The sequence below is a fragment of the Jaculus jaculus genome, chromosome X, assembly GCF_020740685.1.
Source record: "Jaculus jaculus isolate mJacJac1 chromosome X, mJacJac1.mat.Y.cur, whole genome shotgun sequence".
Classification (NCBI taxonomy): Eukaryota; Metazoa; Chordata; class Mammalia; order Rodentia; family Dipodidae; genus Jaculus; species Jaculus jaculus.
In genome coordinates, this window is record NC_059125.1 from 40,137,466 (window position 1) to 40,209,554 (window position 72,089).

The following is a 72,089-nucleotide window of genomic DNA, read 5'->3' on the forward strand; positions in this document are numbered from 1 at the left end:
AAACATCAGGGAGCATGCAATCCTACTAATACCTTAATTTCTGGCTTTGACCATTAGAAATGCAACAAAATGCCAATCTATAGTTTTAATTTACATCCAGTTTAGCCAGGTATGGGGACACATGCCTATAATAGTACTTGTAAGGCTCAGGCAGGAGGATCACAAGCTCGAGTCAGTTTGGGCAATATAGTGAGTTCCATGGCAGTCTAGAATAAGTAAGGAAGCCCTGTCTGCAAATAAAAATAATATGCTATGTCACGCTTCAGATACATATATCCTAGATATCTGTTATGGTTCTTAAATTTGAAACAGGAGACCCAGTGCTCTAGAGATAGTGGCATGAAATATATATTTACAATCACAATTATTATACAACATTTCCATTTGTGTAATTGTATGAAATGGGATATTGGAACAGAGAATGGCTTACAAAATGAGGTAAGATAACAGATACAGACACATAGGTTGATTAAGAGAACTTCCTGGGTTCAAATCCTAGCCTACTATTTATTTTACCATAAGTAGCTATACCCCTTTAGTAAGTTGCTTAATATCACTGAACCTCACTTCTCTACTCCCTAATATAGGAATGGAAATAATGCTGTCTTCTTAAAGTATTTTTGAGACATTAATGACATAATATATGTAAAGTCTTCAAAATAAAACTAATATATTGTACTCATTAAATGTTATTTATGGGCTGGAGGTATGGCTTAGTGGTTAAAGCTTTTTCCTTCAAAGCGAAAGGACCAGGTTGGATTCCCCAGGACCAATGTTAGCCAGATGCACAAGGGGGCACTGCATCTGTAGTTAATTTGCTGGAGGCCCTGGTGCACCCATTCTCTCTCTCTCTCTCATAAATAAATAACTATGTTTTAAATGTTATTTCTGAGTGACTTTATGATGGGAAGGTATTCTATTTCAGAGACCCCCTTCCCTGAAATCCCAGTGTGCTACAGACATATTATGACAAAGTCTGGTTAGAAGACTGAAAAGGGGAAGACAGGGACTAGAATGTTTGGGGTATATTCTCAGAATGAAAAATTTATGAAAATGACCCTATGAAATTGTTACAAATTGTTGGGATATTCCCAGACCTGTTGGATTCCAAGACCTATTTGGGATTGGATGAAATACAAAACTACCTAGCACTCTAAGAAACTAAGAGGCAAATTGGGGGTTGGGACATGGCTCAGTTGATAAAGTGCTTGGCACACAAGCATCAGTACCTGAGTTTAGATCTTCTGTACCTATATAAAAGCTGGGCATGATGGCATATGTTTGCAATCCTGGAACTGGGCAGGCAGGACAAAAGGATACCTGATGTTTGCTGTATAGTTCCTCTAGCCAAACTGGTGAGCTCCAGGTTCAATAAGTACTCTTATTCCAAAAAATGAGGTGGAGAGTGATTAAAGAAGACACCCAATGTTGACCTCTGGCCTTCATATGCACAATCACACACACACACACACACACACACACACACACACACACACACACAAAAGAGACAGATCAGTGTGCAGTTCCAATACTGGACACTGGGTTGTGCACATATGGGATAGAGCTAAATTGTTTGATATAAACTTAGAAACATAACTATTATTGAAGTCACAACCAACAGAAAGCATAGCCAGGTTGATTACCTAATAAAACAAACAAAATAACAATCTTCTTTATATGATATAGAAATGACCCAAAATCTAATAATATTGTATTCAAAACATATAGAATACAATCCAAAACTACTCAACCTATAAGCAACCAAGATATAACGCTAAGATAATTAAACTTTTACTAAGATTTTAAAACAGCTATTATAAAAAGACCCCAAGCAATAAGAGTGAAATTATGGTTTGAATCTGAAATGACCCCCACAACACAAGTATTCATATTTTTAATACTTGGTCCCCAGTTTGTGCTACTTTTCAAATGTGTAGAGCCTACCTAGTGAGAGTAGGGCACTAGGGAGCTGGCCTATGAAGGTTATAACCAATTAGAGTTTCAGAGAAGCTCTGTTTCTTTTCTGCCACCATGTAAAATGGCTACTACCTTATGCTGTCCACACTGTGGGCTAGGCTGATCCAGCTACCATGCTTTTCCTACCATGATGGTCTGAAATCTCTCTGAAACTGTGATCCTAAGTAAACCCTTCTGCATTTAACATGTTTAAAGCACTTCAGTCATGGCAAAGCAAACGTAACAGACATAGGAAACCACTAGGAAAATGGATGAAAACACTAAAGCTTTACACTGGCAATAAAATGGAGAGAGAGAGAGAGGGAGAGAGAAAGGGAGAGGGATAGAGAGAGAGAGATGTGCACACGTGTGCAGAAATTTTAGAAATAAGAATTATAACAGGGCACAGATGTAGCTTAGCTAGTAGATTGTTGCATATCATACACAAAACCCTGATTCCATCCCTGCCCTGCATGAAATTGGATGTGGTGATTCATGACTGTAATCCTACTTCTCAGGATGTAAAGGCAGGAAGACGAGAAGTTCAAGGTCATCCTCAGCTACATAGTGAATTTGATGACAGCCTGTACTACATGAGACCGTATCTTAAAAGCAAACAAATGAACAAAGCTAGACATATGTTAACTGAAATCTTTTAAAAAATGATCGAAACCTCAGTGGGTATACTCAATAATACAATGCTTATAGTGGAAGAAAGAATGAATAGAAAGCAGCTGGTCGATGGCATGGTGTTGCAATCCTGACAACACAGCTAACAGAGTTACCTGTGCAAGACCTGCACAATATCTAGTCCATCAATGTTCCACCATGGATGATGGAGGAGATCATAAGTCATTCATCTCGTTCTGAGGATTTTTTGGCCGGTAAGGGCTGCTTGGGGAGATGGAAACATTTACCACAGTGGTGTAGCCTCTGGTAAGTTGCATGTGCTCCGCTAAATAATGCCCCTCCCAGGCTCATGCAGGTAACCCAAATTAAACTCAGTGGGTCACACAAATACACAAGAAAAGAAAAGACATCAAAGTAGAAGAGGGACTAGCTGGGAAGAACAAAGGGTTCAGCAAGTGAAAGGGGGAGCAGAAGGGCGACAAGATAAGGTAATGAGAGGAAATTATAATTAAAATACATTATACTTGCATAAAATTGTCATAAACATAAAGAAATAATAAACAATCAACCTGAGCAATAGCGGAAATTTGAAAACTATAACATCATGAAACTATGGGAATAATAAAAAAGTCTAATATTTTACCATAAGAGTTCCATAGGAAGGAGTGAATTCTATGTGGCAAAAATAATTGAGCAAATATTGGCTGGAAATACCACTAGTTGGGAAAAATATATAAACTATGGATTCAAGAGGATGAGTGGACACACCTTATCAGAGTATAGACACACACACACACACATATGTACAAACATAAAGGCATACATTTCAAAAAGAAGATAAAGCAAAGGACATATAGTCAGAAACAAGAAAATACACAAGACAAAGTAAACAAACTTAGTCAACAAACAAAAGCAACAGAAAACATTCAAACCTATTACTGCAAGATTTATAAAACTGATGCCTATTAACATTGACAGAGAAGTAGAAAAGAGAATTCAAATTACTAACATTAGGAATCAAATGATGGAATATCACTACCAATCCCATTGGCATTAAGAAAATGATACTGAGCCGGGCGTGGTGGTGCACGCCTTTAATCCCAGCACTTCGGAGGCAGAGGTAGAAGGATCACCATGAGTTTAAGGCCACCCTGAGACTACATAGTGAATTTCAGGGATAGAGTAAAACCATAAGTCGAAAAACCAAAAAATGCAAACACAAATAAATAAATAAATAAGAAGGTGATACTGGGTTGGAGAGATGGCTCAGTGGTTAAAGATACTTGCTTGCAAAGCCTGATGGCCGAGGCTCAATTCCCCAGTCCCTAGGTAAATCCAGATGCACAAAGTGGCACCTGCATATGGACTTTATTTGCCATGACAGGCAGCCCTGGCTTGCCCATTCTCTCTCTCTATCTCCCTGCCTCTCTGAAAGAAAGAAATATATCTTTTTAAAAAAGATGATACTATGGATAAATGGATACATTATGTCCACCAAACTGCACTTTAAGTACTTATGTTTTTGCTCATATATTAATGCTATTCTCACTTTTGGTTAGAGAAGTTTTTTGGTTAGAGAAGTTTCACTTCTCAGATGGTGGTGACCACTGGGATTTCTCAAAACTTACCAAAGTATAGATACATGAGAGTGGAGTGCTCAGTACTAAGTTGAATATCTCTATCACACCCTTCAAGGCTTAGAAACCATTATATAAGAGGGGGAAAAAAGAATGTAGGAGCCAAAGGTGGGGGAGGACTGTTTACAATGCAACCTTCCAGAAACAAAGTAGCCTTGATATTCATGGTCTCATAGTGGCTGATGCTACCTACCCAAGACCTGCATAACTGGAGAGGGCAAATAATGAAATAAAAATAAAAGAGAAATTAGATGGAAAGAAGAAGACAGTCAGTAAAGGAGGAATTCATTTAGAAGGAAAAGAGAGGGATGGTACGAGGGGATTATGGTCATGGTACATTGTCTGAATGTATGGAAGTTGTCAATAAAAAAGTTTTTGCTTTTGTCTTTGCTTTTCATTCTAGCCCAGGCTGACCTGGAATTCACTATGTAGTCTCAGGGTGGTGTTCAACTCACGGTGATCCTCATGATCCTCTTACCTCTGCCTCCCGAATGCTTGGATTAAAGGCATGTGCCACCACCACTTCCGGCAATGAAGAGTTTGTTTTTGTTTTTGTTTTTTAAGATGAGACTATGACTAACTCTACTGTCATGGATTTTACAACTTAAATGATAAATACCAATTCCTTACAAGCCAAAATTGACCATATTCACATAAGATGAAACAAGTAATTTGTATAGCCAATAACTATTGAATAAATTAAATTTATAGTTTAAAACTTTAAAAAATATACTAGGACTAGATGATATACCTGAAAAATTCTCCCAAATGCTTAAAGTAAAAAAAAAAAAAGGCTAATTTTATATTATTTCTTATAACATACAGTCTTTATATGAGTATGAGACATTTACAATTTCTTTTGTACAAACAGAATTACTATGATTCTAAAACCATAGATTTATAAGAATCAAAAACTACTGCTATGATTTAGATATCATTTGCCCTCCAAAGGTTCATGTGCTAGAACTCAGATCCCCAATTTATTTATTCTGACAAGTGGTAGAACCTATAAGAGGTATAGTCTAGTGGGAAGCAATTAGGTCATTTGGGACCACACTTGGAAGGTATTAATGCCTGTTTCACCAAAATGGTTTAGATCATATGAGATTGGAGTAGTAATTGTGAGAACAGCAAGGCAACCCATGTTTCAATGCTTCCCCACATGACTCTTGGTCCTATCACAATGTTCCTGCCTTGTGATGATGCTGTCTACCATATTATGGCCTAAGTTCCTTACCACATGTAGCCACCCGAACTTGGACTTTTCAACCTTACAGTGAAATTTGAAGACAAATGGTCAAACCTGGAACAGATCATTCTCAGTGAACTCATCCAATCACAGAAAGATAATCTTGGCACAGTCTCACCCATCTACAGCTCCTAACCTGAATCTACCCAAGTTGCTGACATACCTAGCAAGCTTCTTGAGGACGGACCAGGCAATAGGGAAGGTGGGAAGGAAGCGGAGGGTAAGGGATGGGGTGGCAGACACAAAACTGGACCCAAATGGCAATAGTACCATAAAACTCTACATCCTAAGCCAGGTGTGGTGGCACACGCCTTTAATCTCAGCACTCAGGAGGCAGAGGTAGGAGGATTGCCGTGAGTTCAAGGCCACCCTAAGACTACATAGTGATTTCCACATCAGCCTGCACTATAGTGAGACAACTGCCTTGAAAAAGAAAAAAAAAGAAAGATGATAAAAAAAAAACCCTCTACCTCCTAAAAGACAGACCAAATGGTTGAACCTTCACCAAGGCCCCAGAGAGGGTACAACGAAAACTGACCTTTATCTCTTCCTGTTTCTGTTTCTCCCTCTCTCTCCCTCTTCTCTCTCATCTCTCTATCTCTTTTATAAATCACTTATCTTTTTCTTCTTTCTCTTCTTTGGCGCTGACCTATAACTCCTGGTACCAACAGGTGGATATCATCCACAATGAACTTTTGATCAGAGAGACCTAAAAGGTTTCCCAAAAGAAGACAGATTTATGTCAGAGTGGTTGATGACCCACCACAGGTTAGTGATAAGACCCTACTGCTGAATACAATATGCACTGTTGGCACGTAACATGGAGTCACAAGGCTGGAAGCTGGAAGACAGTCAGTCCCCAGACAGTTAGTGCGTCTAATTCCTGAAGATGCTACATGAGTGACTCGAGAAAAAGGACCAATATCTGTCCAAGCAATGCCTGGTCTAACCTACTTAGCAGCAAACAACCTGACATGATGCTCACACAAGTGCAATAGTGGCGTATAGCCATAGTGGGAAACCAACTGCTCTCCATTTGGCTAACTGATCTGCTCAGTGGAATGGAACTCATTGCTGGAGCTTGGAAATAAATCAGAACCATATCCAAAAATGAGCCTGCTATCCATTAAACTATCTCTAAAAAATAATGGTTATCACATTGATTTGGTGTTAACTTTACTCTCCATTGGAGAATCTCTTTTTCAGATATATACAGATCCTAAGGAGAGAACCACCCCATCATACCTCAAAAACGCCCCAGCTGAAACTAAAAATAATTGGGGAAACATGCAAGAATGCTCTTTCCTTGGTGAACCAGGAACCAGCACAATGGTGAAGGAGATAGACACAAAGAACAATCAACCCCTACCAAACCAGATATCCAGAAACACAGAGGCTCCCAAGACCTCAACACTGAAGCAGACCTAAAATGAACCCAACATGGCTCAGGGAATTTTGTGGAAAAGGGGGTGGAAAGAATATCAGAGCCACACATTGGGTCATGACATGCAAAGACATTTCCTCCTACCCATAACTGAGGGCTAACTCCACAATGCATGACCCATATGCCCCAACAAGGAGCATCCCTGTGGAGGAAGAGGACAAAGAGGAAGGAGGCTAACAATGGTACCAACTTGACTATATTCACTGTGTACAAAAAAAAAAAAAATTAAACCAAAATAAACTTCTCTTTGTAAAGTTCTCAGCCACAGATATTGTATGGAAGCATGAAATGGACTTAGGCTACTACAGATAAAAACTATATTAAAATGATATGAATATTCTAAAAATGTGTTGAAACGACATACAACACACACACACACACACACACACACACACACACACACACACACACACAAGAATCCACTACAACCAAGTAGGTTTTAACCTGAAGATACAAGCCTGGTTCAGTATGCAAAAATCAATCAATTCACTCAACCACATTAACAGAAAGGAATCATGGTCACCTCAATTGATACAAGAATGCATTTGACAAAATGTAAAACTCCATTCATGACAAAAACCTCTCCATAATTTAGAAATAGAAGAAAATGTTCTTAACCTGCAAAAGGCCATTTTCAGAAAAATTATACAAAATTATGACAGAAATAATGCTTTTCTGTAAGACGGGAAACAGTATGAAGATGTTCACTTTCATTATACCTACTCATCATAATGGTGGAAATCTTAGTACATTCAATAAACAGGACATATTGATGAAGAGGGAAGAAAGAAAGGAGCTGGGGAAGTAGCTCAAAAAAATAAGACTGTTTGCTGCCAGCAAGAAGTCTGAGGGGCCTGACACTGCCTGAATTTGCTTCCCCAGGACCCACATAGACCTCTGTGCATGGCCATGCACAACTGTAAGCACAGTTTGTGGGGGAAAAAAAAATTATGGAGAATCACTGAGGCCCATGAAATCTGTAGCTCCCCATATATAGAGAGACTTCATCTCAAGGAAATATGCAGATGAGCAATGGAAATGGACACCTGATGTTCTACTCTGGCCTCTGCTAGTGCACTGGCATGCATATCTGTCAATACATGTGCTTACACCATGTGCATACATGCACGTGCACTCATACACATACTTCCACCACCACCACCACTATCACACATACTACACAAGCACATAAAAAGAAGAAAGAAATAAAACAGGCCCTGTGTGCAAATATGATGGGTTTTGTAGAAAAAAATAAACAACAAAACTTTTAAAGGAATAAATGAATTTAAGACAGTTGAAGAAAACATAGTTAAAAGAACAAGTGAATTGAATTTATAAAATTTATCAATGAATATTTGGAAACTGAAATATAAGCAGTACAATTTCTAGGCTCTAAAGAAAATGAAAGCATTAGTTACAGATCATATAAAACCTACAGACTCATTTTTGGGTCATTTCTATACCATAATCAGCAAAACTAGAAGCAATCCAAACATTTTACAAAAATGGTAATAAATGGATAAATTGTGTATCCATTGAATAAAATATTACTCAGTAATTAAAAAGAAATTACAATTAATAAGAAAAACAATTTGTGCATCTCTGAAAGATTAAGTAAAAAAATCTAGCCCCCCCCCCCGCAAATAATATACTGCACAATTTCATCTAACACAACATCCTCTGAGAGAAAAGCTATAATAATAGAGAACAAATCAATTGTTGCCTAGGAATAGAGGTCAGTGCAAGGAGTGACTACAAAAGGATTTTATGGAAAAAATTAAGGTAGTGGAAATTTTTTCTATGTAATTGTTGCATGGATCAAAACATACATTAAAAAGTCATAGAAAGGCTGGAGAGATGGCTTAGTGGTTAAGCGCTTGCCTGTGAAGCCTAAGGACCCCGGTTAGAGGCCCAATTCCCCAGGACTCACATTAGCCAGATGCACAAGGGTGCGCACACATCTGGAGTTCGTTTGCAGAGGCTGGAGGCCCTGGCACGCCCATTCTCTCTCTTTCTCTCTCTGCCTCTTTCTCTCTCTGTCGCTCTCAAATAAATAAAGAAAAATAAAATTAAAAAATTCATAGAAGTCCTGTCCCACGCACAAAATCAGTTTAACCATATTTTAATCTAAACAATTCAAAGAAAGCAATCAGAACGAGGAATCTGTAGCTGGGTTTGGTGGCACATGTCTGTAATCCTGTCACTCAGGAAGCTGAGGCAGGAAGATTCAGGGAGTTCAAGCTCCAGTTTTGAGTACATTAGCAAAGCCCTATCTCAAAGACAAGGTAAGTAGCAAGTGAAAGGATTCTACAAACATAAGAAAGGAGGCAACTCTAAGAATCTGTCTCCACAACTAGATAATAAGTACAACTGGCTGTATTTGTCTGATGGTATTTATTTTGGACTTTGAAAATTTACTGAAGGCATGTAACTTCTAGGAAAATTTTGGGTCATAAGTCATGGCTAAATTCAACTCTGCACAGTAACAGCTACTCATTTCCCAGCCCTGTGGCAGGCAGCTGTGTATTTTCCCTGAAACAATTTGCACACAACTTGCAAGACCCAGAACTCACTAAAAGAACACTCTTCTTTGAATTGGAGATCTGTGCTCTGATCATTGATTATAGCTTCAGATGACAGAAAGGCAGCCATTGCTGTACCTCTTCACACTGTTGCAAAGCCTACCTTGACTGACTGAAGTGATTTCTGGGAGATTTCAAGAGCTGCCACCCTTCTTTTCTGTGTTAGGTTTTTTTTTTTTTTCTTTCCTATGTTCCTTTAGAGAGCCATACATTAAACACTAGGAGGTTCAAAAGCAAGTCCATATTTTGGAGAGATTAAAAAATGGCTAAACGTGCCCATCAAAAAGTACAGGCTCAGGAAAGAACCAAGAAGACTATAAGTTTACACTTCATGCTGATACGTGGCACAGATATAGCCTACAACAATAAGTACATCAAAAAAATTAATAAATTTAATAATAAAAGACAAGAATCTCCAGAAAAGCAGAATTGGATTTCTAAAGGTGACATATGATTAGATTCAAATGTGCCATTTTCAACTGAAGAATCACAACACATATAAAGAAACAGTAAAATGGAAAGGAAAAAAAAATCCATTCCAAGGGAAAAAAGAAATCAATGAAAACTCTCCCTGAAAAAGAACAAGTAGTAAACTACTTGACAGACATTACAGCAATGATCTTAAAGATGCACAGAGAACTAAACAAAGATGTGTCCAAAACCAAGAAAATTTTGTATGAAAAATGAAAATGCCAATAGAGAAAAATCCAAAAAAAATAAATTTGTGGGTTGAAAAATACAATAAACAACATAAAAATCATTCAAGGTATTCAAAGGTATATTCCATGTGTCAGAAGGAAAAAAAAAGTCAAAATTCATGAAACTTGATGATAGGATAGTGAAAAGACAGAAATGAGTGAAGGAAAGTGAATACAGACTAAGTGGTCCATTGGACCATCATCAAGTAGTCTAACATACATATTATAGATTCCCAGAAGGACAAGGGAGATAAAATGAAGAATGAATATTTGAAGAATAATGGATATAGCAGTTACCGTCTCATTGATGGGACAAAACACCCAACCAGATGTAGCTTATGTGAAGAAAGGGTTTGTTTGACTTACAGTTTTAAGGGGAAAGTACATCATGGCAGGAAAACATGGCAGAGTGGATGTCAGAATGTCACATCTTGTCATATAAGCTAGGAAGCAGGAGCAAGAGTAATCTAGTGCAAGTGCAATGGACTTACTTATAAGTGGAATGGACTATCAAGGCCGGCCCCTAGTGACACACTATTTTTAACAAGGGTTCACCTCCCAAAGGTCCACCATATGGGGGCCTAAGGATAAACTCAGACACATAGGCACATTATAATCAAACTACTAAAAAGTAAAAGCAAAGAGAGAATTTTCCAAGCAGCAATAAAAAAGTGATTCATCACATATAAGGGATCCTCAGTAAAACTATGAGCAAACTTCTCATCAGAAAATTTAAAGGTCAATAAGCTGTATACCAATGTGGTCAAAGTGAAAAAGAAATAACCATGTCAGCCAGGAATCCTATATCCAATAAAATTGTCCTTCAAAAGTTAAGATTAGCCGGCCGTGGTGGCATGCCTTTAATCCCAGCACTCGGGAGGCAGAGGTAGGAGGATTGCCATGAGTTCGAAGCCACCCTGAGACTCCATAGTGAATTCCAGGTCAGCCTGGGATAGATAGAGTGAGACCCTACCTCGAAAAGCCAAAAAAAAAAAAAAAGTTAAGATTAAATTTTAAAAGCCCAAAATAACCAGTTGAAAAGTTCATTATCACTAGCTCTGCCTCGAAAGAAACACTCCAGATCATAGTGAAAAATGAGAAGACAATGGACTGTAATTTAATGTGTAAATAAATATACATCCCAACAAATGTCAACACATGGACAATTCTAACTACTTTTTGACTCCACTTTTTGTTTCCATGTGTTTTTAGAGATTCATCTTTTAAAAATTATTAATCTTGAAAGTAGTATTATTTTAATAGATTTGGTAGTCTATGTTTTCTTTTCTGCATAATTCAAAAGGCTACTGTATCTGAGAGAATTATTAGTTTATTTTGGGATACATATTCATAAAGTGTAATTTGTAACATCAACAACCAAAAGAAGCTAATAAAAGAGAATGAGTCATTACAACAATAGCATATTATAGGCTATTAAAGATAAGCTGGTATAAATTTAAGTTAGAGTACTATAACTTTAGGATATGAAATTTTATCCCCATTGTACCCACAAAGAAAATAGCTTTAGGGCATATACAAAAAAATGTAAATGTTCCACTTCAAAAAAAAATTAATAATGCACAAGAAGCAATGCAAGAAATAAGGAACAAAATAAAACCTATAAGACATACAAAAGCAAATAACAGATCACACCTACATCCTTCTTCATTAGTAATTATTTGAAAATTTAAATAGATTAAACTCTTTAGTCAAAAACAGAGATTATCATAATAAATATTTATTTAGCTAGTTATTTTGTTGGTGTGAGACAGCATCTCATAGTGTAACTCAGACTGCCTTGAAATCACAGCAATCTTCCTGCCTCAGCCTAAGTGCTGTGATATAGATGTGCATCTCCATGATGAGCTCAGATTTATTATAAATCCCAAAAGAGAGTCCATTTAAATTCAAAGACACAAATTTAAAGTGAAAATTTTCTGAGTACAGTGAAATAAATTTAAAATTAATGTCAGAAATAAAATAGTTACTTATCTATGGATATTGGATTCCAATCTTCCACAATCAATAGAATAAAGAAAATATGACAATACAGAGATGATTAAAAATGAAAACATATCATATCCAAACTTAGAGGACTTGGTAAAATCAGTGATATGGTAGAAGTGCATCAGTGCTCCTATTAAACAAAGAGAAGTTGCTGGGTATGGCGCATGAACTAGTAGTATAATAACTTGGAAAGGAAGACCTACAATTGTATGCTTGCACATAGTATGATCTTACCTGTGTAAATCCTAAAAATTCCAAATATTAAGCCCCTCTCAGACTACTAAGTGAATTCAGCATGGTATCAGTACAAAAGTACAATGCACAAAATCATCACTTGCATTTCCTGTGCCCTGACAATGAATGATCTGAAAAGAAATTATGAAATAATTTCATTTGTAAAAGCACACAAAAGTAATGCAAGTTAGAAATAACCAGGTTGGTTAAAAATTTTTGCAGTGAAATCTTAAATCACTGCTGAAATAAAGAAAATTTAAGTAAATGGAAACATACTGCCTGTATGCATAGTAGAACACAATCTGTTTAAAATATTCAGCCCACATTAAGTGATTTACACACTCAATGTGATCCCTATAAAACCTCAATGACCATTTTGTCACAAAGAAAAAAATCTTAAAATTCATACGGAATCTTCAAAAATCCCAACTATCCAAAACAATCTAAGAACAAAACTAGTGGACTCTCATTTCCTGTTTTCAAAACTTACAGCCAAACTATAATATTCAAAATAGTGTGATACTGGCAAAAAGACACACATAGAGAATATAGACTAATGAAATATAATAATTAAAAGGCAATAGTCAGCTCAATGTCACTGGGGTTAACCTACAATCCAGACACAATTTACTGGAAGAGGGGATTTATTTCAGGCTTACAGATCCAGGGGAAGTTCCATTATAGTGGAAGAAGCTGGCTCCCTTTTCACAGATCTAAGAGAGAAAAAAAAAAAAAAAAACACCACCAATACAACCAAAATCAAACATTCTCCAACAGCAAAATAGCAGAGATCCAGGCAGAACTTACTCTGCATACCTTAGGCAGGAATTCAGATACACCCCTAGTGACACAACCCTCTTGTAGCAGGGGCAGAAGCTGCAAACTTAATTTTAATAACACCAGAGTCTATTAAAGGATATATATTCAAAGTACCACAGCAATCCAAGTAATTGGAGAAATATTTTCAATTCATATTATGTTATACACAATTTATAGAGAACTTCTAAAAGTCAACAGTAGGGAGGAAACTCTACTGATTTCATGAAGAAATAATCATCTGTGTTGATTAGACATTCATCCAAAAAGGCATATGATTGGCCAATATACACATGCAAAGGTATTGGATGTCACTAATTTTCTTAATGGAAAATATAAGTGAACACTACAATGAAGTGCTACCTCATATCCATTAGGAGGTTAGTATCATAAAAAAGTAAACAGGGGGCCTGAAGAGATGGCTCAGTGGGTAAGTGCTTCCTGAAAAACATAATGACCCAAGTTTGATCCCCCAGTACCCACATAAAGCTAGATGCACAAAGGAGCAAATGCATCTGGAGTTTGCAGCAGCTAGAGGCCCTGGCATACCCATTCTCTCTCTCTCTCTCTCTCTCTCTCTCTCTCTCTCTCTCTCTCTCTCCTTGCAAATAAATAAATAAATAAATAAATAAATAAATAAATTTTAAAGTATTTAAATTTTTTTTAAAGCAAACAGGAAATAAGTGTTGTTGCAAATGCAGGGATTTTGGAACCCTTGGGCACTATTAGTAGGAGTTTAACATTGTAGGAGCCATTGTAGGAAATAATATGTCAATTCCTCAGAAAACTTAAAAAACAGAATTATCATGTTATCTAACAATTCTTCTTTTGCAAATACACTTAAAATAATGGAAAGCAGGACCTTAAAGATATCTTTTTATACCCATGTTCCTAGAGGCATTATTCATAAGGACTAAGGCATAGAAGCAGCCCTGTATCTACTGGTAGGTGAGTGAATAAGCAAAATGTGATGTATCTATAGAATGAACTAGCATTCCATTTTCAAATGGAAAGAAATGCTATAATCTGTTAGAACATAGATGAACCTTCAAGACATTGTGCAAAGTGAAATTAGCTAGACAACAAAGACAAATACAGGACGATTTCACTTGTGCAGGATATTTACTGTAGTCTTGATCATAGATACAGGGAGTGGAATGGTAGTTTGCAGGAACTGATGGAGGAGGAAACAGGGGTTTGTTGTTTAAGGAATAGAGTTAGGAACAAAAATGTTGGTAATAGCTGTACACAGTCATGCATGTATCCAAATAGTCATGAGCTTTACAATGAATTGTACACTTTAAAATGGTTATGATGATGAATTTTATATGTATTTTCATAAAATAGAAGAGGAGAAAAAAGAAGACAACATGGTAACCATAGCCATCATATTTGCACCACTTAGATAACACTAGTTCTCTGCTAGGTAATGCTGAAAGTTTTGCCTATGTATTAACTCACACCTGGAAAGTAATATCCAGTGATTTTCCCATTCCAGTATTTCTCAAACTTCACCTGAGGATCTTGTTAAAATACACATTGAAATGCATGGCACATTGGCTGGGTCCCGAAGTTCTTCATGGGATGCTGATGCTGCTGGTTCATATCCCACACACGGAGGAGCCAGGACCTACTGATCCACCGCTAGTGAGTCAAGACCAAGAATCATCCTCTGTCAGAGACGTGGCCTGGTGGTCTTTCCATTCCACTATTGCTATTTTCAGGGATTCTTCTCTCCTGCTGCAGTTTTAAAGAAGACAACCCTGTAGTTAATTACAGGCTCCAATTTCAGATCGTGGTATTGTGCAGCACAAAACAGGAAGCACCCTTTTTCATGGCCATCTCTGTATTCCATGAGCAGCACTAGTTAGTAGTTGTGTAGCCCTTGTAGATTTTTACCACAGGAAACATCATGCTTCAGGACTAAAATTTTAGAAATCAATGTATTGAGACTGATAAGCCAATATCGGTGTGTCCCCTACAGTGACAAGAGAGAGGAAAAGGAAGAAGTGAATAAGCTTGGGCAAGAGAATGGAATAGACAGTGGAGAGGGTAGAGGAGGAAATGGTCCACATCCCTTTTGTAGTCAGCTTGGGCATGATTACTATAATAAGGGAATCACCAGCATGCTGCTAATGCTCCCTTGTCGGGAGCAAGCCATAACTGTTCAAATGGACTCCTGAGTCATGCTTCTCTGAAAGTAGCCTGCTGGTTATTTATTTCCATCAGAGGTTCCTCATTTAGCAGGCCTGGCTGTGTAGGCCTGCTTGTTGACTGGTTATCCAGATGGGGGGCCAGCTCTGATGATAATGGATTCCTGAGTTAGCTGTCTTTTATTTCTCTGTGGAGTACTGCACACTCCTAAATCAACATGCTGCAGGACTGTGTATGACTCTCCCACTCCTGAAGTAGCTGAGGGCTAGTGACAAGGCACATCAGAGATAATATCCATCACATTTTTGTATCTGCTGGATTTCAGTTTAGAAGGATATGCTGGACTTGATTGGCATGTATCATTGTTCTTTGCTTTTTGATAGAGTTTCAAAATCAGCTATAATTTGAACACATACAATAAAGTGGAAGTGTAATGTTTGAATTTTTACATATATGTATATGTGTATACATATTTATGTAAATATATATGCCTCCTATAGGCTTTTAAAGCTCTATAAATTCCTACAGACATAATATGTCTGTATCACACTGGATACTAATAAGAATCACTTTCAAATAGTCAATCAGATTTCACTACTTCTAGACAAGCTAGTGTTAAAACACCTCTACCAGTTTTCCTTCAGAAAGTTCTTCCTGTGCTTAAAGAGTATCTCTGTGCTAATCATTTCTCTATCACTATAACAAAAGACCTGAGATAGTCACCTTCTAAAGAGTAAAGGTTTGTTTTCACTCACAGTTGGAATAATTCAGTCAATGTATGGTTGGCCCCTTTGCTATGGGGCCTATATTGTGGTAACATATCTTGACAGGGTATATACAAGGAAAAGTATTCTCCTCATGGTTGGGACATGAAATAAAGAGGAGAAAACCAGGATTCCATGATTACCATTAACAGCACAGCCTAAAGGCCTAACACTTCTCACCATGCACAATTTCCTAAAACCTCCATCAGTAGTTTGATTCTGGGGACCAAGTCCTTGAAGGAACAGTCTTGATCCAATCTATAGCATCCTTTCACTACCTCAGCTATCCTATTTCCACACGTTTAATATCTAAAATATAGACCCAAAAAGCTCACTGGTATTCAACTGTAATTTTTATTTTCCATGAAACAGGAGAGTGATATTAAACAATGGCTCAAGTGAACTGGACTTAGAAGGAAAGTTCTTTTAAACATCACAGGGTTTCCTATACTTTTTGAGTTTGAGACTTTAAATCTAAACTGAGTTTAGATAGGGATAATTCAACTCTGCTCCATGTATCTCCTACCTTTCCGACATCAATGGCTAGCCCAGTCATGTGGTAATTGATAAGGATCAAAAAATAAGACTTGTCATCAGTTTTGTCTAATTTTATTGGCCAAAGAAATCACATGGCTGAACCACAATCATGAAGTAAACTCTATCTCTTGGTGAAAAAGAGTGCATGCAAAAGGAATGAAGCAATATTTTGGTCATCAATGCTATGACCAGTCTAACTAAGAGATACTGGTTTCAATCTCTCAGCAAGCACCAGAATATTCTATCAGTCCCACCACTATCTGGCACCATATTCACATCCATTGTAGCAAGGCACAATGACTTTTGGGAGAGAAGTAATATTTAAGCCATACCTCTGTTTTTATTATCTGAGAAGTTGATGTTTGGAATCATGGATCTTTTAGAAACCATGACGAAACAGATCTCATGGTTCTTCTCTTCCTAGGAACCCTTAGGACAAGGATGGAAATGCATATAAGGGACATTGACTAAGTATACTCAGAATCATCATGTAGCCTTTCTCTTTGCTTCCCAGGAGGACTCCAGAAAGCCCCAGTGAGGTTTCCCACATTTCCTTGCTTCATTAACAGATCTTCAGCATGATTCAGACTTAAATTATATAGTTAATTATATGCTTCTCGTAGTAACCATTCAGTTAATAACATTTTGTCATAACAGCTTTTAGAAAGTTATCACATTTAGAACAACAGTTTCTTTTTAAAATTATTGTCCTACTTTATTAATAACTTCTATTTTATTTTGGTATAATAATTTTTCACAACAAGACACACTAAATAAACTATAAGAAGTGATACCTCACATATAGTTGTAAAGACACAAATATCAAATTAATTGATGCCTTAGAATTTGTTTGGAATAGAGCACATATTTGTATTGTTTGCCATGTTTGGATGAACCTTAAGTGTTTTACTTGGAACATACATTCTTAAACAGAAAGATGAAGAAATGGCTGATTTGTTTACAATTCGTCTGTTTTTCATGTGTTCTACATAGTCTTTATTTCCCCCTAGAAGTATTTATCTATGCTATAACATTGCTTTTTTAAAATTTTATGTATTTATTTGCAAGGAGAGAGAGAGAGAGAGAGAGAGGGAGAAGAGAGGCGGGCAGAGGTAGAATGGGCATGCCAAGGCCTCTAGCCACTGCAAATGAACTCCAGGTACATGTGCCTCTTGTACATCTGGCTTACGTGGGTCCCAGAGAATCGAATCTGGGTCCTTTGGCTTCTCAAGCAAGAGCCTTAATCACTAAGCCACTTCTCCAGCCCTATAACATTGTTTTTGAGGTAGTTTTGATGTGATATAACCATATAACCATGCCTCTCAACAGATTGAACGTTTTGGTGAAGAAATGATAAAGAATGCAGCTTCCAAAAGAGTCCTTCAAATCTCTTCTTCACCAATCATCAGTACCCAAATCTTTTCTTTGTCCTTTAGCAATAATACTAAATCTTTCATGTGTGTGCATTTATATACAGTTGTGTTTGTATGTATGGTGGCTGCAGGTGGTTGTCATTCTTCAGAAACATTGCCTTTTTTGGAGACAGGGACTCCCACTTGCCTGGGACTCATCACCTAGGCTAGACTGGCTGGTCAAGGAGCCCCAGGTATCAGCCTGTCTCCATCCCCTCCCAGTGCTAAGATTACAAGTGTACACCAACATGCCTGGATTTTTGTTATATTGGTTCTGAAAGTCAAACTCAGGTCTTCAAGCTTGCAAGGCCAGCATTTTACTGACTGAACTGAACTAACTATCCTGAAGTACAATCAATCTTCATGACATGATACTTTGGGTATAAGTTGCTAAGGTTACTTTCAAGTAATTCATATGATTTTATTATTTAATTAATATGTAAATCTCTATGCATATGCATCCTGCATAGTATGTCAATATAAAATGCACCATAATATTCCTCATTAAAATAAATGTAACCTTTGGCTTTAGATAAAATAAAATAAGCACATTTCACCTTATGCTTAATAACTCTGAAAATCTATATGAAAGAAACACAAGACACTGAAAATAAGAGGCTTGCCCATGAACCATAGGATTTGAGAATAACCATGTGTCTTCTGTGTATCTTAGTATGGGTGCCATAGAAGTTCATGATCCAGAAACAAGTACAAAATAATGCAAATAATAAAACAAGGCAAGGTTTCTCTCTCTACAAACAAGACTGGGAATGAAGAAATTTTCTCAGGGAAAATATCTTTTGGCAACAAAATCTGAGTGTGCATGGCATCAAACAACAGGATTGTGAGAGGAAAACCATGACTACCTCCCCATTGTACAATAACAGACAACCACTCTGCCTCCTAACATTTGGGTAACATCAAAAGAGCCTGTGTGTTACTGACTACCATCTCAGCCCAGTAGTAATGAGGTATGTGCTAGCAAGGATCTAATTATATCTTACCGTAGTCATTATAAAGTAATTTCATCTGTTCTCCTGACCAGTGGACATCTGTAGCGATTTAGGTGTTTGACCAGAGCTGGAATTCCATCATGGAATTGAAGTAATGAATAGCAAGACGTAAATAAGAACCAAAGTTAAAATATGCAAATTCAATGGCCCTTTTTTCCTGTATTTATTATTCTTCCATAGTACTAGGTAGGCTTCCAAATTTGTTAGTCTAGAGGGGAATAAAGTTGACTTTGAAAAACATTCTTTTTTCTGTTCTTTTTTTATTAATTAGTTTTGCATTCAGCAAATACAGTCAGTTTGGAAGAACATTCTTAATCCCTATTTTCAAGAGTTAGCATTCTTTCTGTAGTCTCAATTACAGAACAGTTAGCCAGATGTCAATAGTGGTAATCTGGTAGAGGGGAACTGGCTATAATACCACTAAGCCCACCCCTAGAAACACATTTCCTCCTGCAATGCTCCACCTCCCAAATAGCTGGAAACAAAACATTCAGAATACATGAATTTATGGGGGGGCTTCTGATTCAGCGTACCATAGTATATTGTCCTTATGAATTCAATTTGCTATTATTTTGTGGGGAATTTTTGCATCTAAGTTCAATCAGCGATGCTGAATTATAATTACGTTTCTCTTGCAGTTTCCTTAACTAATTTGGTATTGAAGTAATGGTAACCTTAGACAAACAATAGATGTGTTCTTTTGTTATTTTAGTCTTCTCTCTTTTTATATTTTTCTTTCATTTCTTTTAATGAAACAATAGTTTTGAAAATTCTTAGATTTGTCAATCTATTTTTCCATTGGTTTACTTTTTAATTTATTTTTCTCTACTTTTTATTAGCTCATTCCTTTTGCTAACTTCAAATTTAGTTCGTTTTTTCAGAAAAGTCCCTTGGGACATAAATTTGGTTATTTGAAATCTTTCCTTTTGTACTGTTGATATGTTGTGAATCTCTTCATTTGTCTCAAGATATTTTCTAAGTTCATTGTAAATTCTTCTTTGATCCATTATTTCTTTTAAGATTATGATGTGCAATTTAATATATTTGTGGTTTTTCAAGGGTTTTTGCTGTTGATTTCTAATTTTATTCTGTAGTAGTCAGAAATGACGCACAATAAACTTTAAATAGTCTTAACTTTATTAGGCTTGTTTTATGTCCTAACTTTTCTGGTGAATGTTTCATATGCACTACACAATAATGTATATTCTGCCATTTTGAGGATGTAGTATTCAATGTATGTCTATGAGGTTCACATGGTTCAACTATACAATATCCTTATGGATTTCCTTTCTGTTTGTTCTGTCCCTTATTGAAAATGAACCATTGAAATGTCCTACTATTTTTATGCCAATTCTGTCAATTGATGTCTCATATATTTGGATGTAGATATATATATATATATATATATATATATATACATATATATATATATATATAGTGAATTTACACTTTTGTCATTATTCAATGTCTTTCTTTGTCCCATGTGCAAGATTGTGACTGAAATGATATATCATATCTAATGCAAGTGTGGATATCCTTGCTCACATTAACTCATGATTTACTTGGAGGTTTTTACTCTTTTATTTTTAATCTATATATGACTTTATAACTAAATTGTGTCTAATATAGATGATATATAATTGGACCCTGCTTCTTAAAAATCCATTTAAGGCACTTTATGTCTTGACTGGACAACTTAATATGCCTATATTTAAAACACTGCTATTACCATGTTTTTGTTTACCACTTGTCACATAGTTATTTTGAAACCTATTTTCCTCTCTGACTTTCAATTTTGTGATTCTTGTAGGAACATGAGTTGATTGCTTCGTCATTATTGCCTGTGCATCTTCTTTGTGGTTTCCATGGGGACTACATAAAACATCATAGAGTTATACCACTCTAATTTAAACTGATGTCAATTTAACTTTAATCACACATAAACCCCTACCCTTTTATATCTCCACACCCTTACTTTGTGCCATCACTGTTAAATATATATATATATCTTTTTAATATTATAACACATTAACACAATTCAGTTATGGTTATTTTCGTATGCTTTTTATTTTAAATTATATATCTGAATTATCTGTGCAACAAAAATACTGTATTATAAGATTCTGTACTTGTCTACATATTTACTTTTAGTAGAGTGCTCCATATGTTCATATGCTTTTAAAAATATTTTCTTAGCAATATGGAGACTTCTGAAAAGGTTGACTATAGAGTTACCAACAGACCTAGTTATTCCCTTACTGGGCATTTACCCTAAAAGCTCCATACCTCAGTCTAGAGAGATTTGCTCAAACATGTTTATAGCTGCTTAACTCATAATAGCTAAGAGTTGGAATCAACCCAGATATCCATCATTAGGCTAAGGGATAATCAAGATGTGGTATATCTACATGATGGAATTCTACACAGCAGTAAGGAAAAGTGACACAATGAAATTTGTAGAAAAATGGTTGAACTTGGAAAAGGACATTCTCAGCAAACTCACCCAATCACAGAAGATAATTGTTGCATGGTCTCACTCATCTGTGGTTCCTAACCTGAATCTTCCTGAGATGTTGACATACCTAATAAGCATCTCAAGGAGCGGACAATAGGGAGGGTGGGGCAAGAGGGGAGGGTAAGGGTGGAGGGAACACAAAACTGGACCCAAATGGCAGTGGTACCATAAAATTTTATATCCTAGAAGACAGACTAAATGGTTGAAACTTCATCAGGTCCTTAGAGGGAATACCTAACCTAAATCACAGGGCTCTGGAGAGGGTATGATGAAGACTAACCTTAATCTTTCCCTGTTTCTTTCTCTCTCTCTTTTCCTCCTCTTCTCTCTTTCTTTTTTATATTACCTATCTTTTTATTCCTTCTTTACCTTGGCAATGGCCTGTAACTCACAGTGCCAGCATGTGGTTAACATTGACAATGAACTGTTGATCAAGGTTTCTCAAAAGAAGCCAGATTTCTTTTTTTTTTTTAGTTTTTTTATCAATTGGTTTTGTATTCAGCAAATATAGTCATTTTGGTACCATTATTGGGTTCATCCGTGACCTACCTCCTCCCCTTGGCCCCTCCTTGTTGAGGTATATGGGCCATGCATTGTGGAGTTAGCCCACAGTTATGGGTAAGATAAATGTCTCTGCATATCATGACCCACCAAAGTTTAGTGGTAAGACCCTACTGCTAAAGACACCATATCCTGTTGGTATGGAGCATTGAGTGACCTGGTTGGAATCTGCAAGAGAGTCAGTCCCCAGACAGTTAGCTCATCTAGTACCAGAAGGTGGTACATGAGCAACTGGGAGAAAATGGCCAACATCTGTCCAAGCAACTCATGGTCTAAGATTCTCAGCACCAAACAACCTGATGTGATGCTCTCACAAGTACAATAGTGACACACAGCCATGGTGTCCATGGTAAATATCTGCTCTTGATTTGGTTTACTGATCCACTCAGTGGAATGGAACCCATAGCTGGAACTGAGAAAAAAGTTAGAACTATAACTAAGAATTGAGTCCACTCTCCAAAATCAAACTCCCACCAAACCTACAAGAGGACCTACACCTACTAAAGTCCCTCTAAACTAATAATGGCATCCTATTTATTCAGTGATGACTTCACTCTCTGTTGGATAATCTGCTTCTCTTTTTCAGATGGACACAGATCCTGAGGAGAGATTCAGCCCATTGCACTTCACCAGATCCCCAGCTGAAACCATAGAGCAATTGGGTAAATGAGCAATAGTGCTGCTTTCTTGGTGAACTTGGTACCATCTCAAGGATGAAAGAGATAGACACAGAGAACACTCAACTCTTACAAAACCAGATATCATGGACACAGAGGTTCCCAAGATCTCATCACTGAAGAAGACATAAAACAAACCCATCATGGCTCAGGGAAATTCAGAGAAGAGGGGGTAGAAAAATTGTTAGAGACACAATTTGGGACATTATGCACAGAGACATTGCCTCTTACCCATAATTGATGACTAAACCCCATAATGCATGACCCACAATCCCCATGGGGATATCTGGCATTCCCAACTAGGATGGTCTCTTCAGAGCGGGGAGCACAGGGCTGAGGATAAGGATGGTACCAACATGTGCTGTTTACACACCAAGTACGTACATAACTAATAAAGAAAAAATGGAAGGAAAAAGTAAGCAGCTTAGTGGGAATAAGAGGATAATGGAGATGAATGTGATCAATACACATTATATACATGTGTAAATTGTTAAAATAACATAATTTTTTAAAAAATGCCCTCACAGTAATAAGAAACTTATAAACAATATCAATTGACTTACTTATACTCTGGATTGTGACTTAATATGTGACTAACAGTTCCTTCAGTTCAAGATGCAACTGTTCAGTGAATAAAACATCATGAGACTATATGTATACTAGGATACATGTTAATGTAAGTATATAAAATAATAATAGACAATATATGCTAAGTAATTATTACATTCTAGGCACCAGTCCAGATGTTTTACCAAAATGAACTCATTTAATCTTTATAATAACCCTCTGAGGGAAGGTATTGCTATTATAAGACAAGGAAACTGAGGTAGGAGAAGTTAATTAATTTCCCCAAATTTTACACAACATAAAAATAGCACAATAGGCATTTGAATCAAGTCACTCTGGCTCAGAAGCAATAGAAGTGTATGTGTGTGTGTGAGTGAGTGAGTGAGTGTGTGAGTGTGTGTGTGTGTGTGTGTGTGTGTGTGTATGTGTGTACTAGTTTGTAAAAGCACACACAAAAGTAGGAACTATTTCTAGTTGGTGAGATTGCATGTAATTTTTAACTTCATTTCTTTAGCTGTGTTTTTCTAATTTTTCTGTAATGTGTGAATCTACTTGTATAATCACATTAGAGACTTTTAAGTATCAAACTATTAGCTGCCTCTTCCCCTACTCAGCCTCACCTTGTAAAAAAAAAAAAAAAAAAAAAAACTTCTTCAGGACCCCAGGCAGTGAAGGGGTGACCCACAAAATTTTTCATTCAAGCCCTGTGTATTGACATTTTTGCCTTCGTGTTTATAGATTCAGAGCTGAAATATGTTTTCCATGACTCCCAATATCACAACTTCATTCAAGGACAGGAAGTGATGTTAGTGATTGAACAAATATAAGAAATATATTTTACATTCAGTGACTTGCTTTTATCAGAGCAGCATTAAAAAATGATGACCCTTAAGCCGGGCGTGGTGGTGCACGCCTTTAATCCCAGCACTCAGGAGGCAGAGGTAGGAAGATCACCATGAGTTCCAGGCCAACCTGAGAGTACATAGTGAATTCCAGGTCAGCCTGGGCTAGAGTGAGACCCTACCTCGAAAAACCAAAAAAAAAAAAAAATGATGACCCTTCTGTAATATTAGTGGTTGATTATAGTTATGAATGCAGCTTAAAGCTTGAGTGTGTCATTTCTAGTTCTCATAAGGAAATGTAGCCATGAAGAAAGCACTGGGAAATGACTGTTGGCTCAGCCAACCACAGGGATTTGGTGCATCCCACAACTCAGTGTATATATTCTCTATCCCTGAGAGCTTTAAGAGACAGTGCATAGGAGAAGACAGTCAATACTCTGACCAAGAATTCAAGAGTTCTATGTTCAAGTTCAGTCTCTGACACTTACTTGCTCTGAGACTTGGACAAATCACATACTTCCTTCTTTTGGGTCTTTTTTTTATAAAATGTGGGTGTTCTACTCATTGTTCACTGATTTAAATCACATCATGACACCTGATGAGATTAGAAATCAGTGAGCCCTGCAAATATTTATATTGGGCAGCTAGATTGCATTAAACCACATTCATAGAAGAGCCTCCTATCACCTGCATGGGGAGATACACAATGTTCAACAAAGAGATATCTGCTTTGGCTCAGGGAATTTTGCAGAAGAGGGGGCAGAAAGATTTTAAGAGCCCCATAGTGGAAAAAAATATCTAGAGGCATTGTCCACCCCCTCACAATGACTGACTGCTGCTCTTACAGCTCATAACCCACAACTCCATGGTGAATATGCCAGCAATCCCACTGAGGAAGGCCCTCAGTGGAGTGGAGGCAGGGAGGAGGGGAATGATGGTACCAACACACGATGCATCTATACGAAGTTTTTACTTCATAAAATAATGTGTATTTTTTTTAAAAAAAGAGAGATAGTCCCCTGACTATCTCACACCAAACTGCTCCCCTGAAACAACAGAGCTAGGTGGGCTATCAAAGTCATAGCAAACTTTAAATGTCTAAAATATATTGTCAGGAACAAGCCCTGGAATTCTGAAAGATAACAATGACTACTAAAGAACAACACATGCCACAGAAATGACAATTAATATTTCACCATTTACTTTTGTTCCAGCATATTTCTTTCTAATTGAGGATTATTTTCTGCTCCCACTGTGTATATGTGTGTTTACTTTTCATGGACTCACTTGCCTTATGTGGTGGTTACTGGTTTTGGGTTGATCAACTTTTATCTCATCCTTTCTTAGTTTTCTCTATCTTTCTTTACATGCGGCCTGCAAAGCCAATGGACCCAGGTTCAACTGCCCAGGACCCATGTAAGCCAGATGCACAAGGGAGCACATGTGTCTGGAGTTTGTTTGCAGTGGCTGGAGATCTTGACATACCCACTCTCTATCTTCCCCTTTCTCCTTCTCTCTCTCTCTCTCTCTCTCTCTCTCTCTCTCTCTCTCTCATAAATACATGAAAAAATTTAAAGATGAGGGTGCAAATTTTATACCATGAAAACAAAGTCTAACCCATAAAATCCTTTCTCAGTGGGGCCAGGGAGAAGGCTCATTGGGTAAAGTTTTTTGCCATACAACCATGAGGACATGAGTTTGGATGCTTAGCCCCCCCCCCATGTAAAAATGTTGGACTTGTTGGACTTGGTGGTACACACTTAGAAAGATCCCTAGAGTTTACTGGATAGCTAGTCTAGCTGAATTGGTGAGCTCCAGGCTTAGTGAAAAACCTTGTCTCCAAAAACAAGGTAGAGAGACATTGAGGTCATTCAGTATTGATCTCTGTCCTCTACATACACATGCAAAAAGCACTTGCACATAATATGTAGCCACACACATAAGAACACAAACATACACATATACACAAACTACAAACATACACAGATAAAATAATTCCTTCTTCAGCAAGAATTTTTTTAAGAGCCCTTCTTTCTGGAAACTCAAAAATATGACCCCATAGAAGATTGCTGTTTGCTTCTCTTAGTGGTCCTTCCAATATATCTTTAGGTCTACTTGGAAAAAGATACAACAGTAATGGTAAAGTGAAGGCAAGTAGGAGGTGGCTATGATATCATAGAGTTAAAAAATGTTTTCTTTGTTTTGACATCCTAAGAGGGTCTTATTTGTTTTGGCTTAGCTTGTATGGTTTACTGATAGGTACTTCAGAGGACATGAAAGTTAGGAATCATTGAATTATGCAAGAAAAATATGATAGTATTCTGAGCTTACAAGTATCACTAGAAGGCCTGAAGAAATGATTGCTAAGCTACATAACCATGAGTGACTCCAGGAACAGTACTTAACTGTTCTCACCATGACCTGAATACTGACTCAAGAATAGAGAGCATGGCAGCTATGAACAAGGGTTCCAGAAACCACAGTGGAGACAGGTCATGATTTGAGAACTAATTCTGACAGTGCCTCTCAACACTAAGAAGATGGAACATGGACATGTGAATCTCAAACTCTCACAGAGGTCTGTAGCTACAAAAAAAAAAAAAAAAAAAAGATACCCAAAAGGCAAAGGATATGTCTCTACCTGACAACTGCTTTCCAGAATTCTCATGAGTACATATAATGAGCACAACCTAAAATTCACAACCAGAATCCAAGTTGTCAAGGTATAGTAGACATGGACCATTGTTTTCATTTGGAGACACAACTGACTCCTGAGTTCCAGTTTGAAAATCTAATTGTTCAATTCTGTTCCCACCTGCACATTTCTATCAAACTCCAGGTTTCAGTAAACAAGTGAAATTTAGCAAATGCCTCTAAGAGGGACATTCCAGCAAAGCAAGTGGTATATTACTAAGCTCCACAGAAATGTGGGTAGGTGAAAGACATAAGAGTTGTAGGTAGGTCATAAAGTCTTTTAATGAGTGACACAGATCTTTGGCATGGGGACACTCAGGAGAGAAATACTTTAGGAAGTAATCCTTTTGACATTAGAAGCCAAAATTCCTTTGAATAAGTTTTCTGATCAGACCTCTCCTTTCAAACATATTTTCCTTTGTGATAAACAGTTTTAAGAAAGGATGTAGTGAATTAGTAAAAGAATTAAATATTATGGTGGGCCATATTTGGAAAAGCTTACTTGATTGATATTATTATTATTGTTGTTGTTGTTGTTGAGGTAGGGTTTAATGCTAGCCCCAGCTGACCTTGAATTCACTATGTAGTATTAAGGGGGCCTCAAACTCACAGCAATCCTCCTACCTCTGCTGGGATTAAAGGCACGCACCATCATGGCCAGCCTTGATTGTTTTTATCTACCTTTTAAAAGTATGTAAAGAGTCCTCTTCTGGGCCCATGTTTAGAGTGTAGGCACTCAGAATGGACCAGCATTTAACATACCATCACAGGCTTTTTTGCAATACAGCCTCTAACAAAACTAGGCTGTCCCAAACCCGTGGTAATAGAATTGTTTACCTGTACACCAAGAAGGTCAGGAAAGCACCAAAATCAACATATGGCGTGTGCCCAGGCCGACTTCAGGGGGTTAATGCTGTGAGACCTAAAGTCCTTATGAGACTGTCCAAAACAAAACCAAAACAAATAAATAAAAAACAATATCAACCAGAACTATGGTGGTTCCATGTGAGTGAAATGTGTCTGTGACAGGATCAAGAGAGCTTTCCTTATTGAGGATCAAAAAAATTGTTGTGAAGGTGTTGAAGGCATAAACACAGAGTGAGAAAGCTAAATAAATCTGGAGCTTTTTAAAATAACAAAATCCAAGACTTGTTCTGTGAAAGGAGTATGTAAAGAAAACTATGTGGGCTATATAGGGAGTGTTCTATAAATAGTTATCAAAGATTTCATTTTAAAGAAAGGTTGATAGTGTGAAGAAATAGACATATATGTTTATCATTAAAGAATAAATTGAACAAATTGGCACAGGGATTTTACAGGACAATCTAGCAATGCATATTAAAATTTAAAATCAGCACTTTGTAATCTAGAAATTCAATTTATAGGAATTCATCCTAAGGAAAGAACTGGGCAACTTCAAGAATATGCCCAAGGATGCTTACCGAAGGAATTTTTATAAAATATAAAAAGTAATAATAGCCAAAAGGTACATTTGTGGAAATTTATTTTACTAAAATCTGATGGAGCTCTCCAATGGAATATTATGCTTGGTCAGGGGATTCATATGTTTACGACAGAAAATTAACTATAGTAGAGTGGATATTAATAAAAGCTGGTTAGGGAGTGATATTTTAATATTCTGTATATTTTGAATAATTTGTATATTGTCATACTATTTGTACCTGAATCATAATAGATGCTTAATTATATTTGGTAAATTGATTTATGTAAATCCATTTTTTTTTTTGAGGTAGGGTCTCACTCTGGTCCAGGCTGGCCTGAAATTAACTCTGTAGTCTCAGGGTGGCCTCGAACTCATGGTGATCCTCCTACCTCTGCCTCCCAAGTGCTGGGATTAAAGGCGTGTGCCACCACGCCTGGTCGTAAAACCATTTTTTATATTTGCATATGTATTATGTAAATATATGTGCTCTGGAAGGATATATGGCTAACTTGTAAACAGTGATTATTTTTTTCACTATTGGATGTGGTTGACCCTGAGGCCATTTTAGATATTAATAAAATCAATTTCTACTACATACTTCTGAATTATTTGAATTTTAAAAGAAAAATGTGTCACCTTATGATTTTTGAATTATGTTTCTATTTTGAAATAATACAAAGCTCTCAAATTCTGTACCACATGAAGACACTTAGAACATACTAGAATTCCTACATATTGAATAGAAGAGAGAAAACAGTCATGAAAAGAATGTGCAAATGATATAAACAGGTTTTTCACAGAATATAAGAGCTGAAGTAGCAAGAAATATACAGAAAAGTGCCCTATTAAAATAATGGGGTACATTTCTTGGCCACCAGATTGGCATACTTTTAAGTCTGACAGTACCACAGCTTTTCAAAAATATAGGGAAAGAAAGATTCCCAATCACCATGAATTGGTACACGCACATTGGAAAACATCTAGTATGATGGAAACTGTGGCAACAATTGTTCACACTTTCAGCCTTCGAGAGAATGGTACTCCTCTGCAGAAAGAGACATGCACATGTGGCAAATGAAGCTATTTTAATCTTCGATGTTCAGAGTACTGCAGTGATTTACTGAAGGAAGGGTTACCCCTCCCCAGAAAAGAGCCAAGCAAAGGCCAATTTCAGGCCAAGGCCAGGCAGCCTCAGATGATGCACAAGGGGCGCTCTGGGCTTTACTTCTCTTGTACCTGTCAGTTACTGGAAAAGGCTCCCCATGAGAATATAAGTGTTCAGCTACTTCGGATTCTCTATGGCTGAAGGCACAGTGGCTTTGGAAACCCAGGGGCAACCTCCAAATTTTTAAATACTTTTATTTGTTTTCTTGAGAGAGAGAGATTAGAGAGGGAGATAGAGAGAGAATAGGTGCACTAAGGCCTCCAGCCACTACAAAAGAATTCCAGACTCATGTGCTATCTCGTGCATCTGGCTTACATGGGTACTAGAGAATCAAACCTGGGTCCTTAGGCTTTGCAGGCAAATTCCTTATCCACTAAGCCATCTCTCCAGCCCAATCTCCAGTTTTTGTTGTGAGCCATTAATATAAAATCCCAAAGACACATAGAACTGGTAGAAAAGATCCTGGAGTTATGGATGGAGTACCTAAAACATCCAAAATATGTGTAAAAATATATATTGGAAGGATAATGAATAGATTCCTAGTTGTCATTGAAAGGTGAGAAAATGAGGGTTTATTTATTTTATTCATCTGAGGAAAAGAAGACAGTAAGAAAATAATAAACACAAACTATATAGTTAATTCCAAGTGATGAAAACAGGATCCTCATACACATCACCATGAAACATGAAGCACAGCAGAACATGGCTGGAGGGGAGGCAAAGGATAAGTGTATGATTTGGTTTATAGTAGTACCTGAAGCCACCTGTGGTGACACATATCTACAATCTCAGTACTTGGGAGGTTTAAGAAGGAAGACTGCAGGTTCCCGACCAAGCTAGGCTATACAGGTAAATACTGCTAATTGTTCCTAAGAAGGTTAATTCTATGATGGGTCTTTATGCTTGTTTCTTCTTTTCTTTGTTCTTTGTTTAAATAAGCTAAACTCTTAAGAACAGTCCACTTTTCCCCTTGAATGACAGTGGATAGATACAGCCCCAATGATTGGCTGCCCTGAGCAAGGATCTATCATGAAGCATTTTCTTCATTGTTGTTTGGGGAGTGACAGAAAATATTCACACATTAAGATTGTCCTGATACAGCTCTGTACGTGTTAAAATGTATAGAATTTCTCACTTAAAACAGATGAATTTGATGTAAATTATAGCTCAAGCTACTTATTAAAAACTGAATCATTCATTGTTAAGGAGCACTTAATAGTAAAACTAGGATCCAGGGAGAACCTGTAGCTTCTGAGAAGAGAGAGATTACTGTGCTTTTTCTCCTGAAGTACACTATGCCTTGCTATGGGATAAATGCAGAATATTTGTTAAGATGCTTTTAATACAACTGGTAAGCCACATTTGTTACAGAAGTGCTAGAACATTGCTGATCCTTACAGCTCTTGGGGACAGCTTCCTGGAGCCTGAGGCACAGAAAATTCTCTCAATTGCCTCTACTCAAGAACTGTCTCCACCATTTTCTTCAGTGTGTCAAACAAATACTACAAATTTACTTTAGGTCTCTTGATGTGGAAAGGACTAAAAAGCACGAACAGAGAAATGTGACATCTGTTGAGTTTCTCTATACAGGTATTTCTTAATGAAACCCTAGATCTTGAGCTGGTAAGAATGGCACAAGGATCCCTGCTATTTGAAGATGGGGAGGGCTTTATTAAATAAAAGGAAGTGGAGCTGAGTAGCTAGAAGACAGTGCCCTGGGTAAATTTGAGGGCAGCCAGAACCAACTGTAGGAATCATCTTGGATGCTTCTTTTACCCCCATAGAGAATTATGTTTGTTCACCTGGAAAACAGAAAATGTTGCAAACTGGAGCAGAAAAGTAATTTCATGTGACTGTAGAAAAGACCAGAGCATCAAGAAGAGGACCCTTCCTGTAAAAGAGGTAGGCCAACTCTGCCTCAAGTCTCAAAGACAGAGACCACAGTCTGGGATTAATTTTCAGGGCTCTATATGACAACTTGGAGGTACTGGAGAGGCCGTGGAAACTCAGAATACTCATCTTCAGTCAGATTTTCTAAGTCCTTACTTGGCTTCTCTGAGCTTATTTCCATGACCTACCTATCGTTGGGAAATGTTAGAAGAATGTCTTCCTCTTAAACTCTCATTTCTGATGTTTTAATTTGCATTCTCTAGAAGCTGACTCTGAGACAATGAGCTGAGGACAAGTTATTGATTTAAGTAGTAGAGGAAACCCAGGAAACAGTACAAATAAATGAGGCCACAAAGAGAAGGTAGGGCACTAATAAAAAGTTTATTATAAAACAAGTCACTAACCCCTTTGGTCATGTGCGGGAGAGATCATAGAGAATGTATTGCAGAATTAAGCATGCTGAGATAGCAATCCCCATGCCTTCTTCATTCATTGAAAGCATTATTTTCCCCAACATTCCATGCTTGTGTACAATGACCTCATAACCATCCCATGCAAGTTGGTAAAATAAAGCCTAAAGGGAGAGAAGTGCCCAGGTGGTAGTAGTCACAAGCTGGGCCTGTGTGCACTATCGCAGTAAGGGAGAAAGTATAGGTAGGCACCAACAGTGTGTATTACTTTTTTGTGCTTGGCTAAGGCTGTGTTGGGTTCAATAAACTGGTTGTCTGCTCACTACAAAGACACCAAAATGACATTTTCATCAACTGCTTGCTGTCAGAGCAGAGGACCATTCATCACTGATCCTTCCCAGCACATTATGGAACTTGCAGCCACCAAGGGTGCTCAAGGGTACTATTGACCATTTGAGAATCCCAGTTTTTATTTACTCAAGAGAAAAGCACTGGCCTATTGCAAATGCTGCCATCCATATTCATATAGCATCTGACATCACCTGTGCTTCTTTTTTTTAAAATTTTATTATTTATTTGAGAGTGATAGACACAGAGAAAGGCAGAGAGAAAGAGAGAGAGAAAGAGAGAATGGGTGTTCCAGGGCCTCCAGCCACTGCAAACGAACTCCAGATGCGTGAGCCCCCTTGTGCATCTGGCTAACATGGGTCCTGGTGAACCAAGTCTTGAACCGGGGTCCTTAGGCTTCACAGGCCAGCGCTTAACCACTAAGCCATCTCTCCAGCCCTCACCTGTGCTTCTGACAATAGAAGCCAGTGCCTCCAGCCATAGCCATCATGTCTGCTTTTCAGCCAACTCTGTCTCTGATATGGAGACTCAGTGTCCAAAGAAAGTGGGTCATTCTGAGCTCTTGGCAGAAATTCCTCAATTGTCATGGCCTCTTTGTGAGGCAACAGTAAGAACTTGATCCTTCCTGTATTCCTGTCCTAAACACACACTTTAAAAAGGCAGTGTATAGCCTAATGAGTAAGAATATGTGTGTGTGTGACATTCTTTCACTGTCAACATCAAATGGAGGATTTCCTATTTATCAAGCAACTTTACTTCTTTGTACCTTGACTTCATCCTTGTAATACCACCTCAAAGAACTACATGCAAGGATGAAGTTACAGAAAGCATGTAAAATGTTCTAAAGAGCACCTAGCAAACATCTGTGTTGCAATTACCTTCGTGTTGCTAGGACAAACACACAACTAGAAGCAGCTTATGGGAGGAAAGGGCTTATTTCAGGCTTTCAGATGCCAGGGGAAGTTCCATTGTTGGAAAAAGATCCTGCTTCACTTCATCTTATGGCCACAGCAGAGACAGGACAACTAGCTGTTGAAGCTATCTCTCTAGACACCTTAGAGCTGGACTCCAGATCCACACCTAGTGACACACCTACTCCATCATGGTTCTGCCTGCTGAAGACTAAGGAGGAAGCTTAATCCAAAGTACCTGAGTCTATGGGACCATTTACAGTCAAACCACAACAACATGAGAAGTAACTCAGAAAATTTTGTTTATGAAAAAGTTAAAATATTGGAAGTAAGGAGATGGACCCAAGATCACTATTTATTACTGCTTCTAACTGAATCCCTAAGACTGGAAACTTAGGAAGAATAGAGGTTCATTTGACTCCAAGTTCTGGAGGCTGGGAAATCAAGAGCATAGCATTATCACCTGGTAAAAATCTTACATGGTGATGCCAAGCAAGCGTGCTGACTCCAGTCTCTTTGTCTTCTTTCTAAGATAGCCATATAATTATGGTGGCTCCCCCTATGTCTTATCTAATACTAATTAACTTCCAAATACCCATGTTCAAATACCATCAAGAGATGAAGCTGAGGATTAAGTTTCCAACACATGAGATACGGAGGACACCTTCAAATCATATCACTCACAAAGCAACTGGGCCTAGAGCAGAAAAGCATTGTGCTCAGGAGCCCCTGCCCAGCCTCTGGCCCAACAGTCCTTCTCCACTTCATTTGAAGAAAACTGACATCCCACATCTTGTGCTTGACTCCAGTCATTCTTCATGATCCACTTACTTAACTTGGGCTTTCAGCATTGACTTCCCCACAATGAGGATCTCGACCAATACCTCTCCTAATACCGTCTCACTACCCCAACCCTATCCTCATAGGCTCTAATTTCCCAGCTTCAACTCCCATGCATGATCCCTATTCTCTTTCTTTTGCATTTAGCACAATACTTAGTACTTGTGTACAGTACTTGTGGAGAAGAGTTGCATATGGCATCTGCCTAGTAAGTATGAGGATCAATACTTCCAGAAACCAAAGTCCTGGAAGGAGTTTCTCTCTACTGATGAACAATGCATACTCTGTTTGCTTAGACCTCAGTATAAAAACTACCATGTCTTCCTGAGCCCTAAGATGTTTCAGTTACCTTGTCCCAATTATTGAATATTTGGCTGGCTGTAGAAAAGAAGTGGCTACAATTTGTTATGTCAAACTCAAGCTCTACAACAAACACTCTATACAACCCCTGAAGATGAGCAAACACCTTCAGAATTTATCGCAGTCCTGTGGATGGGTCTGTAACCCACTCCCCCTTACTTTGCCATTCTGGTACATGAGAAAATGAACCACTGGTAAAGGAGATGGCTCACCCACACTGACTTCACCATACTCATTTCTTCCCATCTGTGATAAGCAAGATACTTCTGGGTTTCAAGTCCAATACTAGATTTACAAGTCCTGTTTCCACCCACCCAAACACTGGATGATCCTAAAACCCTGAAATTGGCAGATTTATTTCAAAGTAGAATATTTCTTGAAACCCTGAACTATATGTTTATTCAAACTCAGCATTACATTTTTCATCACTGATTCTAGATGACAGATGTGCAAAAACTAATGTGACATTAGTTGTTTCCTCATAGAGAAGGGAAATGGGCAAGAAGATAGCTAATATATGAAGTTATAAATGCTAACATATCATTAACATGCTATGGAAGTGTCAATAATGAAAGAATTAATCCTATGGGGAAAGGTCAATGAAATCTTCAAAATAGAGATTTTGTCTGAGCTAAGTTTGAAAGGAGAATGGAACATCACTAGATGGAAAAGGGGAAAGAGCATTCTATTTTGATTTTTTCCCCTGTTAACCTTACGTTGGGAGAGCTTTGTAAGCTGTATTTCTTAGTTTGCAAATACTATTTTCTCTGATCCACCAAAGATTTCTCTTTTGCTTTTTTCCTTTCCCCTCTAAATCTTCAGCTCCTCTGGTCCAGTTGCTTGCAGATGTAGCAAATGTATGCCCGGGATACAGTTCTTGATGTCCTTACAGAATTGGTGCCAGGAGGATATGAGAATCCATGCATGGAGCCAGGTATGGTAATGCACACCTTTAATTCCAGCATTCAAGAGGCATAAGTAGAAGAATCACTGTGAGTTCAAGGCCACCCTGAGGCTACAGAATGAATTCCAGGTCAGCCTGGACTAGAGTGAAACCCTACCTCGAAAAACAAAAACAAATATATATATGAATGTTCAAGTCCTGTGATGATTAACTTCTGTTGTCAGCTTGATAGGATTAGAAATCCAGACATTCCTCTGCGGTGGATCCCTGAGGTTGTTTGCAGGAAGTATTAACTGAAGGAGGAAGTCTTTCCTCCAGAATGGGCAGCCCTCCAGGTGATAAGCTTTATATAAGGAAGCTCTGAGGGGAAACAGTCCCTTTTTTCCTGCCCAGATGCCTGTGCTACTTACTGATATCTTCAGCCCTGCATGTACCTATCCTGTTAAGCTATCTTTTATGAGCATTGAAACCAAGCTTCCTGTGCCTTCTAAAGTAGACTGCAGACCAGTGGCTGTCCAAGAATTCTCCAGGCCTCAGTGCTGGATTGGGACTGCTGAGGCAACCATCCACATGGACTGAGCAGTTACTGGGTTCCTTGACTTTCAAACCTGTTCTTATGTCTTCCCCTGCCATCAGGGGTGGAATGTGGCAGTTGGACTTAGGGTTACCCATAAACTCATGTGTTCTGAATGCTGGGCATGATTGTATGTGCCTATAATCCCAGCACTAGGAGGTAGAGACAGAAGGATTCCTAGAGCTTTCTTGTATCCATTCTAGGCAAGTGAGACACTCTGTATTAAAGCAAGGGGAATGCATTCCTGCAAATAACACTTGAGATTGTTTTCTGACTTCCACACACATGTGTATACATGCATGTGCATCTACAGCCACACATGCACTCACATAGATGCTAAACACATGCATACATACTACACACATGTAAATGAATACATGTATGGCATACTATTTACATGCAAGTTGTGCACATGCTCTTACATAAATTATTCCTAGATTCCTCATAATACTTAATGTAATGTAGTAAATTCTATGTTGCATTTTGAGGAAATGACAAAAATCTATATATGTCTGTATGGATGGAATATTTTCCAAATATTTTGTATCTAAAATTGTTTGAATCTATGGGTGTGGAACTCACACATCATGAGGGTCAAGTATATTCCTTACAATAGTGTAATGCATAAATTGTTTTTGGCATATATATTTTTCATCTCTATATGTTTTTAATTTATATACATTGTATTATATTATAAATATCATTTGCTTTCTTGCATTGTTTACTTAAGACTCTATAAAGATCTATGATGATAGTTGGTATATGTAGTTTTTCTTCTACTGCATCGTGATGCTCTATGGCGTTCACACCTCTGTTTTGTTTTTTTTTTTTTGGTTTTTCAAAGTAGGGTCTCACTCTAGCCCAGGCTGACCTAGATTCACTAGGGAGTCTCAGGGTGGCCTCGAACACATGGCAATCCTCCTACCTCTGCCTCCCAAGTGCTGGGATATAAGGCGTGCACCACCACACCCGGCCACACCTGATTATTCTCCCTTCACAAAGAGCATTTTTATATATGTGCATTTAGTGACCTGTACAAAAATTTTTCTCAATTTATAATCCTAGTCATGGGGCATCTGCATGTTTAATTCTGTAAGATATTGCCAGAACACTTTCAAAGTTCTTGATTTCAGTAAAAGTTTTGAAAACCAATCACATTCCAGGAATAATTCTAGTCATAAGAGATTTAGTAGTGAACAAAGTCCCTATTCTCAATTAACTTATAGTTGAACATAGGAAATTTTCAATAGCTAATAAATACATACCAAATTATCAAATAGGGAAAAATTGCTATGAAAAAAAAAATAATAGAGCATGGTTGGAGTAATAGAGTGACAAAAGGGTTGTTGTAAGGAAAGTCCTCAGAGAAAAACTCTCTGAGTGATATTTGATGATATGCCTGCATGACGTAAGACAGGATTTTATAATGGGTGTGGGGTGAGAACACTGCACTCAGATGGGAAAACAAGCTGTGCAGGTGGGACCAGGGTGGGTGCATGTGAGTTCAGAAAGACAAAGTGTCTTTCATTTTTAAGCAATGAATTGCCACTTAAACAGTAATGCTGGCAAAATGCTTAGCGCAACCCCAGACACCACATAACTGATCACTTCTGGCAGGTGAATATTATAGTATCACAGTGATTATATTAGAAGATTGGAAATATCCTTCTGGCAGAAGAAAGCAGACTGAGTTGAAGAGAAACCAATGAGAGGTGCTATGGACTATGCTGGGGCAGTAGGATTTCAGTTCTCTGTGGTTTATTACCTCTAGAAAGGTCTTTGCTTGCATGTTTGCATGTTTTCTAAATAACCCTTGGGGCCTGGTTTTGGAGCCAGCAATTGAGTTGATGGTTCTTATCTACCCTGATCACCAGAGACAGGACATCCACAATATGGTCCTTCCAGAGTAAGTTTCCTTCTAGGATTGAGGGGATGCTCCGAAGATAAGCCCGCCCACAGTGCATTCTTTGCTTATTGAGAGTTGAGAGCAAACAGCATCTTGGCAGGATATTCCAGGTAAATGCCCAAATGATCAGCTAATTACTTGGGTCAGAACACAGCTGAGCAAATCCATCTTTGCAAGTCACTGCCAGAGGTTTGAGCAACTTCATTCTGGCTGGCTTTCAACATCACACACCGAGGGCCAGATGACTAAGTCAGGAGGAACATTTTTCACTTACCTGCTTCCTTCTCAGACTACAGCACAATCAGTTTTCTTAACCAACAGATTTGATGTGGTTTATAGAAAATCTGAGGAGATAATCAGCTTCACTAGAAACCAGTATGATGCAATTATAAACAAAAATGAGAAGTTGTTTTTCATCCATCATCTTGGCCAACATCAAAGGGATTGATGACATCAAATGTTGGGGAGGGTGAAAGGGAAATTGTCTCTGCTGTACAACTTGGTGGGAGTTTTAATTGCAAATTACATTTTAGAGGGTAATTTGCATGCTTCTAGGTTCATGTAAAATGGTCAGAGTCTTTGGCTCAGCAATATGTCTTTCAAGTCAGCCTCTTGAAATGCTGTCTCATAGATAAACCTATGTGTGTACCCAAAGATTATATATATATATATATATATATATATATATTGAAAATGCAATTAACTTAAATATGAGTACATAGAAGAATGGCTGCATAAATTATGATATATCTATACAATAGTGTCTTTGGTATATACTCACAAGGAAAGACATAAAATATGGGTATAATGATTTTAGAATATGTGGGACTAAGTGTGTGTGTGTGTGTGTGTAAAGAAAATCTATATATGCTCATCACATATGTAAATACTTTTCTAGAAGTTCTAAAAGAATAATTGTTAACTTCAACAACTCCCTAGGGAGGGAAAAGGCAAGGGAGGTTTGAAAGTTCTATCTCCTAATTTAGCACTTATATGCTGTATGAACATCAAAGGCAATTCTATTGCACAAACAGAAACTAAAGGACTGTACATCGTTTGTAGTTAATATACCTCATCTTAATCATCAACACCATCATCATCCTTATTACCCATCAGAACCCTTGAGCCTTTTCTCTTCCTTGGTACATGACAAACTCCCGAATCCTAAGTGCTCTTATTATGGCTGATAGCTCTGTCAACTGTTAATTATTCATGCTAATGGAAGGGGCTGGAGGCACAGATAATGCAAAATTAAGAGCAGTAATCTTTCAGAATCTGATCTCCTCTCCTGAATCTCCTGGGAACCTCTTCCTAGAGTAGGTTATTTACTCAGCAATAAGCATTGATTGCTAAGGATTGATATTTGCCTCTGCAATTTCAGGTGATCTACATCTTCAAACTTACAGATTAATACCCCTGGTTAGTGACCTCCTTGGGTTTTTACTGGCCTAACCCTGAAAATGGTTCCTGACCTCTATGGAGGAGGGAGGTACCACATGTAGTTTATCAAGCCCAAGTCACTACCCAAGAGTGGGCTAATTCTTTCATTGATAAAACAGATGATGGAGGTCCTTGTTGTTAGTTTTTATGTAAATTGAATTTGTGGCTTTACCACTGTAGTGGGTTTTCAGCCAGCTTATTCTCAGAAGCACAAATGAATCCAGAAAAGAATCTGACATATATTGGAATGACTAGAATAACAAGACTGATAACTGTAGCCATTATTAAGGATATGAGGTACTTAGAACCAATGTATTACTAATTGGAATGTAAAAATGGTACAACTACTTTAGAAAACTGGAGATTTTGTTTATATTCGCGTGTCTAATTTCCAGGAATTCCATTTAGCTAACAGTGATGAAAATATAGATGCACAATAAGACTGGTTCATGAATATTGGTAGCAGCTTTGTTTGTGGTAGCCACAAACAAGAAACAACCAAAATATCCACCACTAAGCAAATGAGTTAACAAATTGTGGTATATCTGTACCTTGGACTATATTTAGCAATAACAAGAAAATCAATGCAATTCTTATACTAATATGTATGAACTTCAAAGAAGCTTGGTTGAGCAACAAAGAGTTAAATATAAAGGTAGGTGCAGTATACTTCTGTGAGACTTAAGAACTAGAAAATCTACTGTGTTTTAGAGAACAGGTAGCAGATATCTCACTGTGACTTCCTATGACCAGTCTCTCTGCATTCTCCTATTTCCCTATAAGGGCATCCAACACAGTATCCTCATTTGAACTTCATCACCTTTTAAAAGGCTTTGTCTTCAAACGCAGTCACACTCTGAGGTGCTGGAGACTACATACAAACATAACAGTAACTGTGCAAATTACTAAACATAAATTAAATTGTTTTTCTAAAAGAAAATGAAGAAAAGGGAAGCAAAGACCCCATATTCTTAGATGTGCAGGGACATCAGTGCGCACAGGGGATATCTGGCATCCAATGTTACAGGCCAAATGAGAAGAGATAAGGAAGTGTTTAAGATCAACAAAAAGAAATGGGAAGCTTTGAAAGGAAACTAAAAAGAAACAAATTACAAACATACCATGATGTGAAAAACAACACCCACCCACCAGAGTAGCTAAAATGGAAAAGAAAGGTACCTATCAAATATAGGAGGGAGAGCAGCAGGTTTGTTCTGGAATACTATTTGTCTGTATCATCTAAAGCTGATTCAGTATATGCCTTGTTACTTAGCAATATCATTTCACATGGACACAAACAGACATGTACATAACTTAGGAAATATGTATATTTGAATATAGAAAGCAGCTCTCTTCATATTGACGTTGATAGCAAACTGCCTAAATGTTCATTATTATCGTAGTGAACAAATAAATCATGTCTTCAGAAACTGGAATACAATATCATGGGATTTAAATAAATATCTATAACTACATAATACAAAATGAGGGAATCACAAACATTATATAAAGAACCAGTTAGAGAAATTATCATAAAATATGCTTTCATTTTTACCCTTTTGGATGGTATTGTAGGTTGACTGGTATACTCAAAAAGGCATGTTGAAGTCCTACCTCTCAGAGACATGAAAATGGTAGTTACATATATAACAATCTTTGGTGAAGTCATACTAGAATAAGGTAGACCTTTAATCCATGACTACTGTTCCAATAAGAAGAATCCCAGAAGTATAGCTATTCAGAGGACTATGCTACTGATGGCAAAGGCACAGATTTGCACAAAGGGATGCAATTACAAGCCAGGGAATAGTGAGAATTGCTGGCAGAATACCAGAAACTGGGAAGGGACAAGGAAGAATTCTGTCTAATAGGTTTCAGAGGGATCATGGCCATGTCAACACCTTAGTTTTAGAATACTATCTCTGGAACTATAAGACAATATATTTCTCTTATTTTAAGCCACACAGTTTATGATGGTTTAAAACTGCCAACTATGGGTTGGAGAAATGGCTTATTGGTTAAGGCACTTGATGTGAAGACTAAGGATCCAGGTTTGATTCTCCAGTACCCACGTAAGCCAGATGTACAAGGTGCCACATGTGTCTGGAGCTCTTTTGCAGGAGCTAGAGGCCATGGTGTACCGATTCTCTCTCTCTCTCCCTCTTTCTTTCTCTAATAAACAATTTTTTATACTGCCACCTAGTATGTTTCAGCTGCTCTGGGAAACTAATATGAAGGAAAAAACCAAATCATACTGATAACAACAAAGTTGGCCTTGGGAGTAAAGGTGATGCCTACAGTGTCATGGAGGTATTTTTTCTGGTGTGTGTTACACTTTATTTAGAGAATTTAGCATGTAGATATTTAGAAGCTTCTAGTTTATAGATGGGGCCATATTCCCTAAAAAAAGAGACCTCCATGTAATAGGCCGAGAAATCTTTAAGTCCACTCAAAAGCTAATATTGAGCTCAGTGTGATGCTGCTTGTTTGTAATACTAGTAGGAAAATTACAAATTCAAAACCAATCTGGGCTACATAGTGAGTTTGAAACCATCCTCAACTGTGTCTCTAAAATGTTGAAAACCTAGTACATGCTCAACACTATGGAGAAAACACAGTGATATCAATGGACTTTACTTTTGACTTGCTTTGTTCTTTAGGAGCATACCATGATTTCTGAACACACCTGCCTTCCCAGGTACCCAGTTATCAGTGAACTCTACTCTAGGCAGTGGAGCAGAGTTGAGATATAATTATGTAGATTATGGTATGAGCCTACTTGGATTGAAATCATGGTCTGGCCACTTTATAGCTGTGTGATATTAAGTAAACTGACATAGTTTCCTTATCTGAAAACTAGAGATACCTATGTCTTATAGGATTGTTGCAAACAGTAAATCACTTAATATGTGAAAAGAGTTACAGTCAATAAATGTTGGGTGCTGTGGATTATAACTTTCCCTACTCTACAAGGAAACCTGTGTCTTTCTCCATTCTCCAAAACTTTTACAGAAGAAATTTACTTGCATCAACTTTAAACTGCCTCTGGGATCATTCATTCTGCTAAAAGAACCATACTTGTCTGTTGATTTTGTTTGGAGGAGGTTTCCAGGCTTTCAAAACACAACTGGGGACTGGAGAGATTTCTCAGTGGTTAAAGCTCCTGCATGAAAAGCCTAACAACCCAGGTTAAATTCCTTAGTACCTGCATAAAGCAAAATACACAAGGTGGCACGTGTATCTGGAGTTCGTTTGCAGTGGCTAGAGGCCCTGTTGCGTCCATTCATATCTCTCTGTATCTCTGTATCTTTCTCCTTGCAAAAAAAAAAAAAAAAAAAAAAAAAAAAAAAAAAAAAAAAAAAAAAAAAAAAACATTTTTTAAAAAGCACAACTGAAAAAAACATGAAAAGTATTTTGTTATAATGAGCCAGTAAGGTGAATGCAAATCTGCCTGTGACACCCCACCTCACCCCCTTTGCTCAATGTGCATTCTCTTATTGTGAAAGTGTTGCATGCATTTCACAGTGAAATGAGGTTAGAGTTCTAAGCAGTGGGTAGAAAGAAAGAAACTCGTGAGCATATGGTGTATGAGAAAGGATGTATCCATGCCTTGTTTAAATCACTACCAGCAGCCCTATCACTTTAGGAAAGAATCAAATCTCTCATGTAATAAACTGGACCTGGCCCCTGTCCTTCCTCCTTCCTATGCTCTCTGTCTAGAAAGTAGTGAGCTTGAGTCCATTATAGTTTTATAAGGAAGCAAACTAGTATTCTGAGAAAGATATAAGCTTATGAGGTTTTAGGACAGGTGTTGTACCTCCAACATCTGTCCTTCCACTCACACACCTGATGAGGGTAGGGCCAGGACATAGGCAGATATCACTATGGAGGAAGCAAGTGGCTTTCAAAATCGATCAGAAGCCTGCAATAGATCAAGTTGTCTCTTGATGCACTCACTCTAATCTTGGTCCATTTTTGCTTCCTTGAGTGTTACGTGTAGTCTTACTGAAGAGGCCAATCTACGGAGAATGGCATCTGGTCTGTAATGGACATTACAAGAGAAGCCACTCTTCTCCAGCCATGAATGGGCTGCCCTCTCAGTCTAGTTCTTTCTTCTCTTCAAGTGTTTTCCCTCAGAAGGAAGAAGAAATGATTATTAGCCTAAAGTTTCAAATCTGCTGATTCCAAAACTGATCCTGAGTTCATCATACTCTTGATATTTGGCATTTGTTGTTGGTATGATGCAGAACACACACAGCCAGTTATGGTGTGTGTGTGTGTGTGTGTGTGTGAGAGAGAGAGAGAGAGAGAGACAGAGAGAGAGGAGTTATAACTGGCCTTATAAAGAATTTTTGTTGAATATTACTCAGAACCTTGCCTCTGAGAAAAGAAGCCAGACAATATTCACACCCATAGATACTACAGGGCTGGCAAATAAAGACAGCCAATGTTTAGATAACTGGAATAAAGGCTTTCTTCAACAGACCCACGGAATCAATGCTGGACCATGCCTGTTCAGCAAATTATACTATTTTTTTCTGTTTTCATTTAGTTTTAGCTTTTCTGCATGGTAACAGCTGGTTTGTATGACTCATTTAGATGAAATTTTTGACAAGCATTATATTTTTGTATATATTATCTAAAGGTGAGAACAGTTATATTCTGTGGGAAAGTTTCAAGGAAGCTTGGGTGGCACTGGACCCTTCAGGGAAAAGAGCATTAGAATAGCTCATAGGCTTTGTCTAAGGTACAAGGTCAAGAGAGTTTTGTGGAAGGGTAGAAGGAAGAGAGAAGGAGTGACTAAGACAAGCTTGACAGCATTAGAGAAAACTTATGCTTAGCTGTGGTTGGTGCCAAATCTGTGCAAATTTGGGGGCTAACCAAAGCCTCCCTTGAAAGAAGTGATGGAGGGCTATTGTCATATTGTGGTCAACATAGAAAAGTACACAACTAACAAATGGTTTAACTTCTAATGCACAGAATAATCAACACCCACCTAAGCTTTAAGACAGGCCCACCACATAATATTAGGAGGAATAAACAAGCAAGGTATTTCACAGTTGATACTTCTCAAATTTTCAGTATGTCAACATTTAAGTTGCCAGGATTCCATACCAGTTTTCCTATTGACACTTTTCCATAATTCGCACAAGTACATTTTAAGAATATACATTTTTCAGACTATGGAAATATCTCAGTTGGTAAAGTGCTTGCTTTGTAAGCATGCAGATCTGAGTTTGATTCCCAGAAACCATATAAAATGTGGGGCTTTGCTCTTCAGGAAGGAATTCATTATTGATAATGATAAACTAGCCAAAAGTCAAAAGTCTGTGGATGGCACACGAGCAGACACGGTCTTATGGTATGAGTAGGCTAGACCCTGTATCCCAGCTCTTCCCAGTGTCCTGGTCTGGGTTCCCTGCACAGACTGTATGCAAGTGGATATGGGGGTATGGAGTGAGTAGGCAAAACCCCTGTTTCCTTGATACTCCCAGCTCCCTGGTCTGGGTTCCCTGTGCCAACAATGTGTTGGCAGGCACAGCAGTATGGAGTGAGTAGGCTAGACCCCTGTCTCCAAGCTCCTCCCAGTCCCCTGATTCTGGAAGTTCCCATTGTGCCTTGCTTGGGGAGGCCTGCTTCCTGAGTGAGTTGTGGTCGCAGGCATTTTGCTCTGTTATCTTGAAGAGCCACTGGGTACCAACATTCCTGTTCACCTGAGTCAGAGGTTACACTGGCCAAAGTACAAAAAATTGCTTCTTCCTCAATAAAATAAAGAGTCTCCCTAAAATGGGTACACAACAATGCAAAAAAGCCAGTGAAAGTCAGAAAACTAAGAGATCTCCACCAAGGATGCCTAGTCTACAATGGAAGCCTTCAATGAAGTCATAGAGAAATCAACAGAAATTCATTCTCACAATGAAACCAGAGCAACCAATGAGACTCTAATCAAAAATTTGCTGAACTGGAAGCAAACCATCAAAGAACCAACAATCGCATCAATGAAATTGAACAGAATTATCTCCTCTAGTGTTCAGCTTTTGAGAGTAGGCTTAACTTGATAGAAGAAAACATTAGAACCCTCCAAAGAGATATGAATAAATTGAAGGTTAATCAAGAAATGGAAGATCTCAACAACCAGTTGATGAAGCTTAATGAAGACTTGATCAAATGCAGGAATGAACTCCAGGAAGGATCAAGAAATTCAGAACTTGAATTGAAACTGTACCTCAAAAAAGAGATGGACACAATGAAAAATAACACAACAGAAAACAAAACTGAAATAGAAATTATTAAAAATCTCTATAGAACCCCTCACCAACAGAATTATACATGTGGAAGACAGAACCTCTGACCTGGAAGACAAGACAGAAGAAATTTATCAGGAGGCCAAAAATATTGCTAAGTTCAAAAAATCAAGTGAACAGAATATGAGGGAAGTGTGAGATACTCTAAAACGACCATGAGCTACTGGGTGAATGTGACTACATCTGTCTGAGCAACTCAAAGTCAAAGCAACTCATAAGCAAACAACCTGATGTGATGCTCACACAAGTGCAATAGTGGCACACAGCCATAGTGGGTAAGCAAATGCTCTTGGATTGGCTAACAGATCCTCTCAGTGGAAAGGAAACCATATCTGAACTACGAAATAAGTCAGAATCATATCCAGATAAAGATCCTTCTTTCCATTGTCAAGCTCCCACTAATCTTGAGCTATAAGAGGGTCTACACCCTCTAAATTATCTCTAAATTAATAATGGTTAACCCATTTAACCAGATATGTTGTGCTCATCAAATTATCTTCTAAATATTTATGTTTACACCCATAGATGAATGCTGTTCTCACTTTCAGTCAAAGAGGCTTCTTTATGTAGATGGCAGTAGCCATTGGGGAGACTCAAGACTCATCAAAGTGCTAAGAAGAAGTGGCAGTTGAGTGCTCAGCCTCAAATGAAACACATTTGTCACACTCACCAAGGACCATGGAATATTGTGGAATAGGTATTTTGGAACTTTATCCTTTGGATACTAAGTGGCTCTTCATACTGTCACCTGTTGGTGCCAACTGCAGCTGTTTCCAGGTCTTAAATGACCAGTGCCAAGGAACTGAACTGAGACTGGGGCAAGTCAACAGAACCAGGAAACTCCAGGTGATTTTTTTCTGTACATGAGCCCCGAGGCAGCAGCTTGCAGAATTTTTTATTAGAACAGCTCTGTATACAGGGTTCGTGCAGAGTTTATGCAGATAACAGCTTTTACAAAACAAAGTAGATGGGCAACTTCCTTATCTCAGAATCAGGAGACATTTTTGGCTAACTTGAGGCCATAGATGAATACTAGACCTCCCTAACAGCTGGAGAATAGACTCCACATTGTTCTCACCATTCTGGATCAGGCACAAGTGTCTTTCTTTTCAAAACATAGTATCAGCATGTTAACACGATGTTCTACAAATAAAATACAACAGGTTAAAACCCACCTACAAGGGGCCATTTCATTCATGACCTCACAGCACCTCTTGTTACCTGAATAATATTGGGTCCATTAATATGTCATCATGGATGATGAATGATGGCAAAAAGACAACATAATAAAAGAATTAATTGGAAAAGAAGTGGTTATTTAGAATGGACATGGGGGAAAGAGGAACAAAAGAAAATAATGTACATGTACGAAAATTGTCAATAAAAAATGAAAAAATGTTGCACTGAGTAGCACATGGTGGTAATCTCAGCAATGGAGAGATGGAGACAGGTAGATCCCTGGAGCAAGCTGGCCAACTTGTCTATATTAATTGGTGGATTCCAGGTCAATGAGAGACTCTGACTCAAAAAAAAAAAAAAAAAAAGAAGAAGAAGAAGAAGATAGTGTTCCTGAGGATGGCACCCTCTGGCTTTCACATGCACTCACACAAATATCATGCACACCCATACACACATATGTATCCATACATGTAGAAACATATATATAAGCAGACATATATTTTTAAAAGAATATTGCTCATGGTTCCCTTTTGTTATTATGCAACATCATCTTTAGGAAGGCCTGGACCTACCCTACACCTAGAAGCCATCATCCCTATGTATTCCTGCCACAACACTCAGAGAGAAACACAAAGGGTAAGGCTAAACACTAAATGTGCTTTAAAGTAGTGTCTTCATTTTTGAAATTGACTCAAATATTTTAAGGGGCTAATTTCAGAAACAATAAAGCAATAATAATAATAATCCCTGGCCTGGAGATATGACTCAGAGGTTGAAGCGCTTGCCTGTGAAGCCTAAGGACCTGGATTCAATTCCCCAGTACCCACGTAAAACCAGATGCAGAAAGTGGCGCCTGCATCTGGAGTTCATTTGCAGAGGCCCTAGAACACCCATTCTCTCTCTCTCTCTCTTTTTCTCTGTCTCTAACTCTCTTTGCCTCTTTCTCTCTCATGAATAAATAAATAAAATATTAATAATAAATATCTCTGACAGAGTTAAAGCTACTTGGCTCCTCTGAACACCATGTCAATGTATCTCTGGAGCCCCATGGAACATAAGAGGATATACATTACCCTACACATGAAAATACACATGAACCTTTTTTTAAAAAAAGAATATACATTTCTCATTTGGGAATATTTTTATTTATATAAATGCTATTAAGAAGCATTTTTCTTGGGCTAGGAAATCATTCAGTGGTTAAAGGTACTTGCTCAAAAAACCTGCTAGGCCAGGTTCAAATCCCAAACCACCTACATAAACTGGACACAAAAAGTGGTATAAGCCTCTGGAACTTGTTTGCAGCAACAAAAGGCCCTGGTTCATGTGAACACATATGCAAATTAACAAATAATGTTTTTTTTTAATTTTTATTTATTTAAGAGGGACAGACACAGAGAGAAAGACAGATAGAGGGAGAGAGAGAGAATGGGCGCGCCAGGGCTTCCAGCCTCTGCAAACGAACTCCAGACGCGTGCGGCCCCTTATGCATCTGGCTAACGTGGGACCTGGGGAACCGAGCCTCGAACCGGGGTCCTTAGGCTTCACAGGCAAGCGCTTAACCGCTAAGCCATCTCTCCAGCCCAACAAATAGTGTTTTAAAAGAAGCATTTTATTGTTCTGAAACCTTCAATTGACAAGAGGTGGGGTTTTTTTTGTACTACTTCTTACTCATCTTCCATGAAAAAATTCAGACTCTCTGGGCTTCTGAACAGAATTCCTTTCAATATAGAACAGTCGTTTCCATTTTCTGACTTTGGCAGTGTTCTAAGTGCTTGTGGCAGGTATACCGCTTTGTTGTTTCCAAATCTTCACCTCCTTCCTATATCTACATCTTTTGCCTTGTGAATTTGTGGTGCTTGAAATGGCATGTGCTATTGAGTATGCCCCTTATGCTTGTTTTATTGCTGTTTGCCTTACTATACATATGCCTAAAACCAGTCCATGCTGGATGGCCCCCTGTGGTTATGATCTCAGATCTATCTGAGAACATAATAACTTGCATGGTTTAGGGTGTTTCACTGAACATAAGTTCTTGTTAGAAAAGAGGAAGGAGGCAATAAATTTAGGAGAAGGACTGAACAATACTGACCACAGGCACCTACATGGTTAAAAATTGCCAACTGATTCCACTATTCCTTTCACTATTATTATTAGTTATGTGCACAGTGTGTATACAGTCATGTTAGTCCCATCGTTAGCCTCCTCCCTGTCTGCCCCCTCCACAGGGATATTCCTCGTTGGGGAATGTGAGGTTAGCCATCAGTTATGGGGAAGAGGCAATGTCCCTGTGCTAAATGACCCTGAAACATTTTAGGTCTACTTCAGTGATGAGGTCTTGGGAGCCTCTGTGTATCTGGATCTCTGGTTTGGTAGGAGTTGAGTGTTCTCTGTGTCGATCTCCTTCACCTTTGTGCTGGTACCAGGTTCACCAAGAAAGCAGCACTCTTGCTCATTTCCCCAATTACCCTTGGTTTCAGCTGGGGTCCTGTTGCATTAATTTGTCATGCTTTATGATAAAAACCCTAATGTCCAGTCTTTCACCATCCCCTAAAAGACAAATTTGTAGGCTCAAGAATGCTGATTCATTCACATGGAAAGCTTTTCTTTCCTGTTCTTTTTTGGAAATGAGTCTATTTGGGAAACAAACTCACCGGCCTAAAATGTTGGGAAGGTCTAAGTTCAGCTCTTCACATAACTGCACCTTTAAATGATGAATTTAATAATGCACAGCAATATTGTCTCTCAAGCTAAGTAATATTTTTTCTTTAAAAATATTGTACTTTAACACTCTGTGGTTGCCATATACTGTTTTTGTTTGTTTGTTTGTTTTTTTCATGCTTATTGAACTTTCTCTGTTCTTTACCCAACAAAATCTCTTTCAAAAGGCAAACTTGTTCTGTGTGATTTGGACAAGGCTCCACTCATGTATATACATGCATGTGCAGGCACACAAGCCAGCTCTACCAATCAGAATTTATCATCCCCCAAACAGATAAATACATCATCCCCTTTCTTTGGAACAATGATTTCTTCAAGAGTGACTTCATGACCCTGGCTTTCACTATCAACTCTCTTCTTGAAAATTTGATCCCTAAACTTTAATAAACATTTGCCAAGGAAGCCAAAGTTGAATGTTCATAAAGCCAATTCTTGGACAATATACTTTATTCATTCCTGTAATTTATGCCTGGAGCCAGTATGGTTTCAATTGACACAAGTTCTAATATTGACTGGATTATTCTGGTCTATGAGCCTTCCACAATGACTAATAAATACTGGCATGGACTGAATAGTGTCCCTCCATATCTTATATGTTAAAGCTATAACCCCCCAAATGTCACTAAATTTAGAGACAGACCTTAAGGGACAATTAATGTTAATTAGGTCATATGTGTGGGCATCTAACCTAATTGGACTAGTGGCTTTGTAAAAGAAAGACAGTCTCTCTCCACATGCCCAAACCAAGGAAAGCTATGCAATGTCACAATAAAAAGGAAGCCATCTCTACTCCAAGAAGCTTTCCCTCAGATGTTTGCTATTTCTGACAAACTACTACTTCCTTATGTCAGTGTGAGCAGACTATGAACAATACCATTTTCTGTCTTAAGATAGCCTCACTCAATTTTTTTTATTTCTTCCCAACCAATAACTCCTCATTTTGAGGTTGCTGTGAAGCTGGATAAACTGGCACCCCTTGTATCTTATTCATGCATACTGCCTACCCACATGGGAACTTCTGAACTTAGTAAGAGAATATCTGGTTTTTGGAGTGGTGGGAACAGTTTCTTGTGCTTTTCCTCAAGAGTCTTCATGCAACCCTCTTTCATCTAGCAACAAGAAGCAGACTGGAAGCTGAAACAGACACTTACTAAGGTAGCCAACACCTGAAAAACACAATCCAGAGCTCTAGAACGATGGGAAAAAAGCCATATCTTATACTCCAAGCTAAGGTTAGAGCTAACCAAGATAGGGAGGACGGAAACACATAGGAGAAAAAATTACTCTCAAGAAGAGATCTATAGAAAATCAGAGCTCCTTGTCTCCTTCCAAATATCTCCAGGTGAGCACTCTTTGCCTGACAAAGGTAATACTTATCCTCATTGTAATACACCATTCACTCAAATTGAATGGAGGCTTTCAAGTTGGAAGCAAGGAACACATTAACCAGGCTCCACAACTAGCCTACCAGCCTGTTGTTTTTTATTGTCCAAACACAGAGGCCAAAATGGAAGCTGTTAAATTTAAAAGAAGGGGTAACACATACACACTGAGACCAATTATGAAAAAAATGAAGCTACCGGCTGGAGTCCAGGTTCAAGCATTATAACATAACAGGGCCTGCAGGTTTGATTAGTCACCTCTATGTTGCATCAGAACCCTGTGCAGGTGTTTTTGGAAGGGGCAAGAGCTAGTTATATAAACAATTTATTTAAAAAAATTAAAACCATGCTACTAAACACATGGGCTTCTAGGAGATGGTGTGATTTATTGACAAAGATTCATATTGGTAGGAATTGAAGAGGTATTTATGCATTTATTTGCTATCCAGTCAATATTGGTGAAGATTCTTCAGACTATCCTGGCATCATCTCTTTCTTCTCAGGTCCAAAACCATCTTTGTGTTTTTTTTGTATTTCCAAAAGCATCATTCCTAGATATTTTTTTATTCCTCATTTCAAGAGAAAGGTGGCATCATTGCTATTGCTCACAATATTATGGGTATTTGGAATATATTTATACTGAAATTCTATAGATCTTGCCTCTTCAAGTGTGTCATACCACTTACTTGGTCAGACTTGGTTATTTTGCCATGATATTGTGGCATCCAGATTGCCATCCATGAACACTGGTTTCTTAGTGACAGTTCCAAACATCATTAGTGAGCTTCATTGATGATAGTCACAAGTGCACTTATCACTGAATATGTGGGAAAAGGCAAATGGTGATTAATTTTGTAATCTTGTCACATGCATTGTTTATAATGTTATGCCTGAAATGTAGAACCACACATCTTTCACTCATTTTTCCCCTTGATTTCTGTCAGTTGGTATCATTGCAGTTCTAGAACGTGGTATCTTCCAACGTTGACCACAGCTCTGCTTTGTTTTTTTTTGTATCTACCAGTTTGAGGAGAGGACAAATGTTCTTGGGAAGCTACAGAGAAGTGGCTTAACTAGACAAGGAATCTCCATATCATGTGTGCATGTATTAGTTACTTCACTAGCTGTGACCAAACACCTGTGACCAGAAGCAGCTTTAAGAAAGGAAAGTGCTTATTTCAGCTTACAATTTCAGGAAGACAGTCCTTCATGGCAGGTAAAGCATCATGGCAGGAGCAGGAGGCCAACAAGTCACATTGAGCTCACAGTTAGGAAGCAGAGGCAAAACAGGAGGAGGACTCAGGCTAGAAAACCTCAAGGGCCAGCCCCAGTGACTCACTTCCTCTAGCAGAGCTCCACCTCCTAAAAGTATCACAACATTGCCAAACATATCACAAGCTTGGGACCAAATATTCAAACACATTAGCTTATAAGTGCTATTTTGTATTCAAACCATCATATGACATCAGCTGCAGGCACTGATCAGAAAAGTCTATTGTTGTACAATCTGAGGAACCCTTGGAGGTACTAGGCATACTCACCCATGGAAGACAAGTGATACAGAGCCTCTCTTGTTGAAAAATCCAATGGGGGGACAGTAATTGAGATTTCTAATGACACAGAATTGCTAAAGCACCCAAAAGTTTGGAGGCAGTGGTCTATGATGTTCATTTCCTAGGCCTCAGTTCACTTCATAGGACTCAATAGTTATCCTGGTAGGCACTGGGCTACTAAATTAATGCACCCTTAGAACAAAATTGTTTCTTCTACCTCTGTGATGGTTAATATTGACTCTCAATTGGACAGGATCTAGAATTACCTATGAATCAAATCTCGGTGAATGTATATAAAGGGAGTTGTTAGATTAGGTTTAGCAAGCTGGGAAGATGGACTCAAACTCTAAGCAGCATCATCCTGTGGACTGGGATCCAAAACTAAATAAAAAGGAAAAAGTGAACTGAGCACCAGCATTCATCTTTCTCTGCTTCCTGACTATAGATGCAATGTGATCAGCTGTCTCATGCCTTCCCTGCCATGATGGACTGCACACTGAAACTGTGAGCCAAAAGAAACCCATCCTCCTTAAGTTGCTTTGCCAGATATTTTCTTAGAGTAATAAGACTATGGTGAGATTAATAGTACTGCTCCCTAATAAATTATACATATTTTGTATTGTGTGAGATTGATGTTTTGCTAAAAATTTTTCAAGGACTTTTATTTCTTTGTTTAAAAGCATGACTCAGAGTAGTCCACAGGCATCACTAGAAAACTGAAGATTACATGCTTTTTTTTTTTTTTTAAGTAAAGAAACCCTAATGTAGATGGTAACTGGGATATAAAGAGCAATATCCCAGCCTGGCTCAGAGATCAGGAATTTAGAACTTAATAGTCCAGTTTGGTATCTGGAAAAGAATGGATTCCTTTGTTTCTCCTTCCTTCTCTCGTCTCCTCCTTCCCTTTTATCCTTCCTCTTAAGATGTGTTTGTTTTTAATTTTTATTTATTTATTTATTTTTGGTTTTTTGAGGTAGAGTCTCACTCTGATCCAGGCTGACCTGGAATTTACTATGTAGTCTCAGGGTGGCCTTGAACTCATGGTGATCCCCCCACCTCTGCCTCCCAAGTGCTGGGATTAAAGGCGTGTGCCACCATGCTGGGCTTGTTTATTTTTTCATTATGTTTTATCAGCTGTGTTTGCAATTGGAAGGCATTCCTACTAGTTCAGTCCATGGAGTTATGGAAACATTGTAGATCTCTCCCATTGCAACCTCCCAGCTCAGTTCTTGTTGAGTCACACAGACTGCCTTCATTCTAACTTGAAGGAAGTCTGAGCTGTGAGGGTCAGTGTTCTAATAGCACAAGTGAGTTTGCAGAAGGACGATTCTGTGACCTGGGACTGCCCTGGGATGGATTGTGCTCTCAGGATGGTTTGTCTGATCCTACCCTTATCCTGAAAGATATTGCTTATATCAATTAAATTCCTTCTGTTCTGAGAAGCCCTAATTAATGAATGTGCTGATTTGTCCTTCCCTACTGAGAACCTCAGATTAATGATTACTAGGTGCTACATACTCTATATCTTATGTATCTTTAACAATGTATTTTTAACAATGGCTGCAATTTAAAGTAGCCTTACTATGCTTAGGAGCCCTATGATAAGCCCTTTATATTCATGATTTCATTTTACCCTGCCAACATTCTCTGAGGTAACTCTTCAGCATTATTTGTCACACTGTATTGAGAAAGGAACTAAGGCTCAAAGAATTTCAGTGAATTTCTCAAGGTCACACCATTAGAAAGAAGCAAGGTAAGCTTCACACCAAGGTTTGTTTGATTTCATAGCACTTAACCACTTGGATAGTGCTGTTGTGTTTTAATGGTAAGGATAAGTGAGAAATTTAATAATAGAACCTAGGCACGGTGGCAATGTAACTGAAGGACTGCTGTTGTGCCACTCTTACCCTTCTTGCAAATCCTTGAGCCTATGTACTCCCAAGCAGCTCATGTTACTAATGGGGATGAATGAGCAAAAAGGTGTGGCAGAGAAGGCAGTGGGCTAGTCACAAGATCATACATGCAAAGTGGGAAGTGGCCTCAACATCCATCCACCAACCACAGAGGTCTGGGTTGTAGTGTGGGGACCAGAGAAAGGGGAGATGGGGCCCTAGCTGGTCTACAGGGCTACATGCCAACCATGGGGCCATGTCTTCATTTCTCTAGGCCTGCTTCTATTTTGGACCATAGGGATGTTTGGTAGGTTTGTGGCTACTTCAGCCAGTCTGTGATACCATGATTTTTAAGGGGGCAAAACAGAAAATGTTGCCCTAAGAGATACATTGTTGGTAGGTTCTGAGCCTGCCAGCCTCTGATGTATACTTGTCCCTCTACTGTGCCAGTCTCCTTCTGCTTTCTGATGCTACCTATGTGTCATCATAGGATTCCCCCTCGCTTTCAGTTGTCACCTACCTCTAAAGTTTAAACTCAAACACGGGCTGGAGAGATGGCTTAGCCGTTAAGCACTTGCCTGTGAAGCCTAAGGACCCCGGTTCGAGGCTCGGTTCCCCAGGTCCCACGTTAGCCAGATGCACAAGGGGGCGCACGCGTCTGGAGTTCGTTTGCAGAGGCTGGTCTCTCTCTCCCTCTATCTTTCTTTCTTTCTGTGTCTGTCGCTCTCAAATAAATAAATTTTAAAAAAAATTAAAAAAAAAACTCAAAACATGGTGGTGAGAATCCCTGGCTCAGGAAACAGAGTACATGGACCCATGTTCTCATTCTGGTTTTGTTGTTGTTGTTCTTGTTGCTTGTTTGTTTGTGTTTTTGCTTTTTTTGAGGTAGGGTGTCACTCTAGCCCAGTCTGATCTGGAGCTCACTCTGTAGTTCTAGGATGGCCTCAAACTCGCCGTGATCCTCCAACCTCTGGCTCCACAGTTCTAGAGTTAAAGGCATGGGCCACCTCACCCGATGTCACTCTGATTTTGTTTTTGTTTTGCCTTCTACATTAGTTTCATAATATCTAAAAAAAAAATGGAGTAATAATGGTGCTTTTTTAGAAACTTTGACTGAGGACTAAGGGACTCAGTCACAGATAATGCCCTACTGTTGAACTTGGTGCCAGGCACATGGACCCACTCCTTCAATGTTAGCAATGGCTAGCAGTAGTGAACTTCAATCAGCAAACCTTTAGAGGTTTAAGAGCAGGTCACACAGATAAGACAGAGTGTGGCATCAAAGATGGCTGTGAAGAATCCATACCTGTGCAGGAAGGGGAAGCAAATGAAACTGCACAGAGGAGGCCTGGAAATAACATGTAACAGACACTCTCAATAAAGGCCTGGTCAATCCCTAGTAGGGAAGCTACTATGTTGTTTTGCTAAATGGACATGATATGCTTATTAAATTGCTCTCCAATTAAGTTTATGTCCATAAATTAGTGCTGCTCTCAGCTTTGGCCAAAGAATCTCCTTCATGCAGTGGGCAATGGTAACTTCAGAGAATCATAAGTGGTCAAAGTGCAGAAAATACACGTCTGTTGAATGCTTGGCCCTAAATGGGACATCTATCTTACCCCCTCCAAAGCTCAGGAAACATCACTGAAGAGGGGTAGAAAAATATAAGAGCTAGGGGAAGGAGTGGAGTGCCATGGCACACTGTCTTTAGAGCCTGACACTGCTGATACATGCTTGAGCTCTCAGCAGTTAGGGTTACTGTCATAAGACCTACATATAATTATGATTGTCACCATCCTGTCAGGGGGGAGGGAGAGTCCACAACACCCCATCCCTTTCTGAGTACCTATTGGCAGTTATTAGTTGCTAGGGGAGAGAGACATCTTCTTCACTGATGTAGCTATTAATAAGAATCCCATACTCCTGTAAATAATTCCTTACACGGGACTATTCAACCCTTTCAAAACTCTAAAACACTAAAACAGAACATAGAAGGAGGTCCAGATGGAAAGAGATGGGGGAGAACAGTGGAGTGGGGGGGGGTAACAAGAGAAGGTAATGGGGTGATTATGATGGAAATGCATTATATACATGCAAGAAAATGTCATAATGTAACTTATTAACATGTACACCATTTTAATTTTTTTTAAAGAAAGGTTGATCAATCCACCAAGGATTTTGGAAACAAGGACTATCTTCAGACTATCCCATGTTCGACCAGAATGGCCAGGCTCTAGGTCTCTGCTTCATTCACCCATAGGATATGAGCTCTCTGGAAAGAACATGACTTAAGGGGAGGCAGCTCTCAGTAGCAAGTTCTTCCTTGAAGGAGGATCTAGGCAGTATAGCTGAGGGCCCACCACAGTGAGGGACTTTATCAAGGGCATATGCTGAGGATTCAAGTTAACAGATTGGCCCTGGAGGAGCAATCAGTGCCTGGAGGAGCTGAGAAATAATTTTACCTAGGCCTCCAAAGACAAACATGCTACAGGGAGATGTTAGCTCCTTGTAGAGGATGGATGGGGGCCGGGCGTGGTGGCACACACCTTTAATCCCAGCACTCGGGAGGCAGAGGCAGGAGGATCGCCATGAGTTCAAGGCCATCTGAGACTATGTAGTGAGTTCCAGGTCAGCATGGGCTAGAGTGAGACCCTACCTCAAAAAACCACACAAAAAAGAAAGAAATAAATAAAATAAAATAAAAGAGAATGGATGGGGAAATGTGATCTATAGTCCCCATGCTACAGTGGAGGGGGAACATAAAGCCAAGTCCTTGGTTAGAAGCCTAGGGTATGGGGCTTGGGGCAGGGGAGAAAAAATGATAGCAAGCATTTTATGCCTGATCTTATTAATATTGGATTCATTGTATGACTATGATAGTAGATATGATATTTTCAGAGCACAAACACTTGTTCTGGTCAATGTGAAAGCTATGAAGATAGGTGCATGGCTATTAAACGTCACACTGAGCGGCGCAATATCTTCAAGCTGAACCCACCTAAACAAGTGTTCTCAGGAAGAATACAACAGCATTGTATGGCCCCTGAAGATACCTGCATTTAAAATTGAAGCCAAATTCTGAGCTCAGAATTTGATTTTCTGACTTCCTGCTTTATGTATCTAATTGCCAATCCATCACTTTTTTTTTTTTTTTTGGTTTTTCGAGGAAGGGTCTCACTCTAGTCCAGGCTGACCTGGAATTCACTCCGTAGTCTCAGGGTGGCCTTGAACTCATGGCGATTCTCCTACCTCTGCCTCCCAAGTGCTGGGATTAAAGGCATGCACCACCACGCCAGGCTCCATCACATTTTTGAATCTGTTCTCTACATCATAGCGGTCTTAGCCTCAACTGCTCAGACTAGGAGAGTGCTTTTTAACAGGGAAAGAATTTAGGATTTATTGAAAATTCCATAATCAGGACAACATGGGGGAAATTAGACCTTGGCTTTAGCAGGATCCATCTGCCAGCAGTATCCTAGATATTCCCAAATAATGGGAGATGGGAAGTGGACACCTAACAATAGCCTAATAGTGCACTTGTCCAGGGGATGAGGAAGGAGGACCTGAACTGAGGTTGGCAGCAGGGAAGAAGTTGTGGGTGGGAGAGACAAAGCAAAGCATTTGAGTATCTGAACTTAGTGGTGAAGATAAAAGTGAGTCCTGCTAACAGCAATAGGAAAGTCTAGAGGAAGGTCTGGCTTGGAGGAAAATGTAGCTACAGAGAGAGAGTTTTTTATGTATATGGTGTTAATAAGATGTGTATTGTTCATTTTTCACAATACTGTGACAAAATTTCTGACAAAAACAATTTAAGCAAGAAGTCAGGGTTATTTTGGCTTAGTTTGAGGTTACAGTTCCCCATAGCAGGAAAGATATGGCAATAGGAATCCGAGGCGGCTAGCCACATTGGATCCACTGTCAAGAAACAGAGGGATGAATGCTGGTGCTTAGTTCTTTCCTTTTCAGTGCAGGACCACAGCCTATGGTTGGTTCTGCCTATATTCAGGACAGGTTTTTCCTCCTCAATTAAACCTCTCTGGAAAGACCTTCATAGATATTCCCAAGGTGATTCCAAATCTCCTCAAGTTGGCAATCATAAACCATCTCAGGAGGAAAACAAGATTTTGTATGCAAAACCTAGGCTGGGTTTTGAGAAGCACACCCTAAGGTGAAGATTTGTGTACAAGTGGTTTATAAAAAAATTTATTCCCAAGACTGTAGAGATGGCTGCATGGGGAAAGGTGCTTGCTGTGTAAGTGGGACAACGAGAGTTCAGATCTCCTGCCCTCACATAAGAGCCAGATGCACTAGAGAATGGGTATATTCCCATCTATCGTCTGCAAGGCAGGAGGCAGAGACAGAAGAATTAGGCCAGCTAGCCTCAGTGATGAACAAGATGCAAGGTGAAGATTGACACCCAAAGCTGCACTCTGACCTCCTCACATGCTCTATGGTATGCAGGTGCCTGCACTTACACACACATGCACACTGTACACTCACAAGATAAGAAGAATAAAGAATGAAAGTATTCCCAGGTGAGACAATCAAGTTTCCACAGGGAAAGTTAGGGAAAAGGAAAAAGCCAGGTAAAGGCTTACTCTGGCAAGTCTCAACCTCAGCTCTATTTGCAGGGGAAATCTAAGGGGTATGAGAGTCTCTTCTAGCAAGACAGATGGATTTGCAACCTTCTGCCCCCAGAAACAATACACCTTTCATTGACACCACATCCCCAAATGTTCTCAAGCCATTTGGCTGGATGGGAGACTCAGGAAGCATGGGATATCATCAAAATGAATTGCTTTGGTTCAGGGCACTAGGCTTGAACTGCAAAATAGGGAGGGATTGAGAGGTTCCTTCAATTTCCTTTGCAAATACATAAACAACAATGAAAGCAAAACTGAAGACCACCTGGGAGTAGGCAAGCTTCCGGATTATTGTTGCCCTCTGCACATCAGTTGCTTCTTTTTCTTGGACTGAGTAGTGCCCTCCTGAAGCAAAGGTACACGAAGGAAAAAAGAGGTTCAGGGCACACAGCAGGGTTCTGGCCTAGCTGGTCCTCCCTGTCTATCCATCTGCTTTTTCCAGAAACAGGATCTGGAACCTTGGGCCAGGGTCTATTGCATATTTGACTTTGGATTCTCCCTTTGCTATGGAAAAGGGGAAACCAAAATGCATCTCCAGGTGGAGCATTCAGTGGGTTAAGATGTACCCTATTGGCATAGTCTGATGCTTTGTCTGGTGGAAGGGTATAGGTGGGGTGAGATCTGCTCAGAGCTGTAGAGGACTCTGAGGTTCAGCTCATTGCCAGTCTCAATTCTGTGTCTTCCAAGATGGAATAGCTATTATTACTCTGGCCTCCTGGCAATCCTAAGGATGGCCACTTGACCCAGTTTGGACATTGGCCCTCGCCTACTTGTTGATGTTCTCAGGCCATTAGGCTGGATGGGAGACTCAGGAGGCATGAGGCATAGGGGTACTCTAAACAAAGTGAATTGCTTTGGTTGGACGACACTTGGCTTGGGAGGTTGCTTCCATATCCTTGGCAAATACATATACAAATATCAATGAAAGCAACAGGAATACAAAGAGATACTGAAGAGTCTCCTTCTCAGACTTTTAGAGAATCAATTCCTATCCATTTAGGTCCTGAGCCTGAACTGTGAATGTTGAGTGAAGAGATGAGCCAAGACCTCAGACAATCCAGCAACTGAGAGGTTAATTCCTGGCACAAAGGGAGTATTCAAGACACGCCGCAGCCAGCCTCTGGCTGTCTTCTGTTCTGGTGGCCCCACGAAGTGCCATGCCAGTGATTAAACACTCTCTGTCTTGCTACTGCTAATATCCACTCCTTGCTGCAATCTCCCATCCTCCCACTCCCCTCCTCCCATGAACTCTAAGGAAAGGGAGGGAAGCCCGCTTCACTTTGTCCTTGCTGCACAAGCAGCAAACAAATAAAAAGACAAAAGATAAAGTCAATTCAAAAGCCTGGACACCCTGTTTCTCTCCCTGACAGGGGGCAGTAAACTGTCATCTATGAGCTATCTTGCTCCTACAGGGGCTAGTCTGAAGCAAGCTCTTCAAGGCCCTGTCTTCCTCCGGTGTGGACCATGCAAGCAACCCTCCACCAACTGCCGCCCCCCAACTGCCTTACGTTCCCACTCTGGTTTCTCTCAGTTTTGGCATCCTTCCAATCCCACAGGAATTCAGCTGATAAATGAATTCATACTCAAAGGTTATTGACTTAATTTGTCACCTCCATCCAGGAGCTATTTGCACTGAAAAGAAATCCACGGGGAAGAGGACAATGTTTAACTGCAAAGAATGCCTTTCCAATGGCAGGGTTTTAGGCAGGCAGGCCTTTTTGGGCTGCTTCCTCCAAATCACCCCAAAGGTGGCAGTTCTCTTAGTAAATTCCTGCTGCAAGGATGTCTAATCTCTAGTGTGTATGACAAAGACCTGGACTTCTCATGAAAGACTGCAGATTCTTGGTCCTCAGGGGTTGCATTCAGTGCATCTGGATGGATCCCAGGAATCTGCACTTCTGTGCACTTTCTGGCAAAGTGGCCCAGTGGAAGGATGCTTCGGCATTATGATATGTGTCAGGCTAGGGCTACCATAACAAAATATCTGACCTGATGGCTTCAAAAATGCACATGTTTTTCCCCCCATAGTTCTGAAGGCTGGTGGCAGTCCAAGATCAAGGTGTTAGCAGGTTTGGTAGCTCCTGAGGCTCTGTGACTGCCTTCTTCTTGGATGCTCACATGATGGACCTCCTTTGTGCACACATTCCAAGTGTTTTCTCTGGGCATCCAAATGTCCTCCTCTTGTAAGGACACCAGTTGCATAGAACTAAACCCACCCTCATGACCTCACACTAACTCAGTTGCCTCACTTAGCAGTCCCATTCTGAGATTGTGGGGTTACAGTTTAAGCACATGAACTTGGAGGAGGGGGCAAAATTCTACACATAATAGGCATATAGATATGAGAGAGAGACAGAGGTGTGTGAAGGAACATTGAAAGCCACCCAGTTGTCCCTACCTTTCAGTAACTGCCAGAGAGAAAACAGGCAGGAAGAAAACCTTGTACAAAGGGCTGGAATCTTCCAAGAAAGGGGGGGCACAGCGCCCCCTGTTGGCGCCGCCGGGCCCTGGTTAGACAACCACCTTGAATCACCCTCTAAATAGCCTTTTTGCCTGTGTTATTCCTCCCTAGGTTTAGAAGTCCTCTTTCTTCTCTTAGCTTCGTGGGAGAGAACAGACTTTGGGCTAGTACCAGTGTGGCCGCCCCAGGCAGCCCTGGCTTCCACCTTATAGGATGTTTCTTTCCCCAGAAAAAAAAAAAAATCTCAAACCCTTCACCCTCCCCATTCATCATCACTACGGGCAATCTAATTACAACCTTGTCTTAAGAGAGGAGCTCATTTACAATTGAGACTTCTTCCTTCTGAAAATGTAACATCTTGAACTATGTTTTTATGGCCCCCCTTTACAAAAATAAAAAGGAAATTAATTAATTTCCTTGTACACAGGGAAGACTCAGGAGGTCTTGCCATTTGTGCGAGAAAAGAATATTCTCTCTTACACCCTCTCTCTTTTTTTTTCTCTCTCTCCCTTCCTCCCTCCTTCCCTCCTTCCTCACTGCCTCCCGCTGTGTGACAGTGAAATAGTGAAATGATTTTGGCAGGAGAATATTCTCAAAGGCTGTTTTTATTTCAGAAGCAGAAGAGTATCTCCAAACGCAGGCTGAACCTCTGCCCTGTGGGGCTGTTTCTAATTGCAGGAGGTGAGCGGCAGCAAGCCTTCCCCCAACCTTGCGCTGAGAAAGCCGCAAGAAACCTGAGTAAAATAATCGCGTCTGCCACACTCAGTGCTCACCACTTAAAGGAATTAACTTGTTGGAATAAAATATTTCTATGGGTGCAGAAAACTATGCATTAGAATAATGAGGCTGACCCCTTCCTTACGCACTGCAATCACCGGGGTTTGTTTCTTTTCTCTCTAATCACAACATGTTATCTTCCTCCTTGCTCACACCTCTGCAGGCAAGACTGGCTGCGAATACGTTAGATTATCACCTTCTCATTTTCAGTGTGAAATAATTGCCCAAGGATGGAAACTGACAAACATGAATGTGGATTTCGGAAAGCAACCCTCCTGTTATTTAGGATAGCCAGAGTAAAATCCAGACAGGTGGATCATGTCTCATCAATTTCTCTGCTCCTCACACTCTCTCTAGAAAAGGACTTGTGTTTTTTGCAGACCTGGATTAATTTCCTACTTTGAACACAATTGGGATATTGATGTGCTTAATTAGAGATCTACTATGCAGCAGCATAAGGGCAGGAAGCTCTAGGGATTGGCCTGGTGGACTTTTGTTGTAGTAACATTTGTGTTGCTGGGCCAAAGCACTGGACCAAAAACATATGATGAGAGGAAAGTTTTCTTTCATTTTGTTTTAGTATTGAGGGGAAGCTCCATGATGGCAGGGAAAAGCATGGCACAAGCAGAGACTGGACATCACTTCTCCCACAACAGGTGGAAAATAGCAAAAGAAAATGAGCCAAGCTCTGGCAAGGGCAAGCTGGCTACAACACTCCTAAGCCCACCCTCAACAATATACTTCCTCCAGCAAGGCTCCATGTCACAAATTACCATCAGCTGGGGACCAAGCACCCCAAACACACGAGTTTATGGGGGGACATCAAACCAACATCACTTAATGTTGTGTGACCCTTGGCAAATTATGTCCCTCCTATTCCTCAGTATTTTCCTTTATTCCAATGGAACAGTAATAACAATGCCCTATGAGATAATGATGTTTGAACAACAATGGTGGCATAGGCCTGTAATCTCAAACACTTGGGAGGCTGTGGCAGGACAGTCACAACTTCAAGGCCTATTTGGGTTCAAGGGCAGCCTGGGTAAATTAGTGTTACACTGTGCCAAAATAAAAAGTAAGGAAAGAGCTTGACAGTGTAGCTCAGTAGTAGAGCACTTGCCAAGAAGCAGGAGGCCCTAGGTTCAGTCTCTAGGGTGGTTATAAACATAAATAAATATCAATAATCACTATATAGTAAATTCTAAATCACAGCTCCTTATATTTATGCCCATGTAGCTTCTTTCTCTGTGTCATATTTCACAAGTATTATGTGTGGATATAAAGGAAAGGTGTCAAGATCCCTACCCTCAGGAAGGTTCAGTTTAGTGCATGCCAGATGTATAAGCAATTGATTATAGACAAATTTATAAGCATCCAGCAAGGACAATAGTAACACAATATTAAGATCATAGGACAAGTGCTTAATTACAATAAAAGATTGGGGACACATATGAAGGAAGTGGCCTTTGAGCTGGACTTTGTTAGGCAAAAGTTTCTTGAAACAGTGAACAAAAGACAGGACTTCCAGACTGTGGAAGAGACAAGGAAGTATGGTACCTTTAGATAAAAGTAATGATGGCTGTGATAAGGAGAGCTAGGGTCTTCCTCTATCCTGCAGCTAGAAGAATCCTGATCTGTCTTCCCAGGTTTAAAAATATCTGCAATTAATACTGGAGTGATTGAATATCCTCTTCAGCCTCCATCCCCAAAAATTTGACCAAAAATTTTAGTGATAAGCAAAGTCCCTATATAGTGACCAACTGCAATTTAACAGGAAGAGCCCCTCAGTTCTGGCCGTACGGGTCATTTATTACACCCAGAAAACTCTGTAGTTCTCTGGGGTACGATGTGGCCGATATTTTAACTGTCACGTAACATGACAATCGAGTGTCCTATTAGAGCTAAAATTTAATTGTGAAGACGGGTACCATATTTAACTGCAATCCTGGGGGGAATTTAGGTTGACAGCCTCTAATTACCCAAATTGGAACTTGGCCAGGACACACCTACTCTTTGCCAAAAGAGCTACAGGGTTTTAAGCACCGGCAGGCAGGCGTGGGAAGCCGGCGGTTCTGTGGGGCGCTGAAGCATCACTTGCAGCCCCACAGCGCCCCCTAACCTAGCTCCAGCTCAGCGCACTTTCCTGGCAAAGCCCCTCTCCACCCCCACCTGTCTTCAATCTGTCACGGGTTATCAGACAGTTGCCACTTAAGGTTGTGCAGCTGTGGGTTTTGCAGTCACGTTCTTGCTGGATGTTATCTGTGTCTGTCTGTCTGTTTGTCTGTCTATCTGTCCTATATGTGTCGCTCCAGGTCCTGTTGCTTCTTTCTTATCATGACAGAAGTGCTTATCCTGCTAAAATAATTACGCACCTGAGTCCAGTGGTTCTCACCACCAGCTGTTGTTTCTACACAGACATCAATTAGAAGTACCTTTTTTTTTTTTTTTTTTTTTACTGCGGAAGTGGCCTGATCTGACCAGCTCCCTAAAAATATATTAGGATTCTTACTGTGAAATGTAGCTTTGCTTATCAATGCACTTATTACAAGAAAAACAAACGAGTAAAGAAGAGATGTAAGTATGGTTTGCCAATGTCTCTGAAGGGTTAAAGGAGAGAAAGTCCAGGGCTGCAAGCATCAGTGTGAATAAATGTGGTCTTAATTTAAGATTATGGATTTTTAAAAAGCCTAGCTTTTTGTCTTCGCAAGTCTTTGCATTCATATCAGTTAAAAATAATTTAGACAGAAAATAAATGTTGGAACAAACTCAAATTATTATGTGCATTTTAAATAAATCTGTGTTTTCTGCTGCAGACATAGCATATGAATAATAACATTAATAATGATCACAATAATTTGTCAATTGATATTTTCCATGAGACCTTCCAGGCTGCTAGTTCCTGGTCCTGCTGTTTAACTTAACTGACCTGTCCTTTGTGTTACAGGCCTGATAACAACACTTACTCCCTCTGCAGGATGAAAAGGTAAAAGCAAACAAACAACAACAAAAATAAACCTCAGGGTTCCAGTCCCAGCTTTGTACTAATTAGCTGTGTGACCTTGAGCATATTGCTTAACATCTCTGGCCTGCTGTCAAAGAGTGGAATGGTCTCAAGGTGAATCAGCAGAGATGAAATGAGCAAAATCAAAAGCAATTTAGTAATGTCACCTGGGTATTTTTCCCAATTTTAAAAGAATACAAGTTGTGAAAAAAAAAGGCAACAGTTAAAAAGCAGCTTCAATCAAGCAATTATTGGTCAGGGCACAGCTTGAGGTTAGATTAAGAGTAATTTTTACAAACACTTATGATGGATTTTTACTGTTTCTAAGGACACACACACACACACACACACACACACTGTAGTCAGAGGGCCAACCAAATGAAATGTGTACTTTTCTGTTTCCCTGAAAACACACAGGTGTTCACGGTTCCATAAAGGCAGAAAAAGCACTGGGTGAAGAGCAGCATCTGGTGTATTCTTCTAATAGTGCCCTGATGTCCAGACACTACCACTGCAACCAAAGTATACAAGGTAGGATAATATGAACTGCCATATCTACAGAACAAAGAGAAATGACTCTCAGAAATATCATGCAGTTTGAACTGGTATATAATATGCTACACCTTGGACCAGGAGTGTTCTAGCACTATTGGGAAGTAATAAAATCTTTAGGAGGTGGGACATGATGAGAGGAAGTGAGGTCATTGTTGTTGTTCCCTTGAAGGATATATTGAGGCCACAGTACCTCTCTTCTCTCCTCTCCTCCTCTTTCTTCCTATTTCTCTCTCTCCCTCCTCCCTCCTTTTCCTCCTGCATGAAGATAGGAGTTTGTTTCTTGGTTTTTTTTGTGTTTTTTTGGAGTTCATTTTTTCACTCACTCCATAGCATAATTCTCTGCCTCATAGCTGGCCCAAAGGCAAGCATAGAGCCAAGCAACTACAGACTACACCCTCTGAAACCATACGACCAAATAACTTTTTCCATCTGAGTCAGGAAACCTGACTAACACATAATGCACATATGTATAGATATATATACACATCTTTTGATAATGAGGAGACTACAGATCAAAGAGTGGTGATTCTTCTCTAATTCTAAAAGGCTCAGGGACAGACTGAAAAACCCCTTATATTCCTGTCCTTATTCATAGAATAAGATGACATACAAGAAAAAAAAAACAAAAGCTTTGGAATCCCAGGTCTCATTCATAAACATGGGATAAGTCATGATTTGGTCCTACAAGAATATGATAAGGCCTATGCAGATGGCACAGTGGTTAAAGGTACTTGCTTGAAAAGGTTGCTGGCCCAGGTTTGAGTCTCCACATAAAGCCAAATGCACAAAGTGGTACATACATGTGGAGTTCTCTCTATCTATCTCCCTCTCTTTTCAAATAAATAAATAAAATGATTTTTAACAATGTGTTGAAAATCCAGATGTGGGAAGATTGTATCGAGGCACTCTTGGCTCCCACCCAAGAAGGGTGCTCCCTGTGCACTTGTCAAGAGGACTCACAATACACACGAGTTCCAGGAGCTTTCTACAGCTTCCCTGGAAGACTGGGAATAGCAACATATGTCCCTGGGAAGAGACTCTTTGTTGTTTCATTGAGAATTTACGAATCAATTGGTAATTATTTTACTGCAGTTTTAAAAATACAAATGTTATACCCAATAATGATTCCATGGGCAGGTAATATAATAGAATGATCCATAGTATTTTCAAAAGAAAAAAAGTGGAGGTACCAGTAATAGGCAACTTCCCATGAATAAAGTACATAGATTCTGCAATGAGTACTGAATTAATGATTCCAGATAAGAACAATGAAAATTACTAGTACTTAGACTTCACATCTTCATTTATATTTGTATATTTTTGTTGTATTTTTTTAACCTTTGTAAAACAGCCAAAGTTACCAAATCAGGTATACCCATAAACATATTTTCTGATGATAATAATTAGTCATTTTTTTTGCAGAAAATCCATAAATTATGGAAAAATATAACCGAAGAAAATAAGATCACCTATATTCTTCTCATTCAAAAGTTATTACAAAACATTGCTACCCAGATGTTTCCTACATACACACATACACACGCATTTTTAAATGCACAAAATCAGTTCCATACCCTGTTTTCAAACTTCTTTATCTTGGAGGCCTTTTTGTGTTAATAAATGAGCAAACTATTCATCTTTTTCAGGTGATTGCATAGTCCTCCATGGTATGCTAAACCAACAATCTTCCACAGATACACATTCCTATGGCTCCCACTTCCACCACGGCAAACCTGGGTGGGATAATACACACACACACACACACACACACACACACACACATACACACACACACACACACACACACACACACACACACACACACACACACACACATATATATATATATATATATATATATATATATATATATATATAACCTTTGTAGACTTGCTTGATTATTCCTTGGGAGTAATTCCTAGAGGTAAAATGTGCTGTGCATGTCAAAGGACAAGACTTTTGGGTTGCATTGCCAAAGAAATTGCTTTTCAGAGTCTATATTCTCCTTACTGACAGAAGTGCCTATTTCCCCTCACTTCACCTGGTATGATCAGAGTGTTTAATTGTACCAATATGGTCAATAGAAATGAGTCTGTGGTGCTGTTTTATTTGACATATCTTTGATTACAAGTAATATGGGATGTCTTTTTATCCTGTCTTGTGGATTGCCTACTTAGGTCTTGTTACTTTTCGGATGCTTCTCACTGTACTACTGATTTGAAAAGCACTTTACATATAACAGGTACTCTAACTTTATGTCTATAAAAAATTATTACTTATACTTTTCCATCTTCCCCTTAATTGTTCCTTGAATTTTTCAGTGTCAGTATTGTACATTTTAAAAATATTTACATATTTTTATTTACTTATTGGCAACCAGTAAGGCATATAGAGAAGAGAGACAAAAAGTAAGAATGCATGCGCCAGGGCCTCCAACCACTGTAAATGAACTCCAGATGCATGTGCCACTTTGTGCATCTGGCTTTACATAGGTACTGGGGAATCAAACCCAGGTCATTAGACATTATAGGCACTACTTAGCAATCTCTCCAGTCCTTTAGTATTTTACTTTTTTTATGAGTTGATTATATGAATGTTTTTCTTGCTATTTCAATCTATAAGGACACTGTACAAGACCAGCATATTCATCTGCATTGTATTTTGCAGCTGCACTGAAGTCTATTTCAATGACATGTCTCTTTTCTCTCCAAAGTATTTTTTTTGTTATTTTCCAGAAGTTTTGGAGTGAAGGCATAAGGGACCTTGGAAACCAAAGTGGAGGAAACATGACTATTAATAGTTGCACTTGACATTTCTATTTCCAGTGTACTATACAATCACTAAGTAGTGCCCTTCCTTAGTTTAGCCTCAGGGGTCACAGGCTGCCATTCATTCATCTGACAGCATACTGAGCCACATAAGTGGGAAGGTTGTGGCATTCAATTTTGCTGGGTGTTACTCTCACTGGATAGAACTTAAACACAAACCCCTAACTCCTCATTTGGGCTTATACCAAAGAAATAAATCCCCATGTAAGCTGCCACATTTCCATGATTCATTGAGACCTCCAGAATAAGTTCTGTGGACAGAAACTTCTCACTGTGCCTTCACTTTCCTCAGGAAAAGGAGTCATCTTCTATATAAGATATTTTACAAGGGGTCTTCTGACTTGAAACACAGAAGGCATTGTACCATGCTTAATTCACTGCTTTGGGCAATTAGGATGTTTATTACAAAAGTGGGGCAGGCAAGTATATCACAGGCTCACTTCTCTACCCTGCCACAGGAAGCAAGGCCTTTAGGTGCCTAGCAAATAGGACCATTGGGTCAATCATGTGCCCTTCTCAGACCTGTGAAGAGACCAGCAAACAATGCCCTCCTGTAACAAAACAGACCAGGCCAATCAACACAAGCCAAATAGTTTCTTCTGTTGCTGTATTCTCAGAAAGATAAAAGGATTATCTCCACATGACAAACATCAAGGCAAAACAAATAATGTAAGAAATAAAGGCAAGAAACCCACACCAAGAATGCCTAGTCCCATTATTGAAGCCTCCAGTGAGAACTACTTAGAGGAAACTCCAGAAAAAGAATTCCAAAATGAAATGATGATAAACATACACAAATAAGTTAATGAAACATTAACAAATGGCTCAATGAACCAAAACTATTCAAAAGAAATAAAGAAGGCCACTTTATACTCCTCAAGGGAACAATTCAACAAGAGAATATAACAATTCTAAACATATATGCCCCAAGCACAAGTGTACCACATTTTATAAAGTGGTATCTACTAGATATTAAATCAGAAATAAATCCCAACACAATGATAGAAGGTGACTTAATACTCCCCTATTGTCAAAAGATCATCTAAATGGGGGAAAAAAAAACAGACAATAGAGCTAAATGACATGGTAGATCAAATGGACTTTAGACATCTTGAGAAAATTTTACCCAAACTCTACAGAATACACATTCTTTTTAAAACTTAATTTAATTTAATTTATTTATTTGAGAGAGAGAGAGAGAATGATCATGCCAGGGCATCTATCCATTGAAAACAAATTGCAGATTCATGTGCCATCTTGTGCATCTGGCTTAAATGCGTCCTGTGGAATTGAACCTGGGTCCTTTGACTTTTCAGGCACATGCCTTAATCATGAAACAATCTCTCTAGCCCCCAAATCCACATTCTTTTAAGAAGCTAATGGAAACTTATTTACAGTAGAACATATATTAGGACACAAAATAACTCTCTACAAATTTAGGAAAACTGACATAACTCCTTATATATTATACCACAATGCAATTAGAAATCATTAAGAGAGAACAACAAACAATGTACAAATCCTGGAGATTAAACAACACACTATGAACAACTGATAGGTCATTAAACACATTAATAAGAAAATCAAAAATTTCTAGAACTGAATGAAAATGAAAACATAACATGAAAAATCCTATGGGGCATAATGAAGGCAGCCCTAGAAATGAAGTTTATAGCTCTAAATGCTGACATTAAAAAAATAAAGAGCTAATAAAGAAATAACAATCCATCTGAAGTCTGGAAAAACAAGAACAATCCAAATCCAAAAGTACCAGATGGAAAGAAGTAATATCAGGACAAAAATTAATGAATTAGAAATGAGAAAAAATAATTTTAAAATGATAAAATGAGCTGGTTCTTTGAACAAACTAAAAAGATTGATAAAAAAAAAACCCTAGCCAAAATAAAGACAGAGATTATCCTAATCATTAAGTTAGAAACGATAAAAGAGATATTTCAACAGATACAAGTGAAATTGAGAGATTCCTAAAAACATATTTCAAAAACCTATACTTCACCAAACTGGAAAACTTGAAAGAAATACACAAATTCCTTGACATATCATTTACTAATGTTAAACCCAGGAGAGATGAATAATCACATGATCTTCTGCATTATATCTCAACATTATTAAGGCTTTATGCAAGAAACCTAAAACCAATATCATACTAAGCAGGGAAAAACTTCTATCATTCCCACTAAGATCTAAAACAAAGCAGGGGTGTCTACTCTCCTCAATTTTATTTAGTATAGTATTTGAATTCTTAGTTCAAGTAATAAGACAAGAAAATAAATAAAATATATACAAATTGGGATGGAAGAAATCAAACTATCTTTATTTGCAAATTGGATTATAATTTACTTAAAGAAACTAAAGTCTCAAACAGAAAACTTCTACAACTTATAAACACTTTCAAAAAATGTGTCAGGACATAAAATTAACACACAAAAATAAGTAGACTTCCCATATGACTATGAGAAACATCTGTTGGAGAATCTGCTTCTCTTTGTCAGATGGACACAAAACCTGAGAAGAGAATTAGTCCATTGAATCTCAGCAGGCCCCTGGCTGAAAACATAGAGTAATTGGGGAAATGAGAAAGAGTGCTGCTTTCTTGGTGAACCTGGTACCAGCACAAGGGTAAAGAAGACAGATACAAAGAACACTCAACTCCTACCAAAACAGATATCCAGAGACACAGACATTCCTAAGACCTCATCACTGAAGCAGATCTGGACCAAACCCAACATGGCTCGGGGAAATTCATGGAAGAGGTAGGCAGAAGGATTGTTAAGGCCACAAGTTTGGACATTATGCACAGAGATATTGCCTCTTCCCTATAAGTCATGGCTACACCCACAATGCAAGCCCCACAATTCTTAGGATAACTAGCATCCCCAATGGGGAGGGACCCTTCGGATGGGGGGACAGGAATGAGGGTAAGGATGGTACCAATATGTGCTCTTTACACACTGAATATGTACATAACTAATAAAAATGAATTATGTCACGGATTTAACAAGGAGAGTCCAATATCTATACAAGTGTTATAACATATGTGGTTGAAGAAAGCCATTTATGGTTTCCATTCCTGGAGAAAGAAATTATTCTAAAATTGAAGAATAAACAGGTGTTTGGGATGATTTAAAAAAAAAGAAATTAGAGAGACAGTACAATTTATAATGGCCACAAAAAATTATATATCATAGAATATTCCTACAATGAAAATATTACAATGCTAAAGAAAGAAAGACATGAGAAGATGGCAATAGTCCTGTGTTTATGGATTGGAACAATATTCTGAAAATGGCCATCCTGCTAAGACCAGTATTCAGATCCAATGCAATTTCAATTGAATTCCAGCACTGTTTTTCAAAGAAATAGAAAAACAATCTCAAAATTCACATGGAAGAATAAAAGGTCTTGTATAGACAAAGGTATTCTCAGCAAAAAATGCTGCTGTTGGTTTCATTATACCTGATTTCAAGATACACTACAAAGCCATAGTAATACAAACTGTGTGGTACTGGCACAAAAGCAGATACATAGATGGATAGAATAGAAGACTCATATACAAGTTCTAATGACTACAATCACCTGATCTTTGACAG